The sequence below is a fragment of the Nerophis ophidion genome, linkage group LG26 (assembly GCF_033978795.1).
Source record: "Nerophis ophidion isolate RoL-2023_Sa linkage group LG26, RoL_Noph_v1.0, whole genome shotgun sequence".
In the NCBI taxonomy this organism is placed as follows: Eukaryota; Metazoa; Chordata; class Actinopteri; order Syngnathiformes; family Syngnathidae; genus Nerophis; species Nerophis ophidion.
Genome location: NC_084636.1, coordinates 17,580,318 through 17,652,406, shown reverse-complemented (window position 1 = coordinate 17,652,406; position 72,089 = coordinate 17,580,318). Strand labels below are relative to the sequence as shown.

General features: G+C 41.7%; 1 protein-coding gene across 1 annotated transcript; it reads right to left on the bottom strand.

Moving 5' to 3' along the window:
- Positions 1-22,374: 22,374 nt before the first annotated feature.
- fstl3 (follistatin-like 3 (secreted glycoprotein)) lies at positions 22,375-41,624 on the bottom strand. Its single transcript, XM_061887798.1, has 5 exons — positions 41,436-41,624; positions 41,094-41,273; positions 34,640-34,855; positions 23,632-23,859; positions 22,375-23,561 (listed from the first exon to the last, which is right to left on the bottom strand). Exons 1-5 carry the CDS (start codon positions 41,500-41,502, stop codon positions 23,509-23,511), a joined length of 744 nt encoding a protein of 247 aa, XP_061743782.1. The 5' UTR covers positions 41,503-41,624; the 3' UTR covers positions 22,375-23,508.
- Between the last annotated feature and the right edge of the window lie 30,465 nt (positions 41,625-72,089).

Sequence of the window (72,089 nt, the reverse complement as noted above, 5' to 3'; positions counted from 1 at the left end):
TGTGTGGTGCGTATTATGAAGCGTAAAATACGACAGCGGAGACACCAGACTGTTGAACGACTGAAGCTCTACATAAAACAAGAATGGGAAAGAATTCCACTTCCAACAATTGGTTTCCTCAGTTCCCAAACGTTTATTTAGTGTTGTCATAAGAAAAGGTGATGTAACACAGTGGTAAACATGCCTTTTCCCAACTACTTTGGCACGTGTTGCAGCCAGGAAATTCAAAGTTAATTTTTATTTGCAAAAAAAAAAAAAAATAAGTTTATTAGTTTGAACATCAAATATCTTGTCTTTGTAGTGCATTCAATTGAATATGGGTTGAAAAGGATTTGCAAATCATTGTATTCCGTTTATATTTACATCTAACACAATTTCCCTACTCATCATAAATATGTATATATATATATATATATATATATATATAATAAATACTTGAATTTCAGTGTTCATTTATTTACACATATACACACACATAACACTTCTCTACTCATTGTTGTATTTGAAGTGCAATGCTTTGCAGCCAGTAGCACAGCCTTTGAAGGAGCATAGGCATGGGCAGCATCTGTGAAATTAAATTTGCAGGAAAGGAGTGAGTTTAGGGTTGAAATTTTCATCCTCGTTCTTTTCTCTGCCTCTATCTTTCTAACCATGCTGAACACTGTCTCTGATGATGCATTGCTGTGTGGCACCCACAAAAGTGCCTGCATCAAATTCACCAGAGTCTCGAATCATCCATCTCTCCCTAGCATACCCCTTCCCCTTTGAGTTGTCCTAGATGAACTGAAATTCTTGTTTCCGATCATTTTGGAACTTGCAAGCGTACTTCTTACTCGCCGTCGCAATGACTGTCTCTTCTTCGTTCTTCTGCTTCGTCTCTGTTATGTTTTTGGACATTACTACTTGCCGTATTTTCGAAGCAATGCATGATGGGAATCCGGATGTTGTGTGTCAGTGTATTAACGTGCCGGCTGGAATAAACACATGCTGAGAAACAGCTCCGTGCCTGCCTACTTTATGGGTTATAGATAAACCTTTGGTCTCCTTGTTGTTGTGTGTGCAGTTGTGCAACATGCCCACACACACACCCTATTTTATAGATCGCTCACGCTGTTAAGCGTGTGGTATTTGAATCTTAGTAAATCGGGCCAAAACTGTGACTAACGGCCAAATTCAATGAAATAGGCAATGTTACTATTGTATTAAGACAGAAAAATGGTGCTGGAGCATGATGACCCTTTCACTTTTCTGACAGGCCCCTCATAAATGCATGTCTAGAACTAATATATATATATATATATATATATATATATATATATATATATATATATATATATATATATATATATCCTCTCTGAGCTGCAACCTTATCGTGGTAGAGGAGTTTGCGTGTCCCAATGATCCTAGGAGCTATGTTGTTCGGGGGCATAAACCCCCCTGGTAGGGTCTCCCAAGGCAAACAGGTTCTAGGTGAGGGATCAGACAAAGAGCAGCTCGAAGACCTTTATGAAGAAGAAAAAGCATGGACCCAGATTTCCCAGGGCACTTGGCGGTCCGATCCTCGGCTACAGAAGCTAGCTCCTTGGACGTGGAACGTCACGTCACTGGGGGCAAACAGCCTGAGATAGTGCGCGAAGTCGAGAAATTCCGGCTGGATATAGTCGAACTCACTTCGACGCACAGCAAGGGCTCTGGAACCACTTCTCTCGAGAGAGATTGGACCCTCTTCCACTCTGGCGTTGCCGGCAGTGAGAGGCGACGGGCTGGGGTGGCAATTCTTGTTTCCCCCCGGCTCAAAGCCTGTACGTTGGAGTTCAACCCGGTGGACGAAAGGGTAGCCTCCCTCCGCCTTCGGGTGGGGGGACGGGTCCTGACTGCTGTTTGTGCTTATGCACCAAACAGCAGTTCAGAGTACCCACCGTTTTTGGGAACACTCGAGGTAGTACTGGAAAGTGCTCCCCCAGGTGATTCCCTTGTCCTACTGGGAGACTTCAACGCTCACGTTGGGAACGACAGTGAAACCTGGAGAGGCGTGATTGGGAAGAATGGCCGCCCGGATCTGAACCCGAGTGGTGTTTTGTTATTGGACTTTTGTGCTCGTCACAGTTTGTCCATAACAAACACCATGTTCAAACATAAGGGTGTCCATATGTGCACTTGGCACCAGGACACCCTAGGCCGCAGTTCCATGATCGACTTTGTAGTTGTGTCATCGGATTTGCGGCCTTATGTTTTGGACACCCGGGTGAAGAGAGGGGCGGAGCTTTCTACCGATCACCACCTGGTGGTGAGTTGGCTGCGATGGTGGGGGAGGATGCCGGACAGACCTGGGAGGCCCAAACGCATTGTGAGGGTCTGCTGGGAGCGTCTGGCAGAGTCTCCTGTCAGAAAAAGTTTCAATTCCCACCTCCGGAAGAACTTTGAACATGTCACGAGGGAGGTGCTGGACATTGAGTCCGAGTGGACCATGTTCCGCACCTCTATTGTCGAGGCGGCAGATCGGAGCTGTGGCCGCAAGGTAGTTGGTGCCTGTCGGGGCGGCAATCCTAAAACCCCTTGGTGGACACCAGCGGTGAGGGATGCCGTCAAGCTGAAGAAGGAGTCCTATCGGGTCCTTTTGGCTCATAGGACTCCGGAGGCAGTGGACAGGTACCGACAGGCCAAGCGGTATGCAGCTTCAGCGGTCGCGGAGGCAAAAACTCGGACATGGGAGGAGTTCGGGGAAGCCATGGAAAACGACTTCCGGACGGCTTCGAAGCGATTCTGGACCACCGTCCGCCGCCTCAGGAAGGGGAAGCAGTGCACTATCAACACCGTGTATGGTGCGGATGGTGTTCTGCTGACCTCAACTGCGGATGTTGTGGATAGGTGGAAGGAATACTTCGAAGACCTCCTCAATCCCACCAACACGTCTTCCTATGAGGAAGCAGTGCCTGGGGAATCTGTGGTGGACTCTCCTATTTCTGGGGCTGAGGTCGCTGAGGTAGTTAAAAAGCTCCTCGGTGGCAAGGCCCCAGGGGTGGACGAGATCCGCCCGGAGTTCCTTAAGGCTCTGGATGCTGTGGGGCTGTCTTGGTTGACAAGACTTTGCAGCATCGCGTGGACATCGGGGGCGGTACCTCTGGATTGGCAGACCGGGGTGGTGGTTCCTCTCTTTAAGAAGGGGGTTACCGAAGGGTGTGTTCCAACTATCGTGGGATCACACTCCTCAGCCTTCCCGGTAAGGTTTATTCAGGTGTACTGGAGAGGAGGCTACGCCGGATAGTCGAACCTCGGATTCAGGGGGAACAGTGTGGTTTTCGTCCTGGTCGTGGAACTGTGGACCAGCTCTATACTCTCGGCAGGGTTCTTGAGGGTGCATGGGAGTTTGCCCAACCAGTCTACATGTGCTTTGTGGACTTGGAGAACGCATTCGACCGTGTCCCTCGGGAAGTCCTGTGGGGAGTGCTCAGAGAGTATGGGGTATCGGACTGTCTTATTGTGGCGGTCCGTTCCCTGTACGATCAGTGCCAGAGCTTGGTCCGCATTGCCGGCAGTAAGTTGAACACATTTCCAGTGAGGGTTGGACTCCGCCAAGGCTGTCCTTTGTCACCGATTCTGTTCATAACTTTTATGGACAGAATTTCTAGGCGCAGTCAAGGCGTTGAGGGGTTCCGGTTTGGTAACCGCAGGAATAGGTCTCTGCTTTTTGCAGATGATGTGGTCCTGATGGCTTCATCTGACCGGGATCTTCAGCTCTCGCGGGATCGGTTCGCAGCCGAGTGTGAAGCGACCGGAATGAGAATCAGCACCTCCAAGTCCGAGTCCATGATTCTCGCCCGGAAAAGGGTGGAATGCCATCTCCGGGTTGGGGAGGAGACCCTGCCCCAAGTGGAGGAGTTCAAGTACCTAGGAGTCTTGTTCACGAGTGAGGGAAGAGTGGATCGTGAGATCGACAGGCGGATCGGTGCAGCGTCTTCAGTAATGCGGACGTTGTCTTGATCCGTTGTGGTGAAGAAGGAGCTGAGCCGGAAGGCAAAGCTCTCAATTTACCGGTCGATCTACGTTCCCATCCTCACCTATGGTCATGAGCTTTGGGTCATGACCGAAAGGATAACATCACGGGTACAAGCGGCCAAAATGAGTTTCCTCCGCCGTGTGGCTGGGCTCTCCCTTAGAGATAGGGTGAGAAGCTCTGCCATCCGGGAGGAACTCAAAGTAAAGCCGCTGCTCCTTCACATCGAGAGGAGCCAGATGAGGTGGTTCGGGCATCTGGTCAGGATGCCACCCGAACGCCTCCCTAGGGAGGTGTTTAGGGCACATCCAACCGGTAGGAGGCTACGGGGAAGACACAGGACACGTTGGGAAGACTATGTCTCCCGGCTGGCCTGGGAACGCCTCGGGATCCCCCGGGAAGAGCTAGACGAAGTGGCTGGGGAGAGGGAAGTCTGGGTTTCCCTGCTTAGGCTGTTGCCCCCGTGACCCGACCTCGGATAAGCGGAAGTTGATGGATGGATATATATACAAACCCCGTTTCCATATGAGTTGGTAAATTGTGTCAGATGTAAATATAAACGGAATACAATGATTTGCAAATCATTTTCAACCCATATTCAGTTGAATATGCTACAAAGACAACATATTTGATGTTCAAACTGATAAACATTTTTTTTTTTCAAATAATCATTAACTTTAGAATTTGATGCCAGCAACACGTGACAACAAAGTTGGGAAAGGTGGCAATAAATACTGATAAAGTTGAGGAATGCTCATCAAGCACTTATTTTGAACATCCCACAGGTGTGCAGGCTAGTTGGGAACAGGTGGGTGCCATGATTGGGTATAAAAACAGCTTCCCAAAAAATGCTCAGTCTTTCAGAAGAAGGGATGCAGTCCAGACCGGTCTCCCATCGAAAATGCGTAGTGCATTATGAAGCGTAAATACGACTGCGGAGACCCCGGACTGTTGAACGACTGATGCTCTACATAAAACAAGAATGGGAAAGAAGTCCACTTTCAAAGCTTCAAGAATTAGTTTCCTCAGTTCCCAAACGTTTATTGAATGTTGTTAAAAGAAAAGGTGATGTAACACAGTAGTGAACATGCCCTTTCCCAACTACTTTGGCACATGTTGCGGCCATGAAATTCTAGGTTAATTATTATTTGCAAAAAAAGAAAAAGTTTATGAGTTTGAACATCAACTATCTTGTCTTTGTAGTGCATTCAATTGAATATGGGTTGAAAAGGATTTGCAAATCATTGTATTCCGTTTATATTTACATCTAACAAAATTTCCCAACTCATTTGGAAACGGGTTTTGTATATACAGTGAAGAAAATAAGTATTTGAACACCCTGCTATTTTGCAAGTTCTCCCACTTAGAAATCATGGAGGGGTCTGAAATTTTCACGGTAGGTGCATGTCTACTGTATGAGAGATAACCTAAAAGAAAAATCCAGAAATCACAACCTATGATTTTTTAACAATTTATTTGTGTGATAAAGCTGAAATTAAGTATTTGAACACCAACATTAATATTTGGCATGGTAGCCTTTATTTGCAATTACAGAGGTCAAACGTTTCCTGTAGTTCTTCACCAGGTTTGCACAGACTGCAGGAGGGATTTTGGCCCACTCCTCCACACAGATCTTCTCTAGATCAGTCAGGTTTCTGTGCTGTCGCTGAGTAACACAGACTTTCAGCTCCCTCCAAAGATTTTCAATTGGATTTAGGTCTGGAGACTGGCTAGGCCACTCCAGAACCTTGATATGGTTCTTAAGAAGCCACTTCTTGGTTTTCCTGGCTGTGTGCTTTGGGTCATTGTCATGTTGGAAGATCCAGCCGCGACTCATCTTCAATGATCTGACTGAGGGAAGGAGGTTTTTGGCCAAAATCTCACAATACATGGCTGCAGTCATCCTCTCCTTAATACAGTACAGTCGTCCTGTCCCATGAGCAGAAAACACCCCCAAAGCATGATACTACCACTCCCATGCTTCACAGTAGGGATGGTGTTCTTGGGATGGTACGCATCATTCTTCTTCCTCCAAACATACATAGTGGAATTTTGACCAAAAAGGTAAATTTTGGTCTCATGTGTCCACAAAACTTTCTCTCATGACTCCTCTGAATCATCCAAATGGTTATTGACAAATTTAAGACGGGCCTTAACATGTGCTGGTTTAAGCAGGGGAACCTTCCGTGCCATGCATGATGTCGAACCATGACATCTTAGTGTATTACCAACAGTGACCATTGAAACAGTAGTCCCAGCTCTTTTCAGGTCACTGACCAAGTCCTGTCGTGTAGTCCTTGGCTGATTCCTCACCTTTCTTAGCATCGCTGAGACCCCACGAGATGATATCTTGCATGGGGCTCCACTCCGATTGAGATTGACCGTCATGTTTAGCTTCTTCCATTTTCTAATGATTGCTCCAACAGTGGACCTTTTTTCACCAAGCTGCTTGGCAATATCTCCGTAGCCCTTTCCATCCTTGTGGAGTTGTACAATTTTGTCTCTGGTGTCTTTGGACAGCTCTTTGCTCTTAGCCATGCTGAATGTTTGGGTATTACTGATTGTGGACAGGTGTCTTTATGCAGCTAACAACCTCACACAGGTGCATCTGATTCAGCATAATACAGTGGAGTGGAGGAAGACTTTTAAAGGCGGACTAACAGGTCTTTGCGGGTCAGAATTCTAGCTGATAGACAGGTGTTCAAATACTTATTTTCAGCTGTATCACACAAATAAATTGTTAAAAAATAATAGATTGTGATTTCTGGATTTTTCTTTTTAGGTTATCTCTCATACAGTGAACATGCACCTACCGTGAACATTTCAGACCCCTCCATGATTTCTAAGTGGGAGAACTTGCAAAATAGCAGGGTGTCCAAATACTTATTTTCTTGACTGTATATATCCATCCATCCATCCATCCATTTTCTACCGCTTATTCCCTTTCGGGGCCGCGGGGGGCGCTTGCGCCTATCTCAGCTACAATCGGGTGGTAGGCGGTGTACACCCTGGACAATTCGCCACCTCATCGCAGGGCCAACACAGATAGACGGACAACATTCACACTCTAGGGCCAATTTAGTGTTGCCAATCAACCTATCCCTAGGTGCATGTCTTTGGAGGCGGGAGGAAGCCGGAGTACCCGGAGGGAACCCACGCAGTCACGGGGAGAACATGCGAACTCCACACAGAAAGATCCTGAGCCCGGGATTTAAACCAGGACTGCTCAGTACCTTCGTATTGTGAGGCAGATGCACTAACCCCTCGATCACTGTGCTGCCCATATATATATATATATATATATATATATATATATATATATATATATATATATATATATATATGTATGTATGTATGTATCAATCAATCAATCAATGTTTACTTATACAGCCCTAAATCACTAGTGTCTCAAAGGGCTGCACAAACCACTACGACATCCTCGGTAGGCCCACATAAGGGCAAGGAAAACTCACACTCAGTGGGACGTCGGTGGCAATGATGACTATGAGAACCTTGGAGAGGAGGAAAGCAATGGATGTCGAGCGGGTCTAACATGATACTGTGAAAGTTCAATCCATAATGGATCCAACACAGTTGCAAGAGTCCAGTCCAAAGCGGATCCAACACAGCAGCGAGAGTCCCGTTCACAGCGGAGCCAGCAGGAAAACATCCCAAGCGGAGGCGGATCAGCAGCGCAGAGATGTCCCCAGCCGATACACAGGCGAGCAGTACATGGCCACCGGATCGGACCGGACCCCCTCCACAATGTATATATATATATATATATATATATATATATATATATATATATATATATATATATATATATATATATATATATATATATATATATATGTATACATATATATATATATATATATATATACATATATATATACATATGGGCAACGATTAAAAATTTTAATCGAAGTTAATCGCACTATTTCCCCGATTAATCGCGATTAACTGCATTGTATACGCAAAGCCCAATAATAAATTCAAAAGTAGTGTGTAATGCACCTTTATTGGAATATTCTCCCACATGAACAAAAGCGCCGAAACATTTGTTGTGCAAACACATTTTAAATCAGTCCTTGTTAAACAGTAGCAGTTAAATAGCATATTTTATGAAAATCAACTCAAAAAATGTAAATACAAACATTTAAGCTTATTGCCACTGCCAGGGTATTTAAGTTATCCTGTTTGTTTTGGAAAATAAATATAATCTACATACAAATATCTGAGCCACAATCATAACATCTGAACAGGCAATTCTGAGGTAACAGCAGAAACATTTTTTTTTATCAGGGTCTTATGTTTAAAAAACCTATATTATAGGTAGTGGGCTGTTTTAGGGAATTTTTGATCAAATCATCCGTAGTAGCAATATTAATAATGTTGTGTTTATTCTGCGTAGTGCACTTAAAATAATTATGACCTTATCTAGGAATTGATATGATGGGAATTTTCCGATTGTTTGCTTGGTGCTTTGATAAACTGAACGCATATACATGGTACTATTTGTGATGTTATGAGCCAGGGAAAAAAAGAACTACCCTACCCAGCATGCAACAGGAGTGACGAGCATGCGCGGTAGCCCGGTATAGGTTGTGTCGCCATGACGGCATCTTGTATGTTGTGATATGCACGCTCTGAAAGCAAACGTTGAGAACTCAGCCAACACTCCTCGTCTGCATGATTCATAAATAGACAGACAACACATATACTCCGCTGCTTCACAAGCCGCTGGATGGAGCCGGCAATGTATTCCCATGCTAGCTAGCCGGTCTAGCAAGCACGCGTCATTCAGTCCAAAACGGCCCAATCTATCCACATTCAGAATTGTCTGGCGGTCGTAAGTGATCCCGGAGTGACTACGCTGTAAGCCAGCCATGAAATTTGCAGAATTGTCCGGTATTTTTGCCAAATGTTCCATCTTTACCAAGAGCCCCTCGACGCCGAAGTACATCCGGGAGATGCCATCTTGTTAAGAAAAGGCGTTAACAAAATAAAAGCATGTAAACAACATACGCAAATGTGCGATAAAATAATTGTCGGCGTTAATAGATTGATGAGTTAACGCATAATTAACGCATTAATTTGCCCACCCCTAATATATATACATATATACACACATGCATATATATATATACACACATACACACACATATATATATATATATATATATATATATATATATATAAATTCATACTGTAACAACCATTTGGTGTTAATGTTTTGTGTTTGTGTCGTTTGGATTTGATATCAGTTTTTCCCATTTTTACAAACACAACATCCATGCCTGAAAGGTGATTGGTGGAGAATGAGGAAGTGTTTTTGTGTGTCGGGGGAAGCGCGGACTCACATAGAGACAGAACAATATTAATTTTTTCTTCTGCCAAGAAAATGATTTATTTTTGTTTATTTTATTACATTTTTTAATAAAATTTGGCTAAAAGATTTTAGTGTGTGTATGTACTTCTCGAGCACAACACAATACCGCGTTTAGAAATAGAACTGCGATAATTTTAGTCACAATAATTTTGATATGATTGATATGACATTTTCATATTGTTACATCCTTACTGTGTACAAAATCACATGAAAACTATAATAATGCTCGCAAAGCAGAACGACTAATCTCAAGCTCTGACGATTGTGTCTCTTAAATGAATGAAATAGGAAGAGCCATCTGTTTAGCCTGTTTGCCTTCTTGTATATGGAAAATATGCGCTGATTATCAGAACGCCCACAATACATGGGCAGAGAAGATGCAAATATAATATTTAGTGATTTTAGCGTCTCTATTCTGCGCGTTTAAAAGGTACTCGCAAACTGGCACGGTTAGAGAAGATGCATGAATGTCTGCGGCGCGGTCATTGTGAGGCTGTGATCGATGCAAAGTCAGAGAATGGAAAGAGAATCCTATGTCCTTATGCGTGTTAATATATTTGGACTCTTTGGAAACTAATATTAGACAAACTGTATTAATGCCATTGTATGGCTGCTGAATGACTTAGTAGCTGTTTGAAATAAATTCAGTTGTTTTTTTTCATTATCATATTTCTTGCAACAAGCATTTTGCCAGTGTACTCAAAATAGGTTTTGTTTATCCATCCATCCATTTCTACCGCTTATTCCCTTTGGCTATATCGCGCAAAAAAGGTGGTGTAGTCTAACAAAGGTGCGTAGTAATGCGCTGCAATTACTCCGTTATATTTACTTAAGTCATTTTTGAATGAATGGTACTTTTCAGAGTAGTTTTACTTCATCGCACGTTTTATCTTTACATGAGTATTTTTGTGAGAAAGGCTACTTATTATTAAATCGCTACATTTATTTACACCATGATTGTATTTATTTATAATCTATTGATGGCTGCTTGCAAAGACGCATTCATCTGGTTTGTTAGAGAGACTTCTTCCAGCGGGGTCACATGACTCTCTTTCACCAATCTAATGTAAGCACAAGTGACGTTTGACTCTATTTGACCAATTAAACGGGGCGTAGCAGTCACATGACCACACTATTATTGCAACCTGCAGAAAGGGACATGACGTCAGACAAAGCAGCACAACTCTTCAATGTTTACCTGACAAACTGCGTAAAAGAATACCAATATCATGGACTGTCATCTGTACCAGTAGAAATGTTCACATTTCAGCCTACAAGAATCCTAATATAAATTACAGATATTAACATACTGATGTTAACATTAGCCGTGTTAAAAGATGACTATGAAATGTTCATATATTGTACTACTGTCTGGAGTAGGGTCTCTGTCACATGCACAACTTAACTGGGTTTTTGAGGTGATGAAGAAATTGATCAGCTGACCTTGTAGGAGTGTTGATTTTTCTGTAGTTTTTGAAGAGGTTAAATATATTGTGGTGCTGATCCGTTCAGAAATTTAAAAACAAATAATATTTTAAAAATAAATGCTGAAATGAGTAACATTTTTGGGTTTTCCACCGACCTTGTGGGTGCAGATTATCGTTGTGTGTGTTGCCTGTTCTACAACACAGCAAAACACCACAGGTTGGATGCATGATGCAATGAGTGGGCAGTAAACAACTATCTTCATGGACACAACCAGTATGACACGCAAAATCCTCGTTCAAATTGGACAGTGTGCACCACTTTTGCGCAAGTTATCAATTGCACTTGCAGTCTTAGTACATCACCAATTCCCCGTCCTCGAATAGAACGCACAATTTTATAGTTTTCACCTGCTATTTTTTTTGTTTTTTTGCATCATAGTTGATTAGGCCTGTACATTCAGTTAATAAATGTTGTAAAAGTATGACAAATAATAACACAAAATTATATTTCCATTAATTGTTATCAGAAAGATTTTGAAAAAAAAAAAAAATCAGTCAGTGGAGGAGTTCAAGTACCTAGGAGTCTTGTTCATGAGTGGGGGAAGAGTGGATCGTGAGATCGACAGGCGGATCGGTGCGGCGTCTTCAGTAATGCGGACGTTGTATCGATCCGTTGTGGTGAAGAAGGAGCTGAGCCGGAAGGCAAAACTCTCAATTTACCGGTCGATGAGGTGGGTCGGGCATCTGGTCAGGATGCCATCCGAACACCTCCCTAGGGAGGTGTTTAGGGCACGTCCAACCGGTAGGAGGCCACGGGGAAGACCCAGGACACGATGGGAAGACTATGTCTCCCGGCTGGCCTGGGAACACCTCGGTATCCCCCGGGAAGAGCTAGACGAAGTGGCTGGGGAGAGGGAAGTCTGGGCTTCCCTGCTTAGGCTGCTGCCCCCGCGACTCGACCTCGGATAAGCGGAAGATGATGGATGGATGGATGGAAATCAGTCAGTTGAAATGAATAGATTTTGGGTAAACTTAGAGATAGGCTTACACTGTAGATAAAACCTAGACTGTGTTATATGTTAAAAAAACCTTTCCAAGAAACTAAGGATTTTACTAACATTTTGGACTGAGTAAACAGTTCCATAAATCCATCAAACATTATTGGTATTGGTTTAAATTGTGACTGACGTGCAGGGATCAATATGTAGGAATTTTACAACCTTGTCACAATGCCAAAATTGGAAATGCCGCCTGTTTCAGATACATTGTCATGACGAGTGCAGCTCTTGATATGTATTAGTTTCAGTTGCGGTATTGAGCTGTTTATAATGGGCTGGCGTGCTCCAACTAGCATGGGTGGTCCTCAGTGTCTGGTTTTGTCACAAGTTCGTTTTTTGATCTAAACGTTGTCTGTGGACTTACTGGAAGCGGGCGGAAACTTAGCAGAAATGCGCAGGATCCCATGTGGATGTCATTGACGTGTCACGGCATGAGGATTATCAGGCCTCGGCGAGGAAGACAGCCTTGGCATAACGTCATTGCTCCATTTACGTCAGAGGTTGTGATGTAAGGCTAATAAACGTGACTTATGCCAAGGTTGAAGTGTAAATAACATGAACCATGATTTCAAACCCATATCGTTACAATAACCACAACTATTAGTGTTTGTCTTACATGTAGTAATCAGTCTTGGACAGACAAATCCCCAGAGTGCAGATTTAACAAGCGTGCGAGCTCCCGCGGCATGGACTCGATACACTGCAAAAATTCAATGTTCAAGAAAAAAAATACGAAAATGAGGGGTATTTTATTTGAACTAAGCAAAATTATCTGCCAAAAGAACAAGAAAATTTGGCTTAACAAGACTTTCCAACTAGCTAACCTTGATGAACCCAAAAATACCTTAAAATAAGTATATTCTCACTAATAAGAAGTGCACTTTTCTTGGTAGAATAAAAACAGACCTTTTTGCTCAATATGTTGAAAAATATTCTTAAATGACGTAAATGCTTGTGCAATCATCGTAGTTTAGTCTTTATTTGAAGGGACAATTAAAATTATGACAATAAAATCATACTATATCATGTAATCAAATTAAGAAAAGTCATAAAATGCCCTTTCATGGACACATACTTAATATACAATACAACAACACTTCATTTACATCATCACACAAAGACAATACATGCTCTTGTTCACATCTGTCATCATTTGTAAAAACAACCATGATTTTAACAGACTAACCTCACAATTTACAACAAAAATGACGTCATGGATAAATATAATACACATTAAGTTGATGTGTCAAAAATAGTGCCCACCTTAGTGACCGTGTGAGCAGCTTTGATTGCTCCAAAGCCACTTTTGAACTTCAATTGTAAATGAAGAGTAATCTGTTAAACTTTTCAAGTTTTCAATCTTGACATAATGGAATGCGCCCGGCATCATGATTTTTTTTTTTCATGCTTGAACTAAGAAATTGTTACTTTAAAAAAGCAGTTTTATACTTGTGAGTGTTAATGACACACCTTTGCAACAGTTGATAATCTAGTTTTAAAGCATGTTTTACTCAATATAGGTCATCAAATCTCAGCAAAATGCTGTAATATCTTACTGAGATCATTTAGGACCAAAACCCTTAAAACAAGTAAAACACTCTAACATAAAATCTGCTTAGTGAGAAGAATTATCTTATCCGACAGAAAAGAAGCAAATATCACCCTTATTTGAAATATTTAATATTACTTAGATTTTAGTTTTTGCAGTGTAGACTACTTTATAGTCTATGGAGATTTTAGCCTGCGATATTGTTATTGGGGGCGGCAAAGTTTGGGTGGGAGAGCTGCCGTGCCAGCAAATTGAGTGTTCCAGGTTCAATCCCAGCTTCCGCCATCCTAGTTACGTCCGTTGTGTCCTTGGGCAAGACACTTCACCTTTGCTCCTGATGGGGTCGTGTTTAGCGACTTTGCATGGCAGCTCTCGCCATCGGCGTGTAATTGTTTGTATGATGGAAATAGTGTCAAAGCGTTTTGTGTACCTTGCAAGTAGAAACACGCTGTAGAAGTATAATCCACCCACCCACCCATTTTCTACCGCTTATTCCCTTTTGGGGTCGCGGGGGGCGCTGGCGCCTATCTCAGCTACAATCGGGCGGAAGGCAGGGTACACCCTGGACAAGTCGCCACCTCATCGCAGGGCCAACACAGATAGACAGACAACATTCACACTCACATTCATACACTAGGGCCAATTTAGTGTTGCCAATCAACCAATCCCCAGGTGCATGTCTTTGGAAGTGGGAGGAAGCCGGAGTACCTGGAGGGAACCCACGCATTCACGGGGAGAACATGCAAACTCCACACAGAAAGATCCCGAGCCTGGATTTGAACCCGGGACTGCAGGACCTTCGTATTGTGAGGCAGACGCACTAACCCCTCTGCCACTGTGAAGCCCAAAAGTATAATCCATTTACCATTATTTATGATCACTCAAATGGTGAAGAGAAGATACATTTTCATACTTGCCAACCTTGAGACCTCCGATTTCGGGAGATGGGGCGGAGGCGTGGTTTGGGGGCATGATTTGGGGGCGTGGTTAAAAGGGGAGGACTATATTCACAGCCAATTCACCAACTCGAGTATATCATATATATATATATATATATATATATATATATATATATATATATATATATATATATATATATATATGTGTATATATATATATATATATATTTGTATGAAATACTTGACTTTCATTGAATTCTAGCTATATATATTTATTTTATTATATATATATAAATAAAAGAAATAGTTGAATTTCAGACGGCACCTATTAAATACACAGTAAGAAAAACACAGTTGTTCTACTAACTGTACTGTGATTGATGGTTACTACAAAAACAACAACAACACTTACCTTTCACCATTTGAGTAACGTCACTTCCGAGTTTCCAGAAGATGGCGCCAGTATGTGCTTTGGCCTGGCGTCTCTCGCTGTCAGCTCTGTTCATTTTTGTGTTGTTTGCGTCTATGTTGGTCTCTGTCATCCTCTCCCGCGCCACCTGCGGGCTGTGTGTCGGGCCCCACCTGAATTAGCTGCGCCTTTGGGCGTGCTGGCCCCCGCCAGGTTCGGTCTTGTGAACGCAAGATCTTTGACAAACAAAACGTTTATCCTGAAGAATTTCTTCACTTCCCGCGGACTTCCTCTGTGTGACGGAAACATGGCCGAGAGCTGGTGAGTCCGCCCCTCTTAATGAACTTCTGCCTCCGGAGTGTTCCTACTTTAATTCTCCGCGGTCGTCCGGTCGAAAAGGAGGAGGATTAGCAGTCGTTTTTAAAAATGACTTTAAATGCCGTCAGATCCGCCTGCAATCCTCCTTTTCAAGCTTCGAACTGTGCATGTTTGAGCTGGAGGGGGCGTGGTTCCAGCAAGGGCTGAATTTCGGGAGATTTTCAGGAGAAAATTTCTTCCGGGAGGTTTTCGGGAGAGGCGCTGAATTTCGGGAGTCTCCTGGAAAATCCGGGAGGGTTGGCAGGTCTGCATTTTTCTTCTTCCTTTTTATGTATAAGTTTGGCGCTGCGAATTTCCACCTCTTTAATAGTTGTGTGGTTTTTTTGTGTTTTGCATTGAACGAAGAGAGCACAGTCTACCAAATAAAATTCCTTGTTTGTTAAACATACTCGGCCAATAAATTTTGATTTTAATTTTGATTCTCCATCCATCCATTTTCAACCACTTGTCCCGTTCGGAGTCGCGGTGGGTGCTGGAGCCTATCTTAGCTGCATTCGGGCGAAAGGCAGGGTACACCCTGGACAAGTCGCCACCTCATCGCAGGGCCTACACAGATGGACAGACAACATTCGCACTCACAATCAACATATTACCAGGTGCATGTTTTTGGAGGTGGGAGGAAGCCCGAGTATTCTGTTCGCACCAAAATTAACAAACTGATCAGAAACATGAGTATTTCTTAATGCTTGGGATAAGTACTGTAAATACAGGCTGAGTAAAGTGTTCCTCATATCTTAGAATACATCTGAGATGACTCATAGTCTGACAAAGTTTTAGACAGGGCCTGGTCCACTCACTTGAATTTGTTTATTCTTGCAGACAGACATTTTAACATATGGGTGACAGACAGTGTGTTATTTTACCATTTATCTGCTTGAAATTCCTCAATCTCACATTTGTTTTCCTTTTTTAAATAAAACTAGGATAAGGAGAATAACGAGTTTTCCTGTGGTCCAGCTCATAAAACACTAATAAGAACATCCAACACAATAAAAAAACAAACGCGTTTTATTTTATTTGTGTTAGTATGCAATTAACCCGGTGGCGTTACTTTGATTGTGCATAACAACAACAAAAACTCATAGCACAGGAATATAAACAGAACTTTTTAAAGTTGAACCAGATGCTGTTATGTATGTCAATAATAATGGGGGTGGCAAAGAAACAGCAAAACAAGGAGAGGGTCACCTTGAAACGTTTACATCCACATGTGTGAAGCGCAAAAAGTTGCACAAAGATGGATTTAATTCTCTCAAAACCGCACTGACTGCACGCACATGAGGCCCACTTTTATTCATAGAGGTTGGAGGCCCAACCACCAGAGTCACGACTCAATCAGATGAAAGTTTATAATGATAACTGCCACCTTGTATGATAGAAATACAAAACCCATAACCAGTGGAGTTGGCACGTTGTGTAATTGGTAAATAAAAACAAAATGCAAGGATCTGCAAATAATTTTCAGCCTATAATCAATCAAATAGACTGCAGAGACAAGATACTTAACGTTCGAAAGGGTAAACTTTATTTTTTGCAAATATTAACTTGTTAGGAATTTGATGCCTTTAACATGTTTCAAAAAAGCTGGCACGGGTGGCTAAAAAGACTGAGAAAGTTGAGGAATGTTCGTCAAACACTTATTTGAAACATCCCACAGGTGAACAGGCTAATTTTAGAACAGGTGGGTTCCATGATTGGGTATAAAAGCAGCTTCCATGAAACGTTCAGTCATTCACAAACAAGGATGGGGCGACGGTCACCACTTTGTGGAGAAATGCGTAGCAAATTGTAGAACAGTTTAAGGGTAGAACGACAGAGTGATACAACAACTGGAAGTATAAAATAATAATATGTGGTGATCCAAGTCGCGGATCGCAACAGTCTCACCTTCCCTTTATTTCAAAAATCCTCGAAAAAATTGTTGCGGAGCAGTTAAATGAACACTTAGCGTCTAATAATCTATGTGAAACCTTTCAATCCGGTTTCAGGGCAAATCACTCTACGGAGACAGCCCTCGCAAAAATGACTAATGATCTATTGCTAACGATGGATTCTGATGCGTCATCTATGTTGCTGCTCCTCGATCTAAGCGCTGCTTTTGATACCGTCGATCATAATATTTTATTAGAACGTATCAAAACACGAATTGGTATGTCGGACTTAGCCCTGTCTTGGTTTAACTCTTATCTTACTGATAGGATGCAGTGCGTCTCCCATAACAATGTTAGCTTGGACTACGTTAAGGTAACGTGTGGAGTTCCCCAGGATTCGGTCCTTGGCCCTGCACTCTTCAGCATCTACATGCTGCCGCTAGGTGACATCATACGCAAATACGGTGTTAGCTTTCACTGTTATGGTGATGACACCCAACTCTACATGCCCCTAAAGCTGACCAACACGCCGGATTGTAGTCAGCTGGAGGCGTGTCTTAATTAAATTAAACAATGGATGTCCGCTAACTTTTTGCAACTCAACGCCAAAAAAACGGAAATGCTGATTATCGGTCCTGCTAGACACCGACCTCTATTTAATAATACAACTCTAACATTTGACAACCAAACAATTAAACAAGGCGACACGGTAAAGAATCTGGGTATTATCTTTGACCCAACTCTCTCCTTTGAGTCACACATTAAAAGCGTTACTAAAACGGCCTTCTGTCATCTCCGTAATATCGCTAAAATTCGCTCCATTCTGTCCACTAAAGACGCTGAAATCATTATCCATGCGTTTGTTACGTCTCGCCTCGACTACTGTAACGTATTATTTTCGGGTCTCCCCATGTCTAGCATTAAAAGATTACAGTTGTTACAAAATGCGGCTGCTAGACTTTTGACAAGAACAAGAAAGTTTGATCACATTACGCCTGTACTGGCTCACCTGCACTGGCTTCCTGTGCACTTAAGATGTGACTTTAAGGTTTTACTACTTACGTATAAAATACTACACGGTCTAGCTCCATCCTATCTTGCCGATTGTATTGTACCATATGTCCCGGCAAAAAATCTGCGTTCAAAGGACTCCGGCTTATTAGTGATTCCCAAAGCCCAAAAAAAGTCTGCGGGCTCTAGAGCGTTTTCATTTCGGGCTCCAGTACTCTGGAATGCCCTCCCGGTAACAGTTCGAGATGCCACCTCAGTGGAAGCATTTTAGTCTCACCTTAAAACTCATTTGTATACTCTAGCCTTTAAATAGACTCCCTTTTTAGACCAGTTGATCTGCCGTTTCTTTTCTTTTTCTCCTATGTCCCACTCTCCCTTGTGGAGGGGGTCCGGTCCGATCCGGTGGCCATGTACTGCTTGCCAGTGTATTGGCTGGGGACATCTGTCGCGACTGTGTTGGATCCAATATGGATTGAACTTTCACAGTATCATGTTAGACCCGCTCGACATCCATTGCTTTCGTCCTCTCCAAGGTTCTCATAGTCATCATTGTCACCGACGTCCCACTGGGTCATTATTGTCACCGACGTTCCACTGGGTGTGAGTTTTCCTTGCCCTTATGTGGGCCTACCGAGGATGTGGTAGTGGTTTGTGTTGTAGTTTGTGCAGCCCTTTGAGACACTAGTGATTTAGGGCTATATAAGTAAACATTGATTGATTGATTGACTGTGGAAATCCTTGAAAAGATGGAAAAGAAGGCTATAGTAGACCTTGCATAGTTAGAAAACTCAGGAGGCCTTAAAGAACCCACTGGTAATCAAGTACATTGAAAGAAAGTTGCCTGACTTTTTACAAAAAGAGATGATGTTCATGGATGAACCCAAAAACAACATCACACAAGACAACCACTTTTGAAGTTCTTGAAAAGTCAAGAAAGAAATACTAAACGCTCAGTACTGTGGAGACGACGGAGAACTCAGATGGTTTTGACATGAAGTAAGAGAGAAAGAATGCCTCAACAAAGACCACGAAGAAGGAGGAGCTTGATAAAGTATGTGATGTCTGTGGTGATAGTGGGCAAAACATTCAAAAGATCTAAACTACCTGAAAAGTAAGCTGTGCTGAGAAAGCTGGGAGTATGCAGAAAATGTATCGAATGCCATGATGAGGATGGATACTGCAGAGACACTTTCCTATGCAGACTGTATGAGCAGAAGCGGTGCCCCAAACCCCCATTTCTTCCTCTGCCGAAAATGAAGAGTCAAGAGGTGAAGAGAACAAGAGTGGGAAAAGACAGCAACAGGTGAAAACAAACTAACAGAAGAACAAGAGCAAGTCTTGTCTGAACTCTCCCCAGATATGGCATGTCGATGCAGAAAAGCTTTCACCGACGAAACCACAGTGACACTCATTGCTTCAAGCCAGTCTGAGCTACTGCAGACAAATGGGCTTGCTGAAGTTCCTCTAATCATGATGCTGATGCAGGTCATTGCAAATGCAGGACAGCATACTGTATTTGGACTTTAGTTGATCTTGCTTCAATTACACATTACATCAGTCAAAAGGCTGCTAAAATGCTAAGATTAAACAATTTGAAAATAACTTTAGTTCTACCTGAAGTTAGTCAAATGACTATAAAGGTGAACACACAAAGAGATCTCCTCAAAGTGAGTGTCAGGAGTTCCAAGAAACAGAGAGCGCTCATAAGATGGTCTGCTACGGTAGAGCGCATTAAGTAATTGAACCTGAGCAGTTGCAGAAGTTCTTCCCTGAAATCAAACTTGAAGAATTGGAAAGGCTAAAAGAGTTTGAACTTCTCATTTGGTAATACTAGCGAGCAGTAGAGAATATGCAGTTATTTATATTCCAGAATATATTCAGTTTTGTTCATTATTCAAGTATGCTGCACACGGTTTACTATCTCTTTCATTAGTAATCTCTTTCATTAGTAATCTCTTTCATTATTTCAAATAATGCCGTGGACGTTGAAATGTTAACGCTGTATCAGTGTTGACTGTCCGCGAGTTAATCTTTTATTCTTGAAATTGAGAATCTTTTGTTAAATGTTTCAATCATTTTGGAAAATAATGTAAGTAAGGAAACAGGTTTATAATTTGTAAACAGGTCTGATGTGCCCCGCGACCCCGAAAGGGACATGCGGTCGGAAATGGACGGATGGATGGTTTGATGTTTTTCTTATAATCGAAGACACAAAAAGAGCCAAAAAGTTGAAGTGAAATATTGTAAATGTTCCGATTCACAGCTCTTTTAAAACGTGACAGTCGCTGATTATATGGTCTACAAAGGCAAATGCTGTACTAGCTGAAGTAAAAACAACATCAATGGTAGTGTTTTTTTTATGATCTCCGTATGTTAGCAATATTGGTCAGTAGCTGTTTTTGATGTACAGTGTACTAACTATGTAAAGTATAATAATAATAATTATCATAGAATAGAATAGAAGTACTTTATTGATCCCTGGGGGAAATTCAGCGCCACTGTTCGCTCACAATAAACACAATGATAATAATAAATAATGTCATATATAATATATTATATATGTAATATATAATATATGAATAATATAAATATATTCTATATATATTCTACATTTAAGTGCAGTCAAGAAACATATGCATTATACAGTCTGATGGCTGTCGGTATGAAGGACCTCCATCAGCTTTTAAGTGTTGGCTGGTGAAGTGTGTCACTTGCTATATTGTTGTTAACAATGAATTTATGAACAGTATTAATCGCTGCCGAGCAATTTTTTTTTTATTATTGCTATGCAACATTGGCTTTATTGGTTCCATCTTGTGCAACATGTTAACAAATGACCATGTGGTCAAAGACACTACATTTTTCTCCTCCAAATGATTATCAAATTAAACAACAAATAGCAATCTCTTTCCACCTGCTTCAAATTAATGTCTGTAAACAGATGAAAAATCGTTATTTTCCAGTAAACAATATTATTTATCATCCATCCATGTATTCAATCTTCAACCGCTTATCTGGAATCGGGTCGCGGAAAGAACAGCTCCAGCAAAGACTTCCAGATTTCCCTCTCCGGAGCAACATTTGCAACTTCCTCCTGGGGGATCCCGAAGCGTTCCCAAGCCAGAGAGGAGATGTAGTCCCCCCCATCTGGTCCTTGGCCTGCCGTGGGGTCTCCTCCCAGTGAGACGTGCAACGAGGACCTCCATAGGGAGACGCTCAAGAGGCATCCACACAAGATACCCGAACCACCTAAGCTGGCTGCTTTCCAAGCAAAGGAGCAGCGGCTCTACTCCGAGTCTCTCTCGGGTGATTAAAATTCTCACCCTATGTCTAAGGGAGATACCAGCCACCTTTCTGAGGAAACTCATTTTGGCCGCTTGTATCCGTGATCTTAGTCTTCTGGTCATGACCGACACTTCATGATAGGTTCCCCTTTTCAAAAAGAGGGACCAGAGGGTGTGTGCTAATTACAGGGGTATCACATTACTCAGCCTCCCTGGGAAAGTTTACGCCAAGGTGCTGGAAAGGAGGGTCCGGCCGATAGTTGAATCTCAGATTCAAGAGCAGCAATGTGGATTCCGTCCTTGTCGCGGAACAACTGACCAGCTCTTTACTCTTGTGGAAATCCTGGAGAAGGCCTGGGAGTATGCCTATCCAGTCTACATGTGCTTTGTGGATTTGGAGAAGGCGTATGACCGTGTCCCCCGGGAGATCTTGTGGGAGGTGCTGAGGGAGTACGGGGAGAGGGGGAACCCTGCTGAGGGCCATCAAATCTCTGTACAACCAAAGTGAGAGTTGTGTCCAGGTGCTTGGATGTAAGTCTGATCCATTTCCAGTGGGGGTTGGTCTCCGCCGGGGCTGCGCTCTGTCACCTAACCTGTTTGTGATTTTCATGGACAGGATTTTCTAGGCAGAATCGTGACCATGGCGGAAAAGGTATACGTCTCGGGGGGCTAAAGGTTGCGTCACTGCTTTTTGCAGATTATGTGGTCCTGATGGCACCATCGGTTTGTGACCTTCAGCTCTCACTGGATCAGTTCGCAGCCGAGTGTTCAGCAGCTGGAATGAGGATCAGCATCTCCAAGTCTGAGGCCATGCTTCTTAGATGGTTTCTAAAGTCCAGGTAGAGAACGAGACTCTGTCCCAGGTGGTGGAGTTTAAGAATCTCGGGTCTTATTGATCATCACCCCTCATAAATTTGTTTTTAGTACAAAACATGGATTCAATTAAATTCAAGTTTAATTAAAAAAAATATATAACAATTGTTTTACATAATTAACAAAATATACAATGAATTAGTTAGAATGATACCTTCAAGAGTAAATAAGAAAGAAATCACAGGGTCTTGTCAATTTTATGATGTATAAACAGTACAAAAGTACAAAAATTCTACGCATTTATTGCTGAAATTTCACAGTAGGTATTACACACAGAAAGGAAGAAGTTTGTACGGTCAGTTCACCATGGAGGATTGACTTTAGAAGTTCATTGGGATCACCTGCCAGATGTCAACACAAGGGAAGACTACATCAAGTGTTGGCCTATATAGCTACTGTGGTCCATTCCGAGACTAATTCAATCTTCGCCTCTCCCCCCTCTGCTAAATTCTTTTAAGAATACCAATCAAATTGGAGCACAAAACAGTACCGGGTTGATGGACTATGTCTTACAAAGCAAGGTATTTACAAAAACAAAAAGGGTGTTTGACAGAGGAGATATTGTTGCAGTTGTTTGGATCTGGTTGCTGAAAACATAACAGGTTAATATGTTAGTTTAGATCTCTGCTAGCCCCCCCCAAAAATAACTTTAACAATCACAGTGCAGCTTTAAAAATTGCTGAGCTAAAACTGGCTTTCCACCCAAATGACAGTGGGGGAAAAAAACTATTGGGAAATAAGGCTGTAAAAAATGTAGTTCGCCCGTGGGAGAATAAAAATAAACACAATAAATACATAGCAATTTGGATACATTGTTTTGTTAATAGGATTAAGAACATAAATAGTGATTGATACCTTCTCCAATAAATAGTTGTGGTAATCTATTTACAATATGCACACGTCTCCCGAAGAGTTATGTCTTTATCTGGATGTGTTCATCTGCCACCAATTAATACAAATTGCTGTACTTTTTAGCATGCATGTTTTTGCAGAGGGCTTCTGAACAAAGGTTCTTAGCCTTTGGGTGCCACCATACGTTCTCTTTTTGTGTCTTTCAGCAGATGTATCAAACCAAATTAGGTTTGGCAGAGGTAGGGCGCATTACTGAATTTGCATTAACACATAATTCAAACCTTGAAGACGTCATTGCAGACTGGCTATGACACACAGGGACTCTAAATGGGTTGTGGAGGGAGCGGCCCTATTTATATTGCTACTGTGAAAAACTACTAGCATGCATATTTTCGCCCGCACTACACCACTGCGTAAATATCAAAGTGTCTACAAAAGGGAGGGATGATTGTCATGAGAAAACCCGATAGAGGTCATATTGGAAAGAGACCGGCGAGCTCGGTAGAATCTAGACGGCGTTTTCCTCGCTGCCCTCGAAAAGTTGTGGTTTTCTTGGAGGACCTGTAAAGAAGAGATGATGAATGAGGAAGATTGCTAACAATAGTGCTAACAATGTGAGGCATGTACTGACTGTTGCAATGGCCGTAGTGGCGTACTCCTATAGAGCGGCCAAGGAAGCAGGTGGCGCGGCGAAGGTGGCAGGCACTGGGGTAAGTGATGTTGTCGTTGCCGCAGATGGGCTGCTCGGAAGGCAGGGGTCTGGGGCAGGGCGTGGAACGGCACATGACGCAGTGGGCACTGTTGGTCTGGTCGGTCACGCAGGTGTGCGTCCCCGGACATACAACGTTGGCACACGACTCTGGGGAAACAAGCCAATGACAACTACTACATTTGTTCCCTTCAAATGTCTCTTGCCCAGCCAAAATATATTTAATTATAATGATTAATGCATCACAGTATATCACAGCAAACAAAACTAAGAACTAGAATCTTTAACTCAGAACCCGATAGGTTGTATTTCGGCTCGTTAATAACGATGTGATGCTCGAAGTGGTGGCGCCAGCAAGGGTCTATTGTAGGGTTGTACGGTATTCCGGTATTAGTATAGTACCGCAATACTAATGAATCATATTCAGTACTATACCGCCTCCAAGAAGTACCGGTTCACCACCCCTTCTCCCCCTGCGCCCCCGTCGTGGCATTGGTAGACGAGCATCTTCAGCAGCGCACCATCACGGAGTACTTCAAGAAGACAGTGTGTGGGCAGAAAAGAGAGAACGGACACATTTTGTGTTAAAAACTAACAATAAAGGCATACTTGCCAACCTTGAGACCTCCGATTTCAGGAGGTGAGGGGTGGGGGGCGTGGTGTTTAAGAGTCAAGTATTTCATATATATATATATGTATATATATATATATATATATATATATATATATGAAATATTTGACTTTCAGTGAATTCTAGCTATATATGTATATTTATTATATATATATATACATATATATATATATATATATATACACATACATACATATATACACATACATACACATATATATATATATATATATATATATATATACACACATACATATATACACATACATACATACATATATACACATACACACATACATACATACATATATATATATATATATATATACTTGAATTTCAATGTTCATTTATTTACACATATACACACATAACACTAATCTACTCATTGTTGAGTTAAGGGTTGAATTGTCCATATTCTCTGTCACTGTTTATCTAGCCATATATGCATGCACAGCTAGACTTTCTGGTGGTGGTGTCAGAGAGAAGAAGTCGAGCAAAATTCCTAGCCATTATGGACAACACCCCCCACCTTCTACACTCGGACCTTGGAGAGAATGAGCACGTTCAGTGGAAGGCTCAGACTCCCAAAATGTAACACGGAACGACAGAGGAGGTCCTTCATACCGACAGCCATCAGACTGTATAATGCATATGTTCCTTGACTGCACTTAAATTTAGATTATATGTAGAATATGTTTATATTATTCATATATTATATATAATATATATTATATTATTTATTATCATTTTTTATTGTGAGCGAACTGTGTTGCTGAACTTCTACCAGGGATAAATAAAGTACATTCTATTCTATTCTATGTACAGTAGATTGCAGTATTGTCCTGTTTAAGAGAGTCACAACATTGCTGTTTACGGCAGAAGTACTGGTTTACGGTAGACGAAAACGTTAATGAAACTGCCTAAACATATACCCACATGAGAAACCAAGAACTCGCCCTCGATCATTCTACAGTTATAACGTCATTGGGCAGGCTCGCTGTTTGTATTGTGGAAAAGCGGACGTGAAAACAGGCTGTCGACACGTCACTTCGGTCCGCATGGAGCTGGATTTCGGGAGAAAATTTGTCCTGGGAGGTTTTCGGGAGAGGCGCTGAATTTCGGGAGTCTCCCGGAAAATCTGGGAGGGTTGGAAAGTATGAATAAAGGTGAAGATATAACACTATGAACGCCCTCAGGAAGACGGGCTTTAAGACATGGCTAGCTAGCTAACGTCTAAAGTCCAACCCCATCCGGCAGTGTTGTGTCTACTTCTAAATCACTAATCCTCGCCTCCATAGCGACAAATAAAGTACGTTTTTTACAACTATCATCTCTGCAGGACAAGGAATAGCTAAAAATGCTTCACTGCACACCGTAACTCACCGCCGTGAAAATGTAAACAAAATGAAATTGGTGGATCTACAATTTACACCCACTGTAATGATACCAAGTAAAGTAGCCTATCTAGTCGATACTATTATGGTTACATCAATATTTTTTGCCATCACAACATCTTCTTTCGTTTTGTCAAAATGTTTATAAACTCAGGAAACATGTCCCTGGACACATGAGAACTTTGAATATGACCAATGTGTGATCCGGTAACTACTTGGTATCCGATTGATACCCAAATTGGTGGTATTATCCAAAACTAATGAAAAAAGTATCAATAAACAGAAGAATAGGTGATTATTACAATTGAACAGAAGTGCACATAGAGCATAGAGGAAAGAGAAAGTAAGCAGATGTTAACAATAAATGAACAAGTAGATTAATAATTAATTGTCCTTAATAATTTTGACAAAATATTAGAATGATAAATGACACATTGTGTCACTGCATATGTCAGCAAGTAAATTAGGAGCCTTTGTTTGCTTACTTACTAATACAACTATTGTCTTGTATGTTCACTAATTTATTTAAGAACAAACTTGCAATAAGAAACATGTTTGATGTACCTTTTTTTTTGTTTTGTTAAAATAAAGCCGATATGCAGTTTGTTGTGGTCCCCTTTAATTACTAAAGTATCAAAATAATTTTGGTACCGGTACCAAAATATTGGTATCGGGACAACACTAGTCTGTTGTCATCGCATTCTGGGTGGCATTTTGCCTTTCCCCTAAGAAAAATGTGCTACTTTTACGTTGTTTTAAGCTGTTGGAACCATTCAAATCGCAAAGGATGTCAAGATTTGATGAAAGAAAACGAGTAACGGGGCACGCTGTTACGTCTCGTTGGCATTGTGGTGACGAGTTGTTCTCTCGTGGGTGTAGCAGAGATGGAACACAGCGTGAGGGTAAGGATAATGATTTATTTACACACTAAAGAACACTATAAAACAGACTAGGAAACAAAACACTTTGCATGAAGGCACTAACAAACAAAACAACAGAACTAGCGTGGAAGCTAGAAAGAACAGAAAGTGCTAGCGTGCAGAGGTGGGTAGTAACGCGCTACATTTACTCCGTTACATGTACTTGAGTAACTTTTGGGATAAATTGTACTTCTAAGAGTAGTTTTTATGCAACATACTTTTACTTTTACTTGAGTATATTTATAGAGAAGAAACGCTACTTTTACTCCGCTCCATTTATCTGCAATCAGGTCGCTACTCGCTACTTTTTTTTAATCGATCTGTTAATGCACGCTTTGTTTGTTTTGATTTTGTCAGACACACATTCAAAGTAGGAACTATCAATCCTACTTTCAAATGCAGTCACTGGTGACGTTGGACCAATCAAACAGAGCCAGGTGGTCACATGACCGTCACACATAATACCCGACATGTTGAAAAACTTATTGGGGTGTTACCATTAATGGTCAATTGTACGGAATATGTACTGTACTGTGCAATCTACTAATAAAAGTTTAAATCAATCATCAATCAATCAAAAGTGTAAAGGAAAAAAAGACACTTTTTATTTCACCCGTACTTCCAGTCATAAGCCTAAAGACTGATCACACAGTTCCTGTCTTCACAATAAAAGTGCCGCTCCATCGCGCCTGCGCTAACAAAATAAGAGTCTCCGAAAGCCAGCGCAAACAAGCTAGCAAGTTACGGAGTTTGCCGCCAATGTATTTCTTGTAAAGTGTATAAAAACGAATATGGAAGCTGGACAAATAAGATGCCAAAAACCAACAACTTTCATGATGTATTAGACAGGAAGGAGGAACTTTTTTTCTCCTCCATTTGAAAACTGGGACGTTATCATTACTACTGTCTGATTCCAATCAATGCAAGTCATCAGAATCAGGTAATACACCAACTTATATTCTTGTCTTCATGAAAGATAGGAATTTATATGTTAAACATGCATGTATATTCATTAAAACACCTTTAACATGTCTACAAAAACGGCAAAATTAATAAATATAAATTATATACTGTATATATAAAGGTATGATATGTGTGTATGTTTATGTATATATGAGAAAGATCACCTCGACTTGGTCATTTATTAAGTAATTGATTAACGTTGAAAAACTTATTGGGGTGTTAGCATTTAGTGGTCAATTGTACGGAATATGTACTGTACTGTGCAATCTACTAATACAAGTTCCAATCAATCAATCAATCAATCAATCAATCAATGCCTACTGAGCCTATGGTGCTGTTAAGTTATTGTGGCTCAATTTGCCTTATTTTTATTTTTTATTTTAATGTATTATTATTTAATATATAATGTTGTTTTAGTTGCTTAAAAGATATTCCTGAATTTGCTCATTGCTATTTTTATGTTTTTGTGCATTATTTGTTGCCGTAATCATTAAACGAACAGGTTACTCATCAGTTACTCAGTACTTGAGTAGGTTTTTCACAACATACTTTTTACTTTTACTCAAGTAAATATTTGGGTGACTACTCCTTACTTTTACTTGAGTAATAAATCTCTAAAGTAACAGTACTCTTAATTGAGTACAATTTCTGGCTACTCTACCCACCTCTGCTAGCGTGAGAACTAGGGATAAGAACAAATAAAATAGCGCTAATCGAGTGCTAATAGTTACCACAATGCTGGAATGCGACGTCATCTGTTGCGTGGGAGCAAGCAAGAGTCCAGGAAAGAATGTCAAAAAAAGGCGGTCTTAAATAGGGAGATAACTAATCAAGGGCAGGTGCGCGTGATCAAAGGAGAGACAGGTGACACTAAATGGGTAACTATGACAACAGAACAAAACCAGGAAGTGCCACAAAGAACTGAGGAAGACAAATACTAGACAGCATGTCATAACAAACAGAACCAAAACCAGAATATGCCATGATCAAGGACGTGGATCATGACACACGCACTCCAGTTCAAACAAGCAGAGTTGAAGAATGCACAAGTTTTTAGTGTTAACTTCATTAAAGGTTTGTTTGATAGACCTTTAACGTTTAGTATTACCCACTGAATTATTATCTTGATATTATTTATACTTCTTAGAACACATTTTTGCTACTAGTTTCTTAAGCCCCAATTTGGCGAGTCTAAATAAAATAAAGCAAATTGCATAGATTCTATTGCATAAGTCTGCTTTTAGTGGTTTTAGTGGTCTAGGCTCTTTGCGTACTCCGATAGGTCACACTTGCTGAACAGTAGCCATTGTTCGGTTAGCCAATTTTTGTTTGAATATCAAACTATATTCCTGAAAATCCACAATGAGGCTATATAGTTTGTATTATATGATTACTTGATTACTAAAATAAATTGATAGTTGCTGCATCTGCACAGTTAATCAAGGTTTAAGATAAAGTTAAAGTCCCAACGATAGTCACAGATACACTAGGTGTAGTGAAATCACCCTCTGCATTTGACCCATCCTTTTGCCCCCTGGGAGGTGAGGGGAGCAATGAGCAGCAGCGATGGCAGGACTCGGGAATCAATTTGGCGATTTAACCCCCAATTCCAACCCTTGTTGCTGAGTGCCAAGCAAAGAGGCAATGGGTCCCATTTTTATAGCCTTTGGTATGACACGGTTGGAGTTTGAACTCACAACCTTCAAGTCTCAGGGCGGCAGTCTAACCACAAGGCCGCTGAGCAGGTCAAATAATAAATTAATAATTCACATTTTATAATTACTATTATTATCATTGTCGTATATCATTAGAGTCTTTAAAGGCCTTCTGAAACCCACTACTACCCACCACGCAGTCTGATAGTTTATATATCAATGATGAAATATTAACATTGCAACACATGCCAATACGGCCGGCTTAGTTTACTAAATTACAATTTAAAATTTCCCGCGGAGTTTCCTGTTGAAAACGTCGCAGAATGATGACGCGTGTTTGTGACGTTATTGGTTGGAGGGGACATATTAGCCAGCACCACTTACGGCTAAACGTCGTCTCTTTTCATCGCGCAATTACACAGTATTTTGGACATCTGTGTTGCTGAATCTTTTGCAATTTGTTCAATTAATAATCGAGAAGTCAAAGTAGAAAGATGGAGGTGGGAAGGTTTAGCCTTTAGCCACACAAACACACAGTGTTTCCTTATTTAAAATTCCCGGAGGTGAAGCTTTTTTATGGATCAGAGCGGTCAAGCGAACATGGTTCCCGACCACTTGTCAACCGGCAGGTTTCGGTGAGAAAATTGTGGTAAAAAGTCGCCTCTTACCGCAGATCAGCGGAGCTTGCGCCGTCCATGCAGCTGCCGTGACTTCAGAGACTGGCGTCAACACACCTGTGGACACTCCCCTCCGACTATCAGGTACTATTTAACTCACTAAAACACTAGCAACACAATAGAAAGATAAGGGATTTCCCAGAATTATCCTAGTAAATCTGTCCAAAAACATCTGAATCGCTCCCAAGCATCCATCCATCCATCCATTTTCTACCGCTTATTCCATTTTGGGGTCGCGGGGGGCCCCGGCGCCTATCTCAGCTACAAACAGGCGGAAGGCGGTGTACACCCTGGACAAGTCACCACCTCATCGCAGGGCCAACACAGATAGACAGACAACATTCACACTCACGTTCACACACTAGGGCCAATTTAGTGTTGCCAATCAACCTATCCCCAGGTGCATGTTTTTGAAAGTGGGAGGAAGCCGGAGTACCCGGAGGGAACCCACGCAGTCACGGGGAGAACATGCAAACTCCACACAGAAAGATCCCGAGCCTGGGATTGAACCCAGGACTGCAGGACCTTCGTATTGTGAGGCAAACGCACTAACCCCTCTGCCACCGTGAAGCCTGCTCTCAAGCAATCGCCTTTGTTATTATTATTTTTTTAATTTTTTTTTTCTAGTCCTTCACTATCAATATCCTCATCCATCAATCTTTTATCCTCGCTCAAATTAATGGGGAAATTGTCGCTTTCTCGGTCCGAATAGCTCTTGATGGTGGAGGCTCACATTATAAACAATGTGAGGATGTGAGGAGCCTTTACACCGGTGACGTCATCGTCTGCTACTTCCGGTAAAGGCAGGGCTTTTTTATTAGCGACCAAAGTTGCAAACTTTATCGTCGATGTTCTCCAATAAATCCTTTCAGCAAAAATATGGCAATATCGCGAAATGATCAAGTATGACACATAGAATGGACCTGCTATCCCCTGATAGATAACAACATCTCATTTCAGTAGGTTTTAATGGGGTAGGTAGTCTGTTGTCAAATGTAAAGTCAATCAGCTTCATGGAGCAGATTTGTTTTTTAAAATTTTAGAGTTTCCACTTTACTATGCTAATATGGACCTCACAGCTGCTGCTCGGATATTCTGGCCATGCCAAAGCTTTACTCTGTTAAGCTTTATTCTTATGAGTCGTATATTTACACAGTATTTTAAAACTGATTGCAGCGGGGAGGGGGGGGGGGATAACACACCCATCTTGTATGAGCAATGTTGTGGCTGACTGTTTGGGGTCGTTTCTGCATAGTTTTTTGGCTAGCCTGTAATATTATGAGCAAAATCTGCCATTTTGCGTTAGAGCTGTGAAAAAAAACAACATCTCAAATAAAACACACCTTTTACTCTTTGATCAAATTTACAATTTGTTGCATGTATTAGTTAGAACATTATACCATCTCAGTATGAGATCACTATTACTATATATAATATATAATCATCACTTTTGTGCAAAAAGATGAAGATTCATATATTGATTGGATTTTGATCAAATGCTGCTTAGGTCCCTTTTAGTACTGCTGCTATTTCAATGGTTGGAATCTGCGCTTTTGCATTATACACTAGTTACTATGGTAAACTAATTAGTTACTATGGTAATCTAAGTCACAGCAGCTGAGACAAGGCACCAAGTAGTGTGGGTGGGAAACGTTTCCTCAGAGTGTTCCCAAAGTGGCCAGCCTGAAATGCGGGTGTCAAGGACAGACACGGAAGGCATACTTGTCAACCTTGAGACCTCCGAATTTGGGAGATGTGGGGGGCGAGGGGTGTGTGTATGTGTGTTGAGCGGGGGTGTATATATTTTTAACTATTTCTTATATATTTATAAATGTATAAATAATCCGCGTATGAATGAGTATATCCGTTCGGCCACAGTATTCAATGGAGAAGTCAGATCTACAAAATTTGCAGGCAGCATACCTCTTCCCCTTCGAGCTGTACTGGATGAACTGAAATTTTTTTTCCCCAATCATTTTGGAACTTGCTAGCGTAGTTCTTCTTCTTACTCGTCGTCGCCATGTCTCTTCCTTGTTCTTCCATTTCGTCTCTGTTATTGTCAAGACTATGACTTGGATTTGTTTTGCTTCTTTGACGCAGACGGAATTTTGGACGAGCCAGGTGTGAATTAAGGTACATGATTAATTTATTTACACACTATAATACAAAAACCGGGAAAACAAAGGGCGCGCTCAGTGGCGGATCAAAAACAGGGCTATGAAACAAAATACTAAAACAGAGGCTATAACTATAAACATGAAACCAAAACACTTGCTCAATGGCATGAATAACAATGAACTATAGACAAAAACAGCACGATGGCATGGCTATGAACAACTAAAACAAAACACCTGCTCTGACCAAAACAAGGGACATGAAAGCAAGGTGCGTGTCAGGTGATCGAGGGCATGAAGGAGGTGCAGCCTAGGTAGGAAGGTACGTAAGCAAATAAAGTTTCCAGGCCGAGGAACAGAAAACAAATGACTTAAATACTGGCTGTGGTAATTAGAAACAGGTGTGTGAGCTGAGGACCAGGGTGTGACTAGGAGGGCAAGGCGAAAATCAATGAGTTGTCATGGTAACAAAAACAAACCAGGAAGTGTAAAAGCAAGAACTGAACATCCAAAAAACAAAACATAACATGACCAAACATAAACCTGATTTACAGGCATGACGGTTATGTTTTTGGACATTACTACTTGCCGTAGTTTTGAAACAATGCATGATGGGAATCCGTATGTTGTGTGCCGGCTGGAATAAACACACGCTGAGAAATAGCTCCGTACCGGCCTACTTTATGGGTTATAGATAAACCTATGGATAACGGAGACATATATAATAGTCTCCTTTTCCAGGTGAGAGAGGACGATAAAGGCAGTGCCCTAAAGGGACTCCCCCAATATTGTTGGCTGGGTGGAAATCGGGAGAAATTCGGGAGAATGGTTGCCCCGGGAGATTTTCGGGAGGGGCAGTGAAATTCGAGAGTCTCTCGGGAAAATCGGGAGGATTGGCAAAGCTTTGTAATATATCAGATATATCAGATTGTAGGTGGGGTTACTTTTCACCCTTCGCCTTCATATTTTGTTTGCTGCATTTTTGCTTGATTGTAAAATATGTCGACGGAGAGGGGGTGTGACATTCACATGTTTTCAATATTCAGTGTTTTATGGTTCATAGTTAAAGGCCTACTGAAATGAGATTTTCTTATTTAAATGAGGATAGAAGATCCATTCTATGTGTCATACTTGACCATTGCGCGATATTGCCATATTTTTGCTGAAAGGATATAGTAGAGAACATTGACGATAAAGTTCGCAACTTTTGGTCGCTAGTAAAAAAGCCTTGCCTTTACCGGAAGTAACAGACGATGTGCGCATGACGTCACTGGTTGTAGAGCTCCTTACATCCTCACATTGTTTACAATCATAGCCACCAGCAGCTAGAGCGATTCGGACCGAGAAAGCGAAAATTTCCCCATTAATTTGAGTGAGGATGAAAGATTTGTGGATGAGGATAGTGAGATTGAAGGACAAGAAAAAAAAAAAGTTGAAGAAAAAAAAGAGGCGAAGGCAGTGGGAGCGATTCAGATGTTATTAGACACATTTACTAGGATAATTCTGGAAAATCCCTTATCTGCTTATTGTGATACTAGTGTTTTAGTGAGATTATATGGTACCTGAAAGTCGGAGGGGTGTGGTGACCGCCAGTGTCTCCGGTGAGAGGAGGTAATAGTCCGCAGCTGCAGGAGGGCGCAAGCTCAGCTCATAACTACGGCAAGAGCCGACTTATTACCACAATTTTCTCACCGAAACCTGCCGGTTGACATATGGTCAGGAACCATGTTCATTTGACCGCTCTGTTCCATAGTAAAGCTTCACCTTCGGGAATTTTAAACAAGGAAACGCCGGCTGTGTTTGTGTGGCTAAAGGCAGCTGCAATACATCGCTTTCCACCTCCATCTTTCTACTTTGACTTCTCCATTATTAATTGAACAAATTCCAAAAGATTCAGCAACACAGATGTCCAAAATACTGTGTAATTATACTATTAAAGCAGACTACTTATAGCTTGGATCGGGCTGGAAAAAAATGTCCGCTACAACCGGTGACGTCAAACGTCATACGCATCATCATACCGCAACGTTTTCAACAGGACACGTCGCGGGAAATTTAAAATTGCAATTTAGTAAACTAAACCAGCCGTATTGGCATGTGTTGCAATGTTAATATTTCATCATTGAGATATAAACTATTAGACTGCGTGGTCGGTAGTAGTGGGTTTCAGTAGGCCTTTAATATTGTTAATCCCACATTCTTTATTTCCATGTACATTCAGGGTGTATCATTCAGTGAAAAAAATATGACATTTTATTTTTTAAGGCGGTCTGTCATAATGTTTTTAGCATTCAATCAGACTTTATTGTGAGGTTTTGTATTAGTGTTCCTAAACATAGATATACCGGCCCCCAGACACATTTTGTTTCCCTAAATTTGGCCCGCCGAGTCAATATAATAGCCCAGGCCTGTTCTACTCAATTTTCTGTGGCAATTTTGTGGCGCTGCACCACACAGTGCCCTGGTAGTTGTACACTGCTGTAAACTACAACCACAAGACCAAAAACATGATACCTGTCCTATAGGGTCAATTCAAATCAAACGGTTATCCCTGTGAAGCCAGAGTCTTTGCTTACTTTTGCACTCTCCTTGGTACATGACCTCAAGGTCGGGGTGTCCCATGCAGCGCGCCATCAGCAGAACGCACTCGTCCTTGTAGGACTTGCCGTCGCTTCCGCACACGGCGTGCTGACGCGCGACGTGGGAGCAGTCGGGAGAGCACATGCACTGCGGCCTTCCCGTTTTCATCTTGCACACTTTCCCAGGGCCGCACTTGACGCCCTCGCACGTCTCTGCAAGGAAAAAAGTATGTAAAAAAAAAAAAAAAAAAGACAGTTGTGCAAGATTTTACATCGCACGATATACACGCTAATCACATCTTTTTATTGAGCGCTACATGTGGAAGGAGGGGTCCAGGGGGAGCGGCGGAGGGGGCTTACACGCCTGCTGGAATGTGAGCCTGCACTGTTTTCATAACACGTCAGTGTGTTAATGGCTGCATGCAGACAGGGCCCACTCTTCTGCAAAGGAGTTCAGATGACATTCAGGGGAAATTAAACGTTCTGCGAATACAGTGTCCAAAAGGGCGGCCCCCGGATCTTTTTTTTTTTTAATTGGCCTACGGCAGTTTTGGGCAAAATACGACCCACGGGCCATACGCAAACCATTAAGATTTACAATCTTGCCCGCCAGACATTTTACAAACCCCGTTTCCATATGAGTTGGCTGTTAGATGTAAATATAAACGGAATACAATGATTTGCAAATCCTTTTTCAACCCATAATCAATTGAATGCACTACAAAGACAAGATATTTGATGTTGGAACTCATAAACTTTAATTTATTTTTTGCAAATAGTAATTAACTTAGAATTTCATGGCTGCAACACGTGCCAAAATAGTTGGGAAAGGGCATGTTCACCACTGTGTTACATCACCTTTTCTTTTAACGACACTTAATAAACATTTGGGAACTGAGGAAACTAATTGTTGAAGCTTTGAAAGTGGATTTTTTTCCCATTGTTGTTTTATGTAGAGCTTCAGTCGTTCAACAGTCCGGGGTCTCCGCTGTCGTATTTTACGCTTCATAATGCTCCACACATTTTCGATGGGAGACATGCAGGCGGGCCAGGAAAGTACCCACACTTTTTTTTTACGAAGCCACGCTGTTGTAACACATGCTGCATGTGGCTTGGCATTGTCTTACTGAAATAAGCAGGGGCGTCCATGAAAAAGACGGCGCTTAGATTGCAGCATATGTTTTTCCAAAACCTGTATGAACCTTTTAACATTAATGGTGCCTTCACTGATGTGTAAGTTACCCATGTCTTGGGTACTAATGCACCCCCAAACCATCACAGATGCTGGATTTTGAACTTTACGCCAATAACAGTCCGGATGGTTCTTTTCCTCTTTAATCCGGAGGACACGACTATTTTCAAAACAACTTCAAATGTGGACTCGCCAGGCTACAGAACACGTTTCCACTTTGCATCAGTCCATCTTAGATGAGCTCAGGCCCACCGAAGCCGGCGGCGTTTCTGGGTGTTGTTGATAAATGACTTTGGCTTTGCATAGTAGAGTTTTAACATGCACTTACAGATGTAGCGACCAACTGTATTTGTTCCAAATAAGTGTTTGATGAGTATTCCTCAACTTTATCATTATTTATTGTCACCTTTCCCAACTTCCTTGTCATGTGTTGCTGGCATTAAATTCTAAAGTTAATAATTACTTGCAAAAAAAAAAAAATGTTATCAGTTTGAACATCAAATATGTTGTCTTTGTAGCATATTCAACTGAATATGGGTTGAAAATGATTTGCAAATCATTGTATTCCGTTTATATTTACATCTAACAATTTTCCAACTCATATGGAAACAGGGTTTGTACATAATTTTTGTATACCTTTACCATCAAAACTGTAAAACTGTAAATATTTCAATGGTTGAAATATGCGTTTTTAGGTGTTATAGGAGTTATTACGGTAATCTACGTCACAGCAGCTCAGACGAGCTATAAAGCAAAGTGGGCGAGGTTTGTTTTCAGAGCAGCCAGCCATAAACGTGTGTGTCAGGATCAGATGCGGAAGTACATTTTTGCAACAAACTTCTGCATAAAAGTGTTAATATATCATATAGTAGGTGTTTAATAAACGTTGTATTCATATTTTGCTTGATTGTAAAAGATGTATGTGGAGGAGCTGGTCTGAAAAATAAAAGAGGAGTGACGTTTATATGTTGTTAATACTCAGTGTTTTACTGTTCATAGTTGATATCGTAAATCCCACTTTCTTTATTAAGTTAAAGTTAAATTACCAATTATTATCACACACATTGTAATGATCCAAGGCCCGGATCATGTTTTGGTATTTTCGGTTAATTTTGGACTCCCTCAGTTCCTGTTTTGTGCACCGTTGAGTTTTTTTTAGTTACCATGGTTGCTTATTATTTTCACCTGCTCTGATTGGTGCTCGGGACGCTCACCTGTTCCCTGAGCACTAATCAGAGGCATTATTTAAACCTGCCTTTGCCGGTCAGTCGGCCTGGCTTCATTGTTTGCTTATGCTACAGTTACATGAGTATTTCTTGTCTTTTTGCGTGTTAGCGCTTGCTTCGAGTGCAATCGGCTAATTTTCCTCTGGTTTGTTTTCAGTTTTTGGTACTTGTTTGAGTTGTACAAATAAATCATGTTCACACCTGTATGCCCTGTCCGGAGTGGTCCGTTTGCATCCCGGGGGAACCGACCTCGCAGCTAGCTGCGATCCCCCGCATGTAACATGCACACTAAGTGTGGTGAAATTTGTCCTCTGCATTCGACCCATCCCCTTGTTCACCCCCTTGGAGATGAGGGGAGCAGTGAGCAGCAGCTGTGTCCACACCCGGGAATAATTTTGGTGATATCACCCCCAATTCTAACCCCTTGATGCTGAGTGCCAATCAGGGAAGCATTGGGTCCAATTTATATAGTCTTTGGTATGACTCGGTCGAGGTTTGAACTCACGACCTACCGATCTTAGTGCTGACACTCTAACCACAGTAAAAAAAACTGTAAAATTTAATTCAGTTTTTTTTTGAGGTGATCTGTCATAACTTTTTTGGAACTCTATCAGACATTGTGACTTTTGGTATTAGCATTCCTGAAAAAAGGTACCCAAACACACATATTGTACAGCAGAATTTTACAGCTAAATGTGTACATATCATTTATACACACATACACATAACCTACTCAGTGGCCTAGAGGTCAGGGTGTCCGCCCTGAGATCGGTAGGTTTTGAGTTGAAACCCCCGAGTCATACCAAAGACTATAAAAATGGGACCCATTACCTCCCTGCTTGCACTCAATGGTTAGAATTGGGGGTTAAACCACCAAAAATGATTCCGGGGTGCAGCCACCGCTGCTGTTCACTGCTCCCCTCACCTCCCAGGGGGTGATCAAGGGTGATGGGTCAAATGCAGGGAATCATTTCACCACACCTAGTGTGTGTGTGACAATAATTGGTGCTTCAACTTAACATTGGCCCCCCCGAGACACATTTTTTTCTGTCAACGTGGCCCCCCGAGTCAAAATATTTTCCCATCTCTGGACTACGGTATATTTTGTAGGTCAAATTTTGTACACTGTACACAGAAAACTAAAATTCTGAAAAATGACCCCGCCCAAAATATGTCTTAAAAATACAGCCTCTTTGATGCATGTGATTCATCCTGTCATGATGGATAAATGATGTACATCTTTTTCAGAATACACACGCTTTGGTACTTTTTGGAGTATGTTAAATTCCCCAAAAAGGTGATTTATTTGGCGAGTTAAGAATTTAATATATGGAACGCTCTCTGTGAACATAATGAATTCAAATGTGAAGCATATCAAAGTCAGTGAGCAGCAGTATATGTGGCCCAAAGTGGAGAAAGTTTGGGAAGCCTTGCTAGGACTTGATCCTGAACAGAGAGGGGATGTGAGTCCCAAGAATTGTGTAAACAATAAGACACCAAAGTTCTATATTTCCTGGCTATAAATTCAATATCCTGCTTTATTTGCTTTGGTTACTCCCCCACTTGACTCTCCCTTGTTGTAGACACACACTCCTACTGAAAACAAGCCGAAGTGGGAGAATGGATGACTTTGTTATGGCCTGGGAACACGTGGAGGTGCAGCAGCATATTTCCACTCTTTCTTTTGAGTCCAATGACAAGATTATTAATAGCATGATCACATCGTTCAACAATGTGTCTGCAAGTGAACCTGGATGAACCTAGCTAAAGGGAGCTCCTCCGAAACAGCTGGGCGGAGTTATGTGGAACCACTTTCACATTCAATGACTCTTCTAATCCACGTCTGCTTTTTGTTAACAAGGTGCATCGCTCCCACTTTCACTGATGACACCTGCACACGCTCATGAGATACAAAGTGCTGTATTCAAATTTTAAATGTAAAACCATGTCGATTATGCAATATTTGGTATAGAAATGCTCTGCAGCATATTAAACATTGTATTAAGAGGTTAAACACAATGGCACTTTTAGGCATATTGTGTTTATTTTGTCTGAACAGCAAATATTTTGAGTTTTTGATGATTTTAACCACTGAGTACAATGGTATTTTGAACAAAAAAAAGTCCTTATTGGAGTCCATGAAACGGGAGTACACTGGAAAGAAAATAATCATTAACATTGTAAATTAATGAAAATAAAGCGATATTATTTTTTAAAAAACAACAAAATTGTATATTTTGGAAAAAATCATTTCCTAGAATTAAAAAAAAAACTTTTTTCTGGGAAACAATTATAAAACTTTTTTGGGGAAAAATGACAATAAAATAAAAAAAAAGTAGCCTTTTCACTAAAGAAAGTGTATTTTTTTTTATGTGGTAATGTAGCACAAATGAACCTGTATATAACAACAAAAAAACTTCTAAAGCAAAATTTACAATCCGCACACACATTTAAAAAATTAAATAAAAAAAATAATTATATATATATATATATATATATATATATATATATATATATATATATATATATATATATATATATATATAGTGTGTGTTGCGGGGGGTGAATATATATATATATGTATATATATGTATATATACACAATTTTTTTCCCCCATTTTTAGGAAAATTCATTCATTTTTATATTTTATTTTGTGTTCCGTTTGACAGCAACAATGCATAATTGTTAAGAGGCAGATTGACTCCATATTGCTGAATATACTGTGGGTAATCTAAATACTATTTTTTAATGTGGCACAAATTAACCTGTATAATATGTACATATATATATATATATATACCCCAAAAGGGACAAGCGGTGGAAGAATGTATGGATAAGATATATATATATATATATATATATATATATATATATATATGTATTATATATATATGTATTACATATGTATATAAATAAACACATATTTATATAAATATCCATCCATCCATTTTCTACCGCTTATTCCCTTTGGGGTCGCGGGGGGCGCTGGCGCCTGTCTCAGCTACAATCGGGCGGAAGGCGGGGTACACCCTGGACAAGTCGCCACCTCATCGCAGGGCCAACACAGAAAGACAGGCAACATTCACACTCACATTCAAACACTAGGGCCAATTTAGTGTTGCCAATCAACCTATCCCCAGGTGCATGTTTTTGGAAGTGGGAGGAAGCCGGAGTACCCGGAGGGAACCCACGCATTCACGGGGAGAACATGCAAACTCCACACAGAAAGATCCCGAGCCTGGATTTGAACCCAGGACTGCAGGAAATTCGTATTGTGAGGCAGACGCACTAACCCCTCTACCACCGTGAAGCCCTATATATATATATGTATATATATATATATATATATATATATATATATATATATATATATATATATATATATATATATATATATATATATATATATATATATATAAATGTGTGTATATATGTATTTATATATACATTTATATATAAACACATATATATACATATATAAATATGTGTTATATATGTATATGTATGTATTATATATATATATATACACACACATACATATTTATACATATAAATACACAAACAGAATTAAAATGTTCTTATTTTTATGAAAATAAGTTTATTTTCATTTTGTGTTCCGTTCGACTGCAACAATGCATAATTGTTAAGAGGTAGATAGATAGATAGATAGATAGATAGATAGATAGATAGATAGATAGAAAGATGGATGGATAGATAATACTTTTTTGATTCCTTCAGGAAAATTTAAATTAAGAATGACTCCATATTGCTGAATATACCGTAAATAATCAAAATATTTTAGCTGAGCTATATGTAGTGCAAACTGCCAGCACTATACACGTCCTTAAAGCAATCAAAACTGAGCATAATTATCTATGCAAGGGCAGCTTTTATAATACAGCCATTTTACTGGCTCTCCTTGTATTGCACATGTGTACACAATGTTGTGGACTCAACTCTGTGTCATGTGTTGCTAAGTAATGCCTTTTAAACTCTGAAACAAGGGACTTTATTCAACGTGTCTTTGTTTACCTTTGCAGGGCTTGCAGGGGACAATTCCCAAGAACCCCAGCAGGCTGACCTCGTTCATGGGCAGGCTGGCGTTGGACCAGGCTGTGTTCAGACGGCCCCCGGCACAGCACTCCTCTCTGGTGACCCCTCTCATCAGCACCATGTCACACCGCTGGCTCTGCTGCAGCCAGCACATCCCGGCTGCAAATACATGGGATTTACTATTTCAACCTAACAATTGGAAGATGTTTTGCAAAAAAAAAAGGGCTATATATTTGGAAAAAAAGGCATGACAACTTTAATAGCAATCGAGCATCTTTTAGACGGTGTCTAAAAAAACCTACATCTTGAAAGTCAACTCACCACAGGCAGGATTCCTCCCAATCTGACAGAAAGTGAGACTGACAGCAAACATCAAAAAGTTCATCATTTTGACCTGTAGTTCCGAAAAAAAAAGGGAGCAAAAGAAGTGACGTTCCTCTAGCTTTAACTTCCTCACTCTAACTCGCTGTGTAAGCCTCTCACTCCCTCCTTATGTGAATGAATGTGTTGTGGTTAAGTGATGTCCCCCCGCCCCTCCTTCCTCCCCCTCGCTGTATAAATATTTAGCCCAGATGGAATTATGCTGCTGGGATGGGCGAATCCTCTCAGCCAGTAATACGCCTGGGCAGGACAACTTTTACACTGACTTAATTTCCAGAGTCGGGAAATGATCCCTCCAGCGCCAGACGCCAGCCACTTACATGACCCCGTAAAAGACTTTCGTGCCCTATTAGACTAATCAAGGGCCCATTAAGTGCATAGCTGAGGGTTATGTGGTGTTATTAGTGCAAACATTCAAAGTCTTAGTCAAGTGTTGGGTAAACACTTTGTTGCTTCATAATGTGGTGTGGGTGGAATCTGGCGTCATTTTAGTATTCATCAATTTTTTTTTTCCTCTATTAGGTAAAAAGTAAAAACTATACTACTACACTACACCTACTCAGTGGCCTAGTGGTTAGAGTGTCCACCCTGAGATCGGTAGGTTGTGAGTTCAAATCCCGGCCGAGTCATACCAAAGACTATAAAAATGGGACCCGTTGTGTTACGAAATTGGAGAGTGGATCCCAAGGATGCAGGGACGTAGTTTGGTATAGTTAAGTTCTTCCTTTATTTAGGTGGAAGTGGAACGTAGCCAAAACAAAAGGCGATGGTGGAAATACAAAAACACACCATGAAGAATAACTATATCAAACAACCAAAAATAGAACAGAAAACGCTAGACAAAGCTAGGAACAATACAGGCAGGGAAAAATACAAAACAGGAGTACAAAGTACAAAATAAGGACGCTAGACGAAGCTAGGATAAGTTACTTCAAAAACGAAGTAAAACAAAGAAACAAAATGTTAACTAAAGGCGCTAGACAAGGCTAAGGTATAAATAGGCAAACCTGAGAGGTGCACAACACAGATGAGAAAGACTGCGAGTGTGTAGGAGGCCAAGACACATGCGAGTGAACTTGCAGTGGACACAAAGTTCCGGCACTGACAGGCCATCAGCACCCAGACTAAATAGGCCACCTTAATCAACTTTCAGGTGTGCACGATTGCCCAGCGTCAGCTGCACTACAGACTGAGGGCGAGAGCGAGAGTAAACATGACGTGCAAACCAACACAGAAAAACATGAAAGATTCAGTTCACCACACATTACCTCCCTACTTGGCACTCAGCATCAAGGGTGGGAATTGGGGGTTAAATCACCATAAATGATTCCCGGGCGTGGCACCGCTGCTTTCCACTGCTCCCCTCACCTCCCAGGGCGTGATCAAGGGGATGGGTCAAATGCAGAGGACAAATGTCACCACACCTAGTGTGTGTGTGACAATCATTGGTACTTTACTTTAACTTTGAGAATGAAATAATATCAAAGTTTTCTTTTTTTGTTGAAAAATATATCGTTTTTTTAATTTTCCTACTCTCACAATAAAGGGGGCGGGGGGGCAGTAGGCGGGGCAAAAACATTACAAAAAATATATATATATACAAACCCCGTTTCCATATGAGTTGGGAAATTGTGTTAGATGTAAATATAAACAGAATACAATGATTTGCAAATCCTTTTCAACTCATATTCAATTGAATGCACTACAAAGACAATATATTTGATGTTCAAATTCATAAACTTTATATTTTTGTGCAAATAATATATAACTTAGAATTTCATGGCTGCAACACGTGCCAAAGTAGTTGGGAAAGGGCATGTTCACCACTGTGTTACATCACCTTTTCTTTTAACACCACTCAATAAACGTTTGGGAACTGAGGAAACTAATTGTTGAAGCTTTGAAAGTGGAATTTTATCCCATTCTTGTTTTATGTAGAGCTTCAGTCATTCAACATATTTTACGTTTCATAATGCGCCACACATTTTCAATGGGAGACAGGTCTGGACTGCAGGCGGGCTAGGAAAGTACCCGCACTCTTTTTTTACAAAGCCACGTTGTTGTAACACTTGTCTTGCTGAAATAAGCAGGGGCATCCATGATAACGTTGCTTGGATGACAACATATGTTGCTCCAAAACCTGTATGGACCTTTCAGCATTATTGGTGCCTTCACAGATGTGTAAGTTACTCATGCCATGGGCACTAATACACCCCCATACTATCACAGATGCTGGCTTTTGAACTTTGCGCCTATAACAATCCGAATGGTTATTTTCCTCTTTGTTCTGGAGGACACCATGTCCTCTGTTTCCAAATATAATTTGAAATGTGGATTTGTCAGACCACAGAACACCTTTCCACTTTGCTTCAGTCCATCTTAGGCGAGCTCGGGCCCAGCCAAGCCGGTTGCGTTTCAAGATATTGTTGATAAATGGGTATGGCTTTGCATAGTAGAGTTTTAACTTGCACTTACAGATGTAGCGACCAATTGTAGTTACAGCCAGTCGTTTTCTGAAGTGTTCCTGAGCCCATGTGGTGATATCCTTTACATACTGATGTCGGTTTTTGATGCAGTACCGCCTGAGGGATGAAAAGTCCGTAATATCATCGTTTACGTGAAGTGATTTCTCAAGATTCTCTGAATTTTTGGAGGATTTTACAGACCGTAGATGGTAAGATCCCTAAATTCCTTGCAATAGCTCGTTGAGAAATGTTGTGCTAAAGCTTTTCGACAATTTGCTAACAAAATGGTGACCTTCATCCCATCCTTGTTTGTGAATTACTTAGCATTTCATTGAATCTGCTTTTAAACCCAATCAGGGCACCCAACTGTTCCAAATTAGCCTGCACACCTGTGGGGTGTTCCATATAAGTGTTAAATGAGCATTACTCAACTTTATCAGTATTTATTGCCACCTTTCCCAACTTCTTTTTTCACGTGTTGCTGGCATCAAGTTGTAAAGTTAATAATTATTTGCAAAAAAAAAAAAAATGTTTATCAGTTTGAACATCAAATATGTTGTCTTTGTAACATATTCAACTGAATATGGGTTGAAAAGGATTTGCGAATCATTGTATTCCATTTATATTTATATTTACATCCAACACAATTTCCCTACTCATATGGAAACGGGGTTTGTATATATATATATATATATACACTATATATATATATATATATATATATATATTGATTGATTGATATATTTTTATTTCAAATATGCAAAAAAAAAAAAACAAGAGCAAGCATGGCATGATCCAATACAGTGCTATAGCATTAACAGCCATTATAACAAAATGAAAACAATGGAGAATAAAAAACAAAAACAAAAACAAATGAGCATTGGACTTTTTTTTTCTTTTCTTACATATTTTAAAAGGAGTGAGATGAAGTAAGTATACACTTATTTAATCCCATCCCTTTTCTTTAAATCATAAATTACTCTGAGCTAGAGCTACCTGTTCTACCTGTGTATATATATATATATATATATATATATATATATATATATATATATATATATATATATATATATATATATATATATATATATATAACATTTCCAAATTGATTGTATTTTTTTGTAAAAAAAATAATTTGGTAAAAAAAGTTTTTTCAGTTTGATAATCTAATTTTTTGTTTTGAAGATTTTTTTAGGTTAATCTTAACATTGTTTTTTCAGGAGAAAGAACACACAGAAAATAATACAAATAATAATAGAAGAAATTAACAAAATGGACAGTTAACAAAATGGACAGTTTGCCAAAAACATAATATATTTGAATCTCAGTAAATTTAAAATAATATTATTTAGTAACAGTAGACAATAAAGTCAAACACAAATACAAGTAGACAGAGTAAAAGAAACCCAATGTTGGGGGTGTAAAAATAAATCATGAAAAGAACTGGAAATATTGTGTAAAATATATACAACATAAGCTGGAAATACTTAAATAATGAACAAAGCAGAATATGTTCTGGACAAAAAAAAACATGCGATATTCGCTAGTGTTACCATATCTGAGTTATTGAGTAGGAGTATGGAGAAAAAGCTACAAAAGTACGCTTTGTTCACTAACTGTTCACTGCCTCAAAAGAGGTCAGTTGAAACTGTCACGTCGGGGTCGCATTTTACGGCGTGGATCGTTCTCCCAAGATGCTCCGGATGCAAGGTGCAAGTAAGACAGTGATTTATTCTCATAAATCAGTCAGGAAATGCAGATAGACAAAACAAGCGTGCAGATTGCAAGCTTAGGGAAAATGCTAGCGCGAAAGCTTAGCATATAAACAGGTATAGGAATCAAAAATGTAGACCTAACTGTTGCATAGTGCAAACAAGACAGCCAGACTGACTGTGGCGAAAAACAGGAATAAGTATCTCTCTGATTAGTGCCCGGAAGCAGGTGAGTGTCCCAAACACTAATCAGAGGCAGGTGAAACTAATCAGCACCCATGGTAACCAAATCACAAACCCAGGAGAGCTGAAAACTGAACTGAGGGAGTCAAACTCACTGAACTAAAACATGATCAGGGCAACGGATCAGGACAGAAACAATCCATAATGTTTGATATAGAAAACACTCCAACTCTTTATTGAATCAAAAATATTGAAATTATATGATTTGGTGCTTTTGCAAACAGCTAAAATTATGTACAAAGCCAACTAAACCCTGATTCCCAAAAATGTACAACAATTGAAATACAACCTTGGCCATAAATCTTATTTAATACACCTATATGCATGTTCAACACTCAAGACCATTTAGTATGTGGAATTTAAAAAAGGGAATTGTAAAAGGTCTCTTTGCCGTGAGGGTTCTCCTGAGTCCGAAAGATCCCTCGTGAGCCCGGTAGACAGTTTGAATACAGTCTATTTTATTTAAACTCAACAGTCTGGAATTGCTTTTCAGCAGTCTGTCTTAGACATGTCGCTCTCGCTGTCTCTCCAACTCCCAACTCCAACCCCGTGTCTCGTCCGGCTTCTGCTAATAAAAGCGACAGGTGATAAGATAACTAGGCCCATCTGGGCCATCTACTCACCTGTCGCTGTCTTCGAGGCCGGACCTTGCACATTCCGTTCTGCAGCAGGACCGCAGACCACCCCCCCCTCCACAACAAATAAATAAAGCAAATAAGTCAAACAATATACTAAAATTAGCCACTTTAAGATACTGTTCATACTGAAAGTGTTTGAAAATTACAAATAATACTGATAAACATTTACAATTGTATTTAAAAAATAGATAATCATATGAATAAAAACGTGTTTAATTATACACTGAGAACTTTGTTTTTCATTATTCATGGATTAATGGAATTGTATTACAGATTGAGAACGGTAAGTGAACAAATGTGTTAGTAATTGCTCTGAAATGGAAAAGGGGTCTGATTAAATAAGCTTCTTCTCCTACTACTTTTCGGACATGCTGGGATGAGAACCTGTAAATGCGTGATGGATCATTTTTGTGATTATATGCATTGTTTGAAATAAACTTAAACCATAAACCATATAATTATTTTTAGATGGTAAAAATTGCATGTATACCACCCCAAATTACGTTCTTGATCAGTGTCGTCGTATAGGGGGGGAGGTGATGACAATTGTAAGGGTCCACAGCCCGCTAGGGCTCACAAACAGACCTCACATAATGCCTATAAATGATCAGACTGTTCTAGCCTGCCACATTTTGTTGACTATCTGGTTTCCCAGTTATCTGATCCAACTGTTGCATTGTAACAATTCTCTCAACTTTGTGGCAAATTTGAGCGGAGGAAGGAAAGAGGGAGGAAAAGTGCGCTGCTCTTGACCAAGAAAAAGAACTTTTTATACTTATGTGGAGGGACGGAGCCGACGAGCCAACGGTGGGGTAGGACAAACTGCAGTCCTACTCAAGATGGCGGCCAGGAGGCGGAGTGTGCGGCGTAGCGGAGAGGCGGGGCGCGCCTGGAGCGAAGCAGCAGCAATCGGAGCCAGGTGCATAAAACACACACCTGCTCTCAATCCGTGCGTCTTCTCTTGCAGTATAAAAGAGGATAAGGAGGAGTGATTGGGGCAGAAGACGGAGGAGAATCAACAGCAAAAGAAGACGAGAGCGACCAGATGAGAGATGAGCCCGCGAGGAAGACGGAGTCCCCGGCGACCAAAAGGCGAGCCGAGACGAACAGCCAAGGAGGACGTGCTGGAAATCGGCGCGGCTGACTGGGACGCAACACTGTTTGTTGAAACAAAAAACGAGTGTCATAGATGGTCCATGCAACCCACACGACGCCGGCTGGAAGCCTGTCACAACTTAATTTCTACACTCTCATATATTTCACCTTTAGCAAAAGTCCCCATATTTTGTAAAATAAAGGATTTTTTAACAGTACGGTTTCCCTAGAGCAGGGGCGCTCACACTTTTTCTGCAGGCGAGCTACTTTTCAATTGACCAAGTCGAGGAGATCTACCTCATTCCTATTTATTATTTATATTTATTTATTTATGAAAGAGACGTTTTTGTTAACAAGTTAATGGTGTTTAATTATAATACAAGCATGTTTAACACACATAGATTCCTTTCTTTCATGAAGACAAGAATATAAGTTGGTGTATTTGATTCTGATGACTTGCATTGATTGGAATTAGACAGTGGTGCTGATAACGTCCGCATTTTCAAATGGAGGAAAAAAAAAGTCCTCCTTTCTGTCCAATAGCACATGAAAGTGGTTGGATTTGGCATCTCATTTGTCCAACTTGCATACTCGTTTTTAAACACTTTGTTATGAGAGTAGCATATGTGTGTGGCCCTTTAATGTCTGGCAGCAGGTGAGTGACATCAGTGACTGTGCGGGTGGGCAAGCAAGTGAGAAAGCGGTCGCTGAGGGCGGGGCAGAAATACATTGGCATCAAACTCCGTAGCTTGCTAGCTTGTGCACGCTAGCTTTCTGAGACTCTTATTTTGTTAGCACAGGCAGGATGAAACAGGTCTTTTACGGTGAAGACAGGAACTGTGCTGTCGGTTTTAGAGTTTTGACAGTAGGTACGGAGTCTCTAGAAATAAAATGTGTTTCTCTGCATCCGCCCTGTTAGTGATTTTTCTCTTAAATATGAGCTTGCAGCAGCCAGCGTCATCTCACAAGATCCTCGAGTGCCGAGAATGTCAAACAACTGACGAAAGTGAAGTCTTGGTATGATTGATGATTGCTCATTTTTATGTATATTTTTTAATGCCTGGCTTGAGATCGACTGACACACCCTCCAAGATCGACCAGTCGATCGCGATCGACGTAATGGGCACCCCTGCCCTAGAGCCTGTTTATAAGCAGCAAACCAACCCATCTACCCAACTTGTTTGCTTCTTGGACCACTCTATCTGAGACAGGGCTGGAGGAACACAGCTCATTAGCATTCAGTGGTGGGCGTCAGGGCCAGCATGGCCTTCTCTGCTGGCCCATCATAACCAGGAATCATGATAAAGACAAAAGTAAATGTTTTTGTAACTTTCCCTAAATATCTAAAAGTATTCACATTATCTTCATGTCATATTATGCTCCTTCCAATGCTGATGTTTTTAGTTGAGAGTTTGTATCCAATCAGAATTCAGCTGGCTTATGTTGCCATGCTGTAGGAAATCTGCCCGGAGACTTCAGAATCAACAATGAGGGCATCTTTGCACGCTAAGTGAACGGGCACATACAGGTGATAGACAATTGCGATAGACAATGAGATCACGAGTTGTTGTCAGTAAAGGCTTTCTAGCAGGCCTAATGCTGTGATTGGATACTCACTTGTGAGTCCCGAGTGAGTATCACAAGTTGGGAAAACAGGAAGTAACATTTGTAACCATGCGAGCCATAAAACGCTACGAAAAACTCACCGGTACAATACCCACGAAGATAAAGTGTTTGTGTCAGGTTGTGGACTATGGTGTGGTTTGTTTTCCCGAGGTGCAAAGCGATTGGAACGGACATGGCTTGAAGGTAAACAAATCTTTTAATTAATAACTCAAAAAACGGTACAAACAAAAGGCGCGCTCAGCAGAGGATTAAAAACGTGGCTAATAAAACAAAACTATCGCAAGGGCAAAACTATGGACATAAAAGAAAACTTACTTGGACCGAAAAAAGAGCATGGATCATCGTGTGTAGGAGGTGGTAGAGGGGGATAGAGGGTGATGTCGCCAGGCTGACTGCCTGGCAACTACAGGCTTAAATAGGTACAGTGATGACAGGTGCGTGAGTCCAGACAAATCAGGTGTGTGAGTCGTGAACACATAACAGGTGAAAACTGATGCGTTGGCATGGTGACAAAACCAACAAGAGTGCCCAATGAATCCAAAACAAAACATAACGTGACCACAAAACATGAAAGTTTGTCTTACACCTAGTAATACACAATGGACATACAAAGCCAAGCAATGCAGGTTTAGCGAGAAGTGCGCGCTCCCGCAAAGGGAATTGATTTTTGGCAGGCAATCACAATTTGGCACAACACCAGCCACGAAATGGTTTGCTCGACTACGACTACGACGGTACCACTGGCTTTTATTGCGTCGGTTGGGTTCTACAAATTGTGAGTTCAAATTTTTTTTTTCATTTATTTTTTCATGTTCCATTTGTGTATACAAGTATTTGAATTTTGACAGTACCACACACGATATGTTTTAATTGCTGAAGCGGGTTTATTGAATATTAAATGCGCCAAAAAATAGACCCTTTTGTACACTGTTGAGGGGACGCAATGAACAGTTGTGTGCAATTGGGTTTCTGTATAGTATCTCCAGCCGTGTCCATGTGGTGACATAAATTACAGTATTGTGAGAAGTGAAGTCGGACTAAGTAGGAAATCACTGAAGACCTAGGTCGTCCTTCCAGCTGGGCATGCCCGGAACACCTCACCAGGCAGGCGTTCAGGAGGCATCCGTACTCGATGACCGAGCCACCTTAACCCCCTCTCGATGCAAATGAGCAGTGACCTCTTTTCTAGACAACCAAGCTCCTCAGCCTCTTAGGGTCCTGCCATCCTACCGAGGGAAGTCATTTTGGCTACTCGTACCAGTGGTCTTGCTCTTTCGGTCAACCGCTAAATTGAGAGATTTGTCTTCCAGCTCAGTCCAGCACATTTACCACATTGATATTGCATCTCCGCCTTTTCCCACTCGTAAACAACATTAGAAAATACTTTACCTCCTCCACAAGACTTTGCTCCAGACCCATAGGGTGCGATTTACCCTTTTCCTGCTGAGAACCAGCACCTCCAAAGTGGACACCCTCAACGTCTTGGTTATGCCTACAAATTATGTCCATGAAAATTATGAACAGAACAGGTGTCATAGGGCAGCCTTAGCACAAACCAACATTTACAGTGAACAGACTCGACTTACTGCTGCCAGTGCGAACCAGGCTTCTGCTCCAGATACCATTGCCACAAATCCGGTACTAACGGAGAACCCCCCACAAGACACCGCAAGGAATGCGATCTTATGCTTTTTCCAAGTCCACAAAGCACATATGGAACTCTTAAGAGCCCAGTACCGAAGGTGGCTACTGCAAGGGTGTAGAGCTGGTCCAGTGTTCCATGGCCAGGGAAAACACATATTGTACCTATTGTATCTAAGGTTCAACTAACATCATACTCTTCTATCCAGCACTCTAGAATAGACTTCCACAGGAAGGCTGAGGAGTGGGATTACCTTGTAGTTAGAACACACTGTTTGGTCACACTTCTTGAAGAGGGTAAACACCACCCTGGTCTGTCAATCTAGAAGTAATGATCCCAACTTCCACGTAATACTTGTTGTACAAAGTCTGCGGGCTATAGAGCGTTTCTTATTCGGGCTCCAGTACTCTGGAAAGCCGTACAGGTAACAGTTAGAGATGCTACTTCAGTAGAAGCAGTTAAAACTCATTTGTTTACTCTAGTCTTTAAATAGACCCCCCTTTTAGACTAGTTGATCTGCCGTCTCTTTTCTGCTCTGCCCATCTCTCCTCCGTGGAGAGGTTATCAGGTGACCACAGATGGGGCATACGCTGTTCAATTTCGGGACACGGGGTAGATCACTCCTCTGTGCATCAGTTGGGGACGTCTCTGCGCTGCCAAGATGATCCCCCTGGCCCCACCATGGACTGGACTCTCACATTATTAACAAGATCCACTCGACATCCGTTGCACCGGTAGCCAGGGGTCCCCACATCTGCGGTCCCCTCCAAAGTGTCTATATGTTCCCATTTGGTTGAGTTTTTTCTTGCCCTAATTTGTAATCTGAGGATGTCGTTGTGGCTTATGCAGCCCTTTGAGACGCTTGTGATTAAGGGCTATACCTGTAAGGGACAAGTGGTAGAATGTTTAAAACGCGTCTACCAAGATAGTCCTACAAGATCGAGGACCTTAAAGGGTTCATAATTATAATTCTTCCCCCCTCCATTTAAAACACTTCCTGGTGGTCAACATCATATTTAACGGTGGTGCTTTGGTAGTATTTTGCATAGATTTTGTTTTAAAAAACATTTTCTAGCCGCTTTCTGGCTGTTCAGAAAGCACCATTTTGGGGTGATCTTTTTTTACATGCAGAAGCCCTTCTCCAAGCCAACCTCCTTTGATTGTGTCTCCTACACGTCAGCCATGTTGTAGTTTTTAGAGCTTTCAAATTGAGTCCACTTACAGAAACACAAACCCAAAACCAGTGAAGTTGACACTTTGTGTAAATCGTAAATAAAAACAGAATACAATGATTTGGAAATCCATCCATCCATTTTCTACCGCTTATTCCCTTTTGGGGTCGCGGGGGGCGCTGGCGCCTATCTCAGCTACAATCGGGCGGAAGGCGGGGTACACCCTGGACAAGTCGCCACCTCATCGCAGGGCCTGATTTGGAAATCCTTTTCAATTAATTTTCAATTGAATAGACTGCAAAGACAAGATGTTTAATGTTCGAACTGGGAAACATGATTTTTTTTTGCAAATAATCATTAAAGGGGAAGATTATCACAATTTCAAAAGGGTTAAAAACAATAAAAATCAGTTCCCAGTGGCTGGTTGTATTTTTTGAAGTTTTTTTCAAAACTTTACCGGTCCCGGAATATCCCTAAATATAGCTTTAAAGTGCCTTATTTTCGCTATCTTCGAAACCACTATCCATTTCCCTGTGACGTCATACAGTGCTGCCAATGTAAACAAACAATGGGAATACCACAGCAAGATATAGCGACATTAGCTCGGATTCACGCTCGGATTTCAGCGGCTTAAGCGATTGAACAAATTACGCATGTATTGAAATTGATGGTTGGAGTCTGAAAGTATTGAAGTTGAAACTGAAGCTATTGAGCGAATAGCTATTGACACTATTCATAGCCATAGCATGGCCGAATAGCTGCGTTAGCATCGCCGGTAAAATGTGTGGACCAAACGATCAGGACTTTCGCATTTTGTGATAATGGAGCAACTTAAATCCGTCGATTGGTAAGTCTTCTTTTCGCATTAAATGTGGGTGGAAGTAAACGTAATATAGTTGCAAATGCATCTGAAGATTATCCATACATCTCTGTGCCATGTCTGCTTTAGCACCGCCGGTAAATAGCATGTTAGCATCAATTAGCTGGCAGTCACGCCGCGACCAAATATGTCTGATTAGCACATAAGTCAACATCAACAAAACTCACTTTTGTGATTTTGTTGACTTTATCATTGCAAATGCATCTGCAGGTTATCCATACATCTCTGTGCCATGTCTGTCATTGTCGATGAGCGTAGCATGTTAGCATCGATTAGCGTAGCATGTTAGCATCGATTAGCTGGCAGTCATGCCGCAACCAAATATGTCTGATTAGCACATAAGTCAACAACAAAACTCACCGTTGTGGTTTTGTATCGTTTCAAATGCACCTGCACATTATTCGTACATCTCTGTGTCATGTCTGTCATCGCCGGTCAAATGTGGAGACACTACAGTACATTCAATGGGGGTCTGGCGGCAGACACTTTCGCATCTTCGGGCCAGTGGTGCAACTTGAATCCCTCCCTGTTAGTGTTGTTACACTCTCCGACAACACACCGACGAAGAATGATGTCTCCAAGGTTCCAAAAAATAGTCGAAAAAACGGAAAATAACAGAGCTGAGACCCGTGTGTGTAATGTGTAGAAAATGAAAATGGCGGCTGTATTACCTCGGACACGTCACGTTCTGACGTCATCGCCACCAGAGCAATAAACAAAAAGGCGTTTAATTTGCGAAAATTCACCCATTTAGAGTTCGGAAATCGGTTAAAAAAATATATGGTCTTTTTTTCTGCACCATCAAGGTATATATTGACGCTTACATAGGTCTGGTGATAATGTCCCCCTTTAACTTAGAATTTAATGGCGCAAAAAGTTAGCACAGGGGCATTTTTACCACTGTGTTACATGGCCTTTCCTTTTAACAACACTCAGTAAACTTTTGGTAACTGAGGAGACCAATTTTTCAAGCTTTTCAGGTGGAATTCTTTCCTATTCTTGCTTGATGTACAGCTTAAGTTGTTCAACAGTCCGGGTTCTCCTTTGTGGTATTTAAGGCTTCATAATGCGCCGCATGTTTTCAATGGGAGACAGGTCTGGACTACAAGCAGGCCAGTCTAGTACCCACACTATTTTGCTATGAAGCCACGTTTTTGGCATTATCTTGCTGAAATAAGCAGCGGCATCTATGATAATGTTGCTTGGATGACAACATATGTTGCTCCAAAATCGGTATAAACCTTTCAGCTTCAATGGTGCCTTCACAGATCTGTAAGTTACCTATGCTTTGGGCACTAATACAAATCCCGTTTCCATATAAGTTGGGAAATTGTGTTAATGTATATACAGTATAAACGAAATACAATGATTTCCAAATCCTTTTCAACCCATATTCAATTGAATGCACTACAAAGACAAGATATTTGATGTTCAAACTCATAAACTTAATTATTTTTTTTGCATATGATAATTAACTTACAATTTCATGGCTGCAACACCTGCCAAAGTAGTTGGGAAAGGGCATGTTCACCGCTGTGTTACATCACCTTTTCTTTTAACAACACTTAATAAACATTTGGGAACTGAGGAAACTAATTGTTGAAGCTTTGAAAGTGGAATTCTTCCCGATTCTTGTTTTATGTAGAGCTTCAGTCGTTCAACAGTCCAGGGTCTCCGCTGTCGTATTTTACGCTTCATAATCCGCCACACATTTCGATGGGAGACATGTCTGGACTGCAGACGGGCCAGGAAAGTACCCGCACTCTTTTTTTACGAAGCCACGCTTTTGTAACACTTGTCTTGCTGAAATAAGCATGATAACGTTGCTTGGATGATAACATATGTTGCTCCAAAACCTGTATGGACCTTTCAGCATTAACGGTGCCTTCACAGGTGTGTAAGTTACCCATGCTTTGGACACTAATACACTCCCATACCATCACAGATGCTGGCTTTTCAACTTTACACCTATAACAATCCGGATGGTTCTTTTCATCTTTGTTCCGGAGGAGATGACGTCCACAGTTTCCCCCAAAAAATTGAAATATGGCCTCGTCAGACCACAGAACACTTTTATACTTTGCATCAGTCCACCTTAGATAAGCTCAGGGCTAACGAAGCCGGCGGCGTTTCTGGGTGTTGTTGATAAATGGCTTTGGCTTTGCATAGCAGAGTTTTTACTTGCACTGACAGATGTAGCTACCAAACTGTAGTTACTGACAGTGGTTTTCTGAAGTTTTCCTGATCCCATGTGATGATATCCTTTACACGCTGATGTCGCTTTTTGATGCAGTACAGCCTGAGGGATCGAAGAGCCGTAATATCGCTTACGTACAGTGATTTCTCCAGATTCTCTGAACCTCTTGATGATATAACGGACCGTAGATGGTGAAATCCCTAAATTCCTTGAAATAGCTCGTTGAGAGATGTTGTTTTTAAACTGTTCGTCAATATGCTCACATATTTGTTCACAAAGTGGTGACCCTCGTCCCATCCTTGTTTGTGAATGACTGAGCATTTCATGGAAGCTGCTTTCATACCAAATCTTGGCACCCACCTGTTCCCAATTAGCCTGTTCACCTGTGGGATGTTCCGCATAAATGTTTGGTGAGCATTCCTCAACTTTAACAGTCTTTTTTGCCACTTATGCCAGCTTTTTTGAAACATTTTGGAGGCATCAAATTCCAAATGAGCTAATATTTGCAAAGAAACAACGTTTTCCAGTTCGAATGCTAAATATCTTATCTTTGCAGTCTATTTAATTGAATACAGCTTGGAAAGGATTTGCAAATCGTAGTATTATTCTGTTTTTAGTTGCGATTTACACAACATGCCAACTTCACTGGTTTTGGGCTTTGGAGTTTTTAGAGCTTTCATATTGAGTCTACTCACAGATATAAGCTAGAACTCATATGATACTATTATTATTAGAGATGGCAACAGCATTGGATTTTTGCATGCATGTTCACGTACAAAACCCATTTCCATATGAGTTGGGAAATTGTGATAGATGTTAATATAAACAGAATACAATGATTCGCAAATCCTTTTCAACCCATATTTAGTTGAATATGCTACAAAGACAACATATTTGATGTTCAAACTGATAAAAAAAAATTGTTTTTCAAATAATCATTAACTTTAGAATTTGATGCCAGCAACACGTGACAAAGAAGTTGGGAAAGGTGGCAATAAATACTGATAAAGTTGAGGAATGTTAATCAAACACTTATTTGGAACATTCAACAGGTGTGTAGGCTAATGGGGAACAGGTGGGTGCCATGATTGGGTATAAAAACAGCTTCCCAAAAAATGCTCAGTCTTTCACAACTGCGTGAGCAAATTGAAAAACGTTGTACTTAAACTGTTTGGCTAAGTGCAATTGCAAGAAATTTGGAGATTTCTACATCTATGGTCCATAATATCATCAAAAGGTTCAGATAATCTGGAGAAATCACTCCACGTAAGCGGCATGGCCGGAAACCAACATTGAATGACCATGACATTCGATCCCTCTGACGGCACTGTATCAAAAACCGACATCAATCTGTAAAGGATATCACCACATGGGCTCAGGAACAATTCAGAAAACCACTGTCACTAAATACAGTTGGTCACTACATCAGTAAGTGCAAGTTAAGCTCTACTATGCAAAGCGAAAGCCATTTATCAACAACATCCAGAAACGCCGCCAGCTTCTCTGGGCCCGAGATCAACTTAGATGGACTGATGCAAAGTGGAAAAGTGTTCTGTGGTCTGACGAGTCCACATTTCAAATTGTTTTTGGAAATATTCGACCACGTGTCATCCGGACCAATGGGGAAGCAAACCATCCAGACTGTTATCGACGCAAAGTTCAATAGCCAGCATCTGTGATGGTATGGGGGTGCATTAGTGCCCAAGGCATGGGCAACTTACACATCTGTGAAGGCACCATTAATGCTGAAAGGTACATACAGGTTTTGGAACAACATATGCTGCCATCTAAGCGCCGTCTTTTTAATGGACGCCACTGCATATTTCAGCAAGACAATGCCAAGCCACATTCAGCTTGAGTTACAACAGCGTGGCTTCGTAAAAAAAATAGAGTGCAGGTATTTTCCTGGCCTGCTTGCAGTCCAGACCTGTCTCCCATCGAAAATGTGTGGCGCATTATGAAGCGTAAAATACAACAGCGGAGACCCTGGACTGTTGAACGACAGAAGCTCTACATAAAAAAAAAAATTGGAAAGAATTCCACCTACAAAGCTTCAACAATTACTTTCCTCAGTTCCCAAACGTTTATTGAGTGTTGTTAAAAAAAAAGATGATGTAACACAGTGGTGAACATGCCCTTTCCCAACTACTTTGGCACGTGTTGCAGCCATAAAGTTCAATTTATCAGTTTGAACATCAAATATCTTGTCTTTGTAGTGTATTCAATTACATATGGGCTGAAAAGGATTTGCAAATCATTGTATTCTGTTTATATTTACATCTAACACAATTTTCCAACTCATATGGAAATGGCGTTTGTATAAGCCGGTCTGCCCCACAACAAGAAGACAGAGAAAAATAAGAAACTTATCGACAACAACTTTAGACTACAACTGGATAAAATCGGCAGGCTCGGGCAAATAAGGCATTGGAATCCTTTAACAGCCCCTCATAAGATGGCCTTGAATGACTCACATAATTGAATGCGTGGGAGAGTTTTTCGGACTTATCCATCCTTGCAGGAGGCTACTTGAGTCACACTGTTGTCACGTTGGCTCCAAACATCCTGCACCCGTTCACCTTCTAACCAAAAATACTCTCTAGTAAGTCTGAACAAAAAATTTTTCTGATCAACACGGGGGGAAAAAATGAAAGTAGCACATGTTTTAGTATCTCGAGTTCTGGTGAATGATGTCGGTTGCCTTCATCATAAGCAGTATCCCCAGGGCACATAAAGGAATGCCGTCTGACCTGAGAGGGGAAGGGAAGGGAATGCACGAGTGGTGGGTGGCCTCTCTCCTCACTGGATCTCTGCCCAAAGCCCCTCATATGTTTTAGATCATTGCTGTCGAGCCGTACAAATGAATCCAGCATGGCAGGGACGGGCGTGCGCGCTCTCAAAACGTAAGATCTTTATTTGATTCCCCCCCGTCTTTCAGAAAGTGTTCGGGCCTCCTTTCATGTGGCAGGGCTCCATGAAACTAAGAATCCCGTGGTACACTCAGTCTGCTGGGAAACAATAGACACAAAGACACTCTGATACAGTCTTGAAAGTACTTTTATTCATGGAAACACTACTGCCACCCAGTGGAGGAGTTTGGCACTGTTCACTGATGACAATTGCAGGGATGATTGCACAAATCTCAAGTGCTTCCACATTACATGGGAAGTGAGTTGCACAATTGCTGGTTAGCCTATATGTAGATGTAGTTTTTCCAGAAAAAAATGTTTCAAACAACAATTAGCGTACGCACAAGCACACTACTGTAATTACAATGCAGCTGAGATTGGCTCCAGCACCCCCCGCGCATACTTGCCCACCCTCCTGATTTTCCCGGGAAACTCCCGAATTTCAGTGCCCCTCCGGAAAATCTCCCGCGGCAACCATTCTCCCGATTTCCACCCAGACAATGATACTGGGGGCGTGCTTTAAAGGCACTGTCTTTAGCGTCCTTGCTCACCTAAAACCTTCACCCCTTAATATGCGGACCTGAGTGAGGACAGCCTGTCATCACGTCTGCTTTTCTTGTATACAAAAAGCGTGCCGGCCCAGTCACATAATACCTGCGGCTTTTCGCACTCACATAAGTGAATGCAAGGCATGCTTGCTCAACAGCCATACATGTCACACTGAGGGTGGCCGTATAAACGACTTGAACACTGTTACAAATATGAACCCACACTCTTCTAAAACAAGGACAACAAATTAAAATAATCTAAAGTTTACATCAATGAGCATCTCACAAAACAAAACTCTGAAATCGCAGAAAAAGCAAAGAAAGCCAAAGATAATCCAGAACACATGGACTAGCAACGGTAAAGTTTTCATTAAGTTCAATGACAGGCTACAGTGCTTCTGATCAAGAAGATGGAGGAACTGAATAATGTGGAAGATGGAAAGTAACACGCAGATACTTCATGAATATGCCATTGACTGCAAACATTCAATATGCATGAAGCGGACTGTGAAATCGACCCGGACAAAAACTTCCTTACGTCTATTAACAAAGTATGAAACTTTTACTTAGATGAGCGATTCATGCTGACTTTCAATTGTAATGACACTTTATCAATTGTGCACTTTAACTGTAGAAGTTTAAATGCAAACTTTAATAATATTAAGTATTACTTACAGCAATTCAGACAACCATTTAATATAATTGCCTTAACAGAAACAGGGAAATATAAAGATAGCGAGTTGAATTTTGCATTGGAAGGCTATGAACATCCATTCATTTTCTACCGCTTGTCCCGTTCGGGGTCGCATGGGGTGCTGGAGCCTATCTCAGCTGCATTCGAGTGGAAGGCGAAGTACACCCTGAACAAGTCGCCACCTCATCGCAGGGCCAACACAGATAGACAGACAACATTCACACTCACATTCACACACTAGGGTCCATTTAGTGTGGCCAATCAACCTATCCCAGGGGTGTCCAAACTTTTTCCACTGAGGGCCACACACGGAAAACTTAAAACATGCGGGGGCCGTTTTGATATTTTTCATTTTCAAACCATAACAAAATATATGGATTCTTTTTTTTTTTTTCTACCTTTAGGACTCCCAGGGACCATAGGGTGTCTCCGTCATTAACAAAAATAAATATAAGTCAAATTATTATTTACATTTTTTATGTAACGCTCATAGTAAATCTCTATATCAACTTCAGGTTGATATAAAGTAAAAAAAATTAAATAAATAAAAAGGTTTTATTCCTTTCCTCTGCTTTTTATAGTAAAAATGAAATATGCAGTTTTTCCCCCATTGCCCGAAACATTCAAAAAGCAATGTTTGATTTGAAGTAATTGGAGCCCTAAAAAGAGCAATAATGCAGGACACCATTGATTTAAATATATTATTATTTCTGAGTAATCAGATTGAAAAAATAAATAAAATCCCACTAAATATCTTTGGGATCCAAAAGGTCCATCCATCCATCCATCCATCCATCCATCATCTTCCGCTTATCCGAGGTCGGGTCGCGGGGGCAGCAGCCTAAGCAGGGAAGCCCAGACTTCCCTATCTCCAGCCACTTCGTCTAGCTCTTCCCGGGGGATCCCGAGGCGTTCCCAGGCCACCCGGGAGACATAGTCTTCCCAACGTGTCCTGGGTCTTCCCCGTGGCCTCCTACCAGCTGGACGTGCCCTAAACACATCCCTAGGGAGGCGTTCGGGTGGCATCCTGACCAGATGCCCGAACCACTTCATCTGGCTCCTCTCGATGTGGAGGAGCAGCGGCTTTACGTTGAGCTCCTCCCGGATGGCAGAGCTTCTCACCCTATCTCTAAGGGAGAGCCCCGCCACCCGGCGGAGGAAACTCATTTCGGCCGCTTGTACCCGTGATCTTATCCTTTCGGTCATGACCCAAAGCTCATGACCATAGGTGAGGATGGGAACGTAGATCGACCGGTAAATTGAGAGCTTTGCCTTCCGGCTCAGCTCCTTCTTCACCACAACGGATCGATACAACGTCCGCATTACTGAAGACGCCGCACCGACCCGCCTGTCGATCTCACGATCCACTCTTCCCCCACTCGTGAACAAGACTCCTAGGTAGTTGAACTCCTCCACTTGGGGCAGGGTCTCCTCCCCAACCCGGAGATGGCACTCCACCCTTTTCCGGGCGAGAACCATGGACTCGGACTTGGAGGTGCTGATTCTCATTCCGGTCGCTTCACACTCGGCTGCGAACCGATCCAGTGAGAGCTGAAGATCCCGGCCAGATGAAGCCATCAGGACTACATCATCTGCAAAAAGCAGAGACCTAATCCCGTGGCCACCAAACCGGAACCCCTCAACGCCTTGGCTGCGCCTAGAAATTCTGTCCATAAAAGTTATGAACAGAATCGGTGACAAAGGACAGCCTTGGCGGAGTCCAACCCTCACTGGAAATGTGTCCGACTTACTGCCAGCAATGCGGACCAAGCTCTGACACTGATCATACAGGGAGCGGACTGCCACAATAAGACAGTCCGATACCCCATACTCTCTGAGCACTCCCCACAGGACTTCCCGAGGGACACGGTCGAATGCCTTCTCCAAGTCCACAAAGCACATGTAGACTGGTTGGGCAAACTCCCATGCACCCTCAAGAACCCTGCGGAGAGTATAGAGCTGGTCCACAGTTCCACGACCAGGACGAAAACCACACTGTTCCTCCTGAATCCGAGGTTCGACTATCCGGCGGTGCCTCCTCTCAAGTACACCTGAATAAACCTTACCGGGAAGGCTGAGGAGTGTGATCCCACGATAGTTGGAACACACCCTCCGGTCCCCCTTCTTAAAGAGAGGGACCACCACCCCGGTCTGCCAATCCAGAGGTACCGCCCCCGATGTCCACGCGATGCTGCAGAGTCTTGTCAACCAAGACAGCCCCACAGCATCCAGAGCCTTAAGGAACTCCGGGCGGATCTCATCCACCCCCGGGGCCTTGCCGCCGAGGAGCTTTTTAACTACCTGAGCGACCTCAGCCCCAGAAATAGGAGAGTCCACTACAGATTCCCCGGGCACCGCTTCCTCAAAGAAAGACGTGTTGGTGGGATTGAGGAGGTCTTCGAAGTATTCCCTCCACCGATCCATAACATCCGCAGTCGAAGTCAGCAGAACACCATCCGCACCATACACGGTGTTGATAGTGCACTGCTTCCCCTTCCTGAGGCGCCGTATGGTGGTCCAGAATCGCTTCGAAGCCGTCCGGAAGTCGTTTTCCATGGCTTCCCCGAACTCTTCCCATATCCGAGTTTTTGCCTCCGCGACCGCTAAAGCTGCACACCGCTTGGCCCGTCGGTACCCGTCCACTGCCTCCGGAGTCCTATGAGCCAAAAGAACCCGATAGGACTCCTTCTTCAGCTTGACGGCATCCCTCACTGCTGGTGTCCACCAACGGGTTCTGGGATTACCGCCACGACAGGCACCAACAACCTTGCGGCCACAGCTCCAATCAGCCGCCTCGACAATAGAGGTTCGGAACATGGCCCACTCGAACTCAATGTCCCGCACCTCCCTCGTGACATGTTCAAAGTTCTCCCGGAGGTGTGAATTGAAACTCTCTCTGACAGGAGACTCTGCCAGACGTTCCCAGCAGACCCTCACAATGCGCTTGGGCCTGCCAGGTATGTCCGGCATCCTCCCCCACCATCGCAGCCAACTCACCACCAGGTGGTGATCGGTAGAAAGCTCCGCCCCTCTCTCCACCCGAGTGTCCAAAACATAAGGCCGCAAATCCGATGACACAACTACAAAGTCGATCATGGAACTGCGCCCTAGGGTGTCCTGGTGCCAAGTGCACATATGGACACCCTTATGTTTGAACATGGTGTTTGTTATGGACAATCCGTGACGAGCACAAAAGTCCAATAACAAAACACCACTCGGGTTTAGATCCGGGCGACCATTCTTCCCAATCACGCCTCTCCAGGTTTCACTGTCGTTGCCAACGTGAGCGTTGAAGTCTCCCAGTAGGACAAGGGAATCACCCGGAGGAGCACTTTCCAGTACTCCCTCGAGTGTACCCAAAAAGGGTGGGTATTCTGAACTGCTGTTTGGTGCGTAAGCACAAACAACAGTCAGGACCCGTCCCCCCACCCGAAGGCGAAGGGAAGCTACCCTCTCGTCCACTGGGTTGAACTCAAACGTGCAGGCTTTGAGCCGGGGGGCAACGAGAATTGCCACCCCAGCCCGTCGCCTCTCACTGCTGGCAACGCCAGAGTGGAAGAGGGTCCAGTCCCTCTCGAGAGAACTGGTTCCAGAGCCCTTGCTGTGCGTCGAGGTGAGTCCGACTATATCCAGCCGGAACTTCTCTACCTCGCGCACTAGCTCAGGCTCCTTCCCCCCCAGTGAGGTGACGTTCCACGTCCCAAGAGCTAGCTTCTGTAGCCGAGGATCGGACCGCCAAGTGCCCTGCCTTCGGCTGCCGCCCAGCTCACAATGCACCCGACCTCTATGGCCCCTCCTATGAGTGGTGAGCCCATTGGAGGGATGACCCACGTTGCCTCTTCGGGCTGTGCCCGGCCGGGCCCCATGGGGACAGGCCCGACCACCAGGCGCTCGCCATCGTGCCCCAACTCCGGGCCTGGCTCCAGAGCGGGGCCCCGGTGACCCACGTCCGGGCGAGGGAAATCTGGGTTCATTTTGTTGTAATTCCATAGAAGTCTTTGAGCTGCTCTTTGTCTGATCACTCACCTAGGACCTGTTTGTCTTGGGAGACCCTACCAGGGGGCATGAAAGCCCCCAGACAACATAGCTCCTAGGATCATTGGGACACGCAAACTCCTCTACCACGGTAAGGTAGCAGCTCAGAGAGGAGATCCAAAAGGTCCCCCATTCATAAAGTGATACAGTTTTATTAATATTTGTTTTACTTTCAACACTTAAGTTACGAGATCAACTTCAGATATATCTGTCGATTTTACGTTCGAACTATTATTTTGTTGGTTTTATGCCCTTTTGTCAAAGAAAACATTGTTTTTATATGGCTACCATACAGTATATGCACATAATATTTTCCACATAAAACATTATAAAGTAAAATATTTGCAGTAATTGGAACCTTAAATACGTCAATAATTCATTATGAAAAAAAAACTATTTTATACTTTTTTTTTTTTTTTTAGCATTGGCAATAAGAGCAAAATAAAGAAAAACAAACAGCCTGCATGGCAGATTTGTGTCAACATTGCAACTTTCCCCCGTTAGATTTCACCTCATTCTACTTTTTTTGGTGTTTTTTATTTTTTGGTTTTGCAATAGCATTTCCAGAATGTGTGGCAGGCCACTAAACAATTAGCTGCGGGCCGCACTTTGGACACCACTGACCTATATCCAGGTGCATGTCTTTGGAGGTGGGAGGAAGCTGGGGAGAACATGCAAAATCCACACAGAAAGCTCGTGATTGAACTCAGGAGGACCTTTGTATTGTGAAGCACATGCACCAACCCCTGTTCCACCGTTCTGCCCCTTCTTGCAATAAACACTTCCAACATAAAGTGATCTTCGAGCATTGAGGAGTGCTCGAGACAAGGCATAAATAGGATACATGTTGATTGGCCGCAGGTGTGGACCAGCTGCCAATCAACAGCAGGTGAGTGAACGAACGGTGTTCAGCGGAACAAACAGGAAGTGCTAGGTAAGACATAAATACAAAAACAAGGAAAACAAACAGAAATGAAGTGACGGATCGTCACAAATGACACCTTATCAATTGTGCACTTTAACTGTAGAAGTATAAATGCAAACTTTATATTATTGTAAAATATTAAGGATTACTTACAGCAATTCAGACAACCATTTAATATAATTGCCTTAACAGAAACATGGATAAATAAAGATAGCGAGTTGAATTTTACGTTTGAAGGCTATGAAGATATGTGGGTACATACAAAACCCATTTCCATATGAGTTGGGAAATTGTGTTAGATGTAAATATAAACGGAATACAATGATTTGCAAATCATGTTCGACCCATATTCCGTTGAATATGTTGGCCCTGCGATGAGCTGGCGACTTGTCCAGGGTGTACCCCGCCTTCCGCCCGATTGTAGCTGAGATAGGCGCCAGCGCCCCCCGCAACCCCAAAGGGAATAAGCGGCAGGAAATGGATGGATGGATGGATGCTACAAAGACAACATATTTGATGTTCAAACTGATAAAAAAAAGTTTACATTTTTTTTGCAAATAAGCATTAACTTTAGAATTTGATGCCAGCAACACGGGACAAAGAACTTGGGAAAAGTGGCAATAAATACTGATAAAGTTGAGGAATGCTCATCAAACACTTATTTGGAAAATCCCACAGGTGTGCAGGCTAATTGGGAACAGGTGGGTGCCATGATTGGGTTTAAAAACAGCTTCCCAAAAAATGCTCAGTCTTTCACAAAAAAGGATAGGGAGAGGTACACCCCTTTGTCCACAACTGCGTGAGCAAATAGTCAAACAGTTTAAGAACAACGTTTCTCAAAGTGCAATTGCAAGAAATTTAGGGATTTCAACATCTATGGTCCATAATATCATCAAAAGGTTCAGAGAATCTGGAAAAATCACTCCACGTAAGAGGCATGGCCGGAAACCAACATTGAATGACCGTGACCTTCAATCCCTCTGACGGCACTGTATCAAATACCGACATCAATCTCTAAAGGATATCACCACATGGGCTCAGGAACACTTCAGAAAACCACTGTCACTAAATACAGTTGGTCGCTACATCTGTAAGTGCAAGTTAAAGCTCTACTACGCAAAGCGAAAGCCATTTATCAACAACATCCAGAAACGCCGCCGGCTTCTCTGGGCCCGAGATCATCTAAGATGGACTGATGCAAAGTGGAAAAGTGTTCTGTGGTCTGATGAGTCCACATTTCAAATTGTTTTTGGAAATATTCAACATCTTGTCATCCGGACCAAAGGCGAAGGGAACCATCCAGACTGTTATCGACGCAAAGTTTAAAAGCTAGCATCTGTCATGGTATGGCGGTGCATTAGTGCCCAAGGCATGGGTAACTTACACATCTGAAGGCACCATTAATGCTGTAAGGTACATCCAGGTTTTGGAACAACATATGCTGCCATTTAAGTGCCGTCTTTTTCATGGACGCCCCTGCTTATTTCAGCAAGACAATGCCAAGCCACATTCAGCACGTGTTACAACAGCGTGGCTTCGTAAAAAAAGAGTGCGTGTACTTTTTTGGCCCACCTGCATTCCAGACCTGTCTCCTATCGAAAATGTGTGGTGCATTATGAAGCACAAAATACAACAGCGGAGACCCCGGACTGTTGAACGACTGAAGCTGTACATAAAGTAAGAATGGGAAAGAATTCCACTCTCAAAGCTTCAACAATTAGTTTTCTCAGTTCCCAAATGTTTATTGAGTGTTGTTGAAAGAAAAGGTGATGTAACATAGTGGTGAACATGCCCTTTCCCAACTTTTTTGGCACGTGTTGCAACCATGAATTGTAAGTTAATTATTATTTGCAAAAAAATAAAACATTTGTTATGAGTTTGAACATCAAATATCTTGTCTTTGTAGTGCATTCAACTGAATGTGGGTTGAAAAGGATTTGCAAATCATTGTATTCTGTTTATATTTGCATCTAACACATATTTCCAGCTCATATGGAAACGGGGTTTGTATGCAATGGAATAGATCTGTCACCGCGGGGTTGCAGCTTTCTGCAAGGTTTGTTCCCTCGGAATGCAAATGGACCACTCCAAACAGGACGTGCAGGTAGGAGCATGATTTATTCTTGAAAAAAATCAAAGCACCACCAAGAACAGAAAACAAGTTGAAACAAACACGTGCCAATCACACTTGAAGGTAAACTTATCATAGGCTAGGACAGTGGTTCTTAACCTTTTTTCAGTGATGTACCCCCTGTGTACATTTTTTTAATTCAAGTACCCCCTAATCAGAGCAAAGCATTTTTGGTTGAAAAAAAGAGACAAAGAAGTAAAAAACAGGACCATGTCATCAGTTTCTGATTTATTAAATTGTATAACAGTGCAAAATATTGCTCATTTGTAGTGGTCTTTCTTGAACTGTTTGGAAAAAAAGATATAAAAATACTACAAACATGTTGAAAAATAAACAAGTGATTCAACTATAAAAAGATTTATACTTATAGAAGTAATCATCAACTTAAAGTGTCCTCTTTGGGGATTGTAATAGAGATCCTTCTGGATTCATCAACTTAATTCTAAACATTTCTTCCCCCAAAAAAAAATCTTTAACATCAATATTTATGGAACGTGTCCACAAAAAATCCAGCTGTCAACACTGAATATTGCATTGTTGCATTTCTTTTCACAGTTTATGAACTTACATTCATATTTTGTTGAAGTCCATCCATCCATTTTATTATTCACTAAATATATTTATCCAGGATTTTTGAATTGTTGCTATTTTTAGAATATTACCAAAAAAATCTCACGTACCCCTTGGCATACCTTCAAGTACCCCCAGGGGTACGCATACCCCCATTTGAGAGCCACTGGGCTAGCAGACAACCAAAACTTACGTGATGAGCGCATGAAGCAAACAAAGAAGCCAGGACGAGTGTGGCGAGGTGAATAAATAGCTCTCTGATTAGTGGTCGACTGCAGGTGAGCGTGCCGACCACTAACCAGAGGCAGGTTAACGCAATTAATCCCCGTTGAAACCAAAACAAACCCAGAGGTGCACAAAAGAGGAACTACGGTAGTCCAAAATTAATAGAAAATGACGAAACATGATCCGGGCCACGGATCATGAAAAGATCTATACTCTATCAAAAAAATGATTTGTCAAGTGATATCAAGGAATATCTGTTGGTGGAGTTCGCAGACAAATTGAAATATCTTTCGCTTCGGACATCATTCTGCATGACAAAACAGACTTTCTTTCTGTGCGGCTGGGTCAAGGAAAGTAGTATCACGACTCTCCCGAATGTGAAGTGATGTGGGATGAGAATCAGCACCTCCAAGTCCGAGTCCATGGTTCTCGCTCGGAAAAGGGTGGAGTGCCATCTCCAGGTTGGGGAGGAGACCCTACCCCAAGTGGAGGAGTTCAAGTACCTTGGAGTCTTGTTCACGAGTGAGTGGATCGTAAGATCGACAGGCGGATCGGTGCGGCGTCTTATGTAATGCGGACGCTGTATCAATCCGTTGTGGTGAAGAAGGAGCTGAGCCGGAAGGCAAAGTTCTCAATTTACCGGTCGATCTACGTTCCCATCCTCACCTATGGTCATGAGCTTTGGGTTATGACCGAAAGGATAAAATCACAGGGAAAATCGGTCAAAATGAGTTTCCTCCGCCGGGTGGCGGGGCTCTCCCTTAGAGATAGGGTGAGAAGCTCTGCCATCCGGGGAGAGCTTAAGGTAAAGCCGCTGCTCCACCACATCGAGAGGAGCCAGATGAGGTGGTTCGGGCATCTGGTCAGGATGCCACCCGAACGCCTCCTAGGGAGGTGTTTACGGTACGTCCAGGAGGCCACGGGAAAGACCCAGGACACGTTGGGAATGCAATATCTCCCGACTGGCATGGGAACGCCTCGGGATCCCCCGAGAAAAGCTGGACGAAGTGGCTGGGGAGAGGAAAGTCTGGGCTTCCCCGCTTAGGCTGTTGCCCCCGCGACCCGACCTCTGATAAGCGGAAGAAGATGGATGAATGGATAATTACTGAATCATCACTATGTTTAATTTTTTTCCTGTTGTGATATGTATTTTGACACAATTGTGTACAAAATAAAAAAGGAAGGAGATTTAGAAGTGCCTTTCCTGACAATGAATCATTGGCCCTGACACCCTGGTTTCTGTTTGTTAAAAATTTAAATACAAACAATATCAAGATAATATTTCAATTGGAAATACCAAATGAGCAAAAAATATTAAAATATATATGGTTGAAATCTTATGAGGCTCTCGCACTCTACCTACCATTGATGAGTTTTAGTAGCATGCAAAATGAAACCAGGGAAAACTTAAAACCATACCAACCTCTCATGATACGTCACTTCCATTTCATGTGGAACAAAAGTGTAACATTTCGAACATTCACCTTAGTCTAAAACCATTGAAATGTAGGATAGCGCCCAGTTATCCATCCATCCATCCATTTCCTACCGCTTATTCCCTTTGGAGTCGCTGGTGCCTATCTCAGCTACAATCGGGCGAAAGGCAGTGTACACCCTGGACAAGTCGCCATCTCATCACAGGGCCAACACAGATAGACAGACAACATTCACACTCACATTCACACACTAGGGCCAATTTAGTGTTGCCAATCAACCTATCCCCAGGTGCATGTCTTTGGAAGTGGGAGGAAGCCGGAGTACCCGGAGGGAACCCACGCATTCACGGGGAGAACATGCAAACTCCACACAGAAAGATCCTGAGCCCGGGATTGAACCCAGGACTACTCAGGACCTTCGTATTGTGAGGCCAGTTAGTGGTCCAATCTGCATGCATTGACTAACTTTGACCAGGTGAGGGCAACATTTACTTTCCCAAGTTCCCATCCATCTGAGAGATGGATAGTATAGACTTTACTTAGCCCACAACTGTCAACAGGCCCTCAAAAAATAACAGATGAAAACATGCGGGGAAAATTAAATGGCATAAAAGACATTAAAAGAGCAAGAACACAAAGGAAGAAAAAACAAAAGCACTGAGCTCCTGCAACCAGCAGCCAAGACAGCGGCGCCCATCCATCCACTTTCTACCATCTTGGAAAACATCTATAAACGTTGATATTTGACTTAGATTGTATTTGACTAACATATATTATGTATCAATAACGGAAAACCCATTAAAACCGGTAAATTAAATTTTTTGCATGATTTGTCAATGACTTTAGTGTGATTAGGCACATCCATCCATCCATTCATTTTCTACTGCTTATTCCCTCAGGGCTCGCGGGGGCACTGGAGCCTATCTCAGCTACAATTGGACGAAAGACAGAGTACACCCTGGACAAGTCGCCACCTCATCACAGTGTCATTGGGAACACTTGAATGTTAAAATGTCACTCAACACATTGCCTATCCAATCAATTATTCATAATCGGGACAGTTTAACGCCGGAACATATCCATATTTTCTTTGTATTAAAAATGTACATAGGATTAATTCTTAAACTGGGGCAGGAGTACCACTACACGACTGCTCTGTTTCATGGTTCTGGGGAACACCAGATATGTTTTTTTTCAATATCAAAATTATACCAGAGATCTATACATATGAAATGTTCATATACAAATTAATGTATTTTCGGGACTACAGGCAGGCCGGTCTAGTACCCGCACTCGTTTACTACGAAGCCACGCTGTTATAACGCGTGCAGAATGTGGCTTGGCATTGTCTTGCTGAAATAAGGAGGGGCGTCCATGAAAAAAAACGTTGCTTGGAGGTTGCTCCAATACCTGCATGCACCTTTCAGCATTAATGGTGCATTCACAGATATGTAAGTTACCCATGCCTTGGGCACTAATACACCCCCAATCCATCACAGATGCTGGCTTTGAACTTTGCCCCTATAACAGTCTGGATGGTTCTTTTCCTCTTTGGTTCGAAGGACACGACGTCCAAATTTTCCATAAAAAATTTGAAATGTGGACTCGTCAGACCACAGAACACTTTTCCACTTTGCATCAGTCCATCTCAGATGAGCTCGGGCCCAGCGAAGGAAGCGGTGTTTCTGGGTGTTGTTGATAAATGGCTTTCGCTTCGCATAGTAGAGTTTTGACTTGCACTTACAGATGTAGCGACGAACTGTAGTCACTGACAGTGGTTTTCTGAAGTTTTACTTAGCCCATGTGGTGATATCCTTTACACACTTATGTCGCTTTTTAATGCAATACAGCCTGAGGGTTTAAAAGTCCCACGCATTCAATGTTAATTACGCTTACATGCAGTGATTTCTCTAGTTTCTCTGAACTTTTTGATGATATTACGGACCATAGATGCTGAAATCCCTAAATTCCTTGCAATAGCTTCTTGAGAAATGTTGTTCTCAAACTGTTCGACAATTTGCTCATGCATTTGTTCCCAAAGTTTACCAGTTGGAATGTTAAGTATCTTGTCTTTGCAGTCAATTCAATTGAGTATAAGTTGTCAAGGATTTGCAAATCATTGTATCCTGTTTTTATTTACCATTTACACAACGTGCCAACTTCACTGGTTTTGGGTTTTGTACAAAATGTTTAAGTCATGTACAGTATGACACAAGCAAATTTCTGCGAGTACAAGCCACATATCAAGGTACTGTAAACCAGGATGGTAAGCGGAGGTCGCAAAAACAGAGATACTTACAAAAAAGCTCAAAATGTTTGAGGTTTTACTTGATGTAAAAAGTTTGAAGACCCCTGGTCAAAAGAACATTTGAATTTCAAGCCTCAATATGCACTCTGGTTGGGAAAATATGTGAATATTGAACAAATAGGTCCATAAATGTTGCTCCCTTTATAGTAAGTATAAGTAAAAGCTAAAATTTTTTTATTAAATAATTTATATTTTAAGAAGAAAAATAATAATTTAATTGTAGCCTCTACACCAGGCCTGTCAAATGTAAGGCCCGCGGACCTGAACAGGTTTTACCCGACGCGCGGGACAAGTTTGCTATGTATAAAAATTTGCCAGAATTTTTTAATGAAAGAAACTGCTGTTCTAAATGTGTCCACTAGATGTCACTATAGCAATTCTTTTTATCTTTGTAGATGATGCTACATATGTTAAAAATAAATAAACCACATGATGTTAGTACATCGGTCAAGGAAAACAAGCAAAGTACATAACATCCTGTCATTTGATTTTGATACAATTTTTTCATCATGATTGATTGAAAATTAACACCAACGAGTTGACTGATGAACATTATCACATTATTTATTCAGAAAGTATAAATGACGATGTGGAGAGAGAGCGTGACCAGCGCGCCTGCAGGAGCAAAGGTCACCACCTCTGTCCATGGTGCTGAAGACAGAGCACCAACAGACGGGGGCGTGACAGTGCTGACGGCAGGACACAGCTGGCAGGTGATTAGGCTTCCCAGGTGGTACGAGTTGTCTAGTCACCTGTTATCTTTAACAGTAGCGGTCGGGAACAGCAGGAGGAGGAGGGTTGGAGAGTTGGAGAGGAAGACGACGGACTGAAAAGTCAAAACAGCAGAATATCGATGGTTAATAAAACCTTGTTCAACTCGGAACGACAGACTCCGGTGAAAGTGTGTGATCAGCGGCACTCGCTGGACGAGAAATATAGGTAGAATACTATCAACCGCAGCATGTAAGTGTAAAAATAAACCAAACAACATTATGATTTGAACATTTTCAGATTGTGTGTCACGGCCAGGGCGCTTTGGAATGCGCCCTCATCCCTGCGCTCTGCTTGTCGTGCCTCGGGACGCGCTCACGGCCGCGCACATCCAGGGACGAGCCCCGTGCGTCTCCGCCCTGCAGCAGCCGC

Bases quoted from the DNA above. Each gene is read 5' to 3' on its own strand.
- fstl3 (XM_061887798.1), bottom strand. From the start codon at position 41,502: ATGATGAACTTTTTGATGTTTGCTGTCAGTCTCACTTTCTGTCAGATT. The intron at 41,274-41,435 runs GTGAGTTGACTT...ATGTATTTGCAG, and splicing joins TGGGAGGAATCCTGCCTGTG to CCGGGATGTGCTGGCTGCAG. The intron at 34,856-41,093 runs GTAAACAAAGAC...TTTTCCTTGCAG, and splicing joins CCCCTGCAAGCCCTGCAAAG to AGACGTGCGAGGGCGTCAAG.